This window comes from Pseudochaenichthys georgianus, chromosome 17 (genome assembly GCF_902827115.2).
Source record: "Pseudochaenichthys georgianus chromosome 17, fPseGeo1.2, whole genome shotgun sequence".
In the NCBI taxonomy this organism is placed as follows: Eukaryota; Metazoa; Chordata; class Actinopteri; order Perciformes; family Channichthyidae; genus Pseudochaenichthys; species Pseudochaenichthys georgianus.
The window spans coordinates 21234071-21291297 of NC_047519.1; the positions used below are offsets into that span (position 1 = coordinate 21234071).

General features: G+C 40.9%; 5 protein-coding genes across 8 annotated transcripts; 3 read left to right on the forward strand and 2 right to left on the reverse strand.

The window, feature by feature from the left end:
- The first annotated feature begins 7071 nt into the window (after positions 1-7071).
- On the forward strand, positions 7072-10544 carry LOC117462193 (nucleolin). Of its 3 annotated transcripts, none has more exons than XM_034104305.1 (7): positions 7072-7188; positions 7762-7862; positions 9174-9202; positions 9297-9372; positions 9475-9609; positions 9688-9788; positions 9890-10544. In XM_034104305.1, exons 2-7 carry the CDS (start codon positions 7769-7771, stop codon positions 10223-10225), a joined length of 771 nt encoding a protein of 256 aa, XP_033960196.1. In that variant the 5' UTR covers positions 7072-7188; positions 7762-7768; the 3' UTR covers positions 10226-10544. The 3 variants fall into 3 exon arrangements, with proteins under 3 accessions (XP_033960196.1, XP_033960195.1, XP_033960197.1); XM_034104304.1 differs by having other exon boundaries at positions 7072-7184; XM_034104306.2 differs by lacking the exon at positions 7072-7188 and having other exon boundaries at positions 7773-7862; positions 9128-9202.
- Positions 10545-10719: 175 nt separating this feature from the next.
- Positions 10720-13926, reverse strand: sf3a2 (splicing factor 3a, subunit 2). Its single transcript, XM_034104302.2, has 8 exons — positions 13817-13926; positions 12772-13064; positions 12608-12654; positions 12362-12471; positions 12193-12242; positions 11440-11580; positions 11293-11361; positions 10720-11197 (listed from the first exon to the last, which is right to left on the reverse strand). The coding sequence occupies exons 2-8, from the start codon at positions 12967-12969 to the stop codon at positions 10937-10939; spliced, it is 876 nt and encodes a 291-aa protein (XP_033960193.1). The 5' UTR covers positions 12970-13064; positions 13817-13926; the 3' UTR covers positions 10720-10936.
- Positions 13927-14746: 820 nt separating this feature from the next.
- On the forward strand, positions 14747-22514 carry plekhj1 (pleckstrin homology domain containing, family J member 1). Its single transcript, XM_034104307.2, has 6 exons — positions 14747-15132; positions 15312-15379; positions 15465-15531; positions 19914-20004; positions 20507-20570; positions 21304-22514. The coding sequence occupies exons 1-6, from the start codon at positions 15039-15041 to the stop codon at positions 21394-21396; spliced, it is 477 nt and encodes a 158-aa protein (XP_033960198.1). The 5' UTR covers positions 14747-15038; the 3' UTR covers positions 21397-22514.
- A 431-nt stretch (positions 22515-22945) lies between these two features.
- Positions 22946-37230, forward strand: LOC117462808 (fizzy-related protein homolog). Its single transcript, XM_034105137.2, has 14 exons — positions 22946-23166; positions 24366-24439; positions 26056-26184; positions 26372-26435; positions 27541-27671; positions 27754-27839; positions 27930-28113; positions 31768-31833; positions 32706-32808; positions 32944-33128; positions 33238-33471; positions 35099-35203; positions 35588-35680; positions 35789-37230. Exons 2-14 carry the CDS (start codon positions 24371-24373, stop codon positions 35828-35830), a joined length of 1491 nt encoding a protein of 496 aa, XP_033961028.1. The 5' UTR covers positions 22946-23166; positions 24366-24370; the 3' UTR covers positions 35831-37230.
- A 9989-nt stretch (positions 37231-47219) lies between these two features.
- LOC117462255 (spindlin-1-like) lies at positions 47220-54689 on the reverse strand. 2 transcript variants are annotated; one of them, XM_034104391.2, is made up of 5 exons: positions 54518-54689; positions 53926-53967; positions 52692-52951; positions 51486-51719; positions 47220-48480 (listed from the first exon to the last, which is right to left on the reverse strand). In XM_034104391.2, exons 2-5 carry the CDS (start codon positions 53943-53945, stop codon positions 48275-48277), a joined length of 720 nt encoding a protein of 239 aa, XP_033960282.1. In that variant the 5' UTR covers positions 53946-53967; positions 54518-54689; the 3' UTR covers positions 47220-48274. The 2 variants fall into 2 exon arrangements, with proteins under 2 accessions (XP_033960282.1, XP_033960285.1); XM_034104394.2 differs by lacking the exon at positions 54518-54689 and adding an exon at positions 54241-54439.
- Positions 54690-57227: the final 2538 nt, after the last annotated feature.

A 57227-nucleotide genomic window follows, 5' to 3' on the forward strand; every position in this document is an offset into this window, starting at 1 on the left:
AACTACCTGAAGATCCACGCTAAACTGCTCTAATTTCTTGTTACGCAGGACTCTCTATACCTGGCGATCAACGTTCACGTGTTATATATAACTTTCCTAACATGGTAAAAAGATGCATTGTATACTCCATTCAAACTTCAAAAACACTCTGAAACGCCTACAGACAATCCCACAGGGCCCTGCTATTGTCCGAGGCGTCTAAAAGTGCTTGTTCCCGACCCAGTGTGGTCCTCTGAATCCTTCCACAGCTCATGTTTATTCAGCGTCGAGTCACCATTTGTTAGGAGATATGAATGTTAATTAGGCCGCATTTCCAAATCTCCTCGCGTCCCTACACAAGCCATTATCTTACAGGAAGGGAATCCAGATCATACAAGTAACCGTTTAACAATAATCCACTTTAATGGTAATATACAATGCAATACAATCAAGTACAATCAATACAGTACAAATTACATACAGTTCTGTGGGATCCCACATTTACCTGATACTCACGTGAGCCAGCCAGCCAGCCAGCCAGCCAGCCAGCCAGCCAGCCAGCCAGCCAGCCAGCCAGCCAGCCAGCCAGCCAGCCAGCCAGCCAGCCAGCCAGCCAGCCAGCCAGCCAGCCAGAGGAGAAAGAGGCCGAACACAGCGGGGTTTCTGTCTATATCCCTCGCTGACCCAAGGAGGAGTTATCTGCGCCTCCCTTCCAGACCAGTGATTGGCTGCCCAAATTATCATCAACACCCCACATCAGGGATGACTGTATGTTAACTCCTGACCTTCCCCCTCTTCCTGTGTCCTCTAAAAACCACATGTTAGCAGGCCCAAAACCAGCCCAGTTTTCTACACAAATCATTTTCAAGCTTCTTCACAGTTTGCATGAATACATACAAATATATCCTTACAGTACCTATAGAAACAAAGTTGTTTCTGTCCTTTAGGTAGGATTCAAACCAATTTAGAACTGTTTCCGAAAGTCCCACCCATTTTTCCAGTCGGTCTAGTAATATGCTGTGGTCAACAGTGTCAAACGCAGCACTGAGATCTAATAATACTAACACTGAAGTTCTGCCACTGTTTGTGTTTAAGTGGATGTCATTAAAGACCTTTACAAGAACAGTCTCAGTGCTGTGGTTTGGACGAAAGCCTGACTGGAACACATCGAAACAGTTATTTAAATGCAGGAAATTACTCAACTGTTGAAAAACCACTTTTTCAATGATCTTACCTAGAAATGGGAGGTTTGATATGGGCCTGTAATTGTTTATTACTGAAGCATCTAGATTATTCTTTTTTAAGAGCGGTTTAATGACTGCAGTTTTCAGGGCCTGTGGAAAAATACCTGAGTGAAGAGATTTGTTTACTATATGAAGTAGATCTGAGGCCATGCAAGGCAAAACATCTTTGAAAAATCCTGTTGGAATAATATCAAGGCAGCAGGAGGAGGATTTCAGAAGTTGTATAATGTCCTCTAGGTTTTTATCATTAATCTGATGGAATTGTGTCATGGTGCTTGAATTGTTATTAGGTGGACACAGAGACAACACATTTGCTGTTCCTGATGCAGAGGCACTGACTGCTTGTCTGATTTTCTGAATTTTGTCAGTGAAGAAGGAGGCAAAATCATTGCACGCCCTGGTGGATAGAAATTCAGAGGCTACTGACACTGGGGGGTTAGTTAGTCTGTCGACGGTAGCAAACAAGGCACGTGCGTTGTTTTTGTTTTTGGTAATGATGTCAGAGAAGAACGATTGTCGTGCGTTTTTCAATTCCAAATTATAAAGGCCAAGTCTCTCTTTATAGATTTCAAAGTGAACCTGGAGAATTGTTTTTCGCCACCTGCGTTCAGCTTTTCGACATTCTCTTTTTTCTGTTTTCACGGTCATGGCCTTTCTCCATGGAGATATTTTCTTGTCAGTCATTTCCTTTACCTTAGTTGGAGCAATGGCATCTATAACATTTTTAATTTTTGAATTAAAATGATCTACTAGCTAATTTACTGAGATGTTAGCAGGGGCAAGTGTGGAAGAAAAGTTCTGAGTAAACATTTCCCTAGTATTTTCAGTTAAATATCGCTTTGTGGTTATCTCTTTTTGAACATTTTTGTGAAGAGAAATAGAGCTCTCAAAGAAAACACAGGAATGGTCAGAGAGTGCAACATCAGTCACCACAACCTTAGAGATATTCAGACCCTTTGAGATAATTAAGTCCAGAGTGTGCCCCTTACTGTGCGTGGGCTCCGTCACATGCTGAGTCAGTCCATAGCTATCAAGAACACAAAACAGTTATTTTGCCCCTCTGTCCTGGGGGTTGGCAACATGGATGTTAAAATCACCAACAATGACTAGACGGTCAAAGTCAATACACACTATAGACAGCAGTTCAGTAAAGTCATCAAAAAAGCTTGCACAGTATTTGGGTGGTCTATAGATATTTAGGGACAGAGCTCGAGAGGAGCATTTCAGCTGAAGGGCCACATATTCAAAAGAATCAAAGTTTCCATACGATGTCTTCCTGCATTGAAGGGAATCATTGAACAGAATAGCAACTCCACCCCCTTTCTTATGCATTCTTTCCTGACTCATAAAACTAAAGTTGGGAGGGGTTGATTCGATAAGAACAGCTGCACTGTTATTTTGTTCAATCCAAGTTTCTGTTAAAAACATAAAATCGAGATTGTGCTCAGTGATAAAATCATTGATTAAAAATGTTTTTCCTGCCAGAGACCTGACATTTAATAAAGCTAGTTTATTAAATGTCTTAATAATCAGTAAATCAGTAAATGTCTCACTTACTGATAGTGTGTTTATTTGTTAAACACACTATCAGTAAGGTTTTTTGTAACAAGCTGTGGCTGACATGGAATCACTGCTAAATTAGATAAACTCACACAAACGTTTGAGCGCTTCCTGTATCTAAGATGATTCACCGCTCTTAATCTATTACCTATCAACACAGATATCGGCAAAGCTATAGGCAGGCAGGGCCCTGGCATGGGGGGAGGTGGTTGACGTAGGCGCGGTGATGAAGACGGGGGAGATGGTGCGTGTCTCTGCGGTGATTTTGGTGGGCGTCGTTGAGGAGCGGGGGTAAAGGACATGCTGCCAGCCCTGCGTATCGCCTTAGTTTGGTCTTTGAAATTTGTCAATAAAATGAACAGAATGGTCAGTACAGACAGTTGAAAGCCAGGTGTTCAGTGCAAACAATCTGCTGAATCTCTCCACTCCTCTTCTGACTGGCGGTAGAGGGCCACTGAAGAACACATCTGCATTTAGAGAACTGGCAGTTTCCAACAAACATTTAAAGTCTTCTTTCAGCACTTCTGACTGTTGTTTCACAACATCATTTGTTCCAATGTGTAGTACCACATTCTTCACAGTCAGATGTTCAGCCCCAATATGCAGGATCTTCTCAGCCAAGTCAGAGACCATATCCTTGGGAAAACAGAGTACTTTGGTGTTGTTCTTATTACACAGACCTTTTACATCTCTTACAGCAGAGTCACCCACAATCAGAGTTTCAGGCCCAGTCGTTAGCTTTCCCTCTAGCCTTTTACTTTTGGAGTAGCTATTGGTCCTTACCCTGCTGTGTGAAGAGGACGGGTTATCCAGGTCATCAGAAAGAGATCTCCGGCTCTCGGTCAGCGGAGCGTATCTGTTCTGGATTGGCACACTTGGTGGTTTAGGAGGATTGTTTGTAATTCTCCCTTTAGCAGCTGTCCACGGCTGTTTAGGGGTTGATGAGGCGCTCTTCCTGGGTGATAACAATGCAGGCCAGCCGGTCGCATCACAGATTTCTGAGCGCTGGGCTCTGCCTGTTATCCGTCCTCCCAAATCCCATGAAAATGATTTACTCTTAGGCTTTGCACCCAGAGAGTTCCAGGGAGGACTACCACTTGTAGATTTATTACCCGGTACACATCCCTCCTGTTCCTTGGAATCCTTGTAGCTGCTAACTAGCTGTGAGTTAGCATACCCTTGTTCATTATTTTGCAACACTGGTAAAGTGGTGTCATTCCCACGACATTGTCCATTCACTTCTGTAGCAGCAAGCTGATCTCCATGTGCTCTCTTCTCGAGTTGAATGTGATGCATTATTTGAGTAAATTATGATTTATATTTATTTGGTGATTATGTTTATTGATAGCTTGTTTAGGCTTATCTGGCTAAAGCAATATTTTCATTTGTTTGTTACAGAGTATTGTAGCTCTTCCTGATTTCTTGTGTTTATATCCTAGCCTTATCATCATCATAACCATCATCACCACCACCATCATCTACATCAACTCTCAACTGCATGTGAAGAGAATACCTGGTTAAACTGCTATCACCGTGGGTCCTCATACTTTGACTGGTATGCCAATGCAGAGGCACTTCAGGCAACTCTCCCTAAAATTATAAGTCTAGTTTTTACATGGACATGTAAACATGGACACTAAAGAAGAGAACCTGCCCAAACGAGTCAAGTTCCGACTGTCCGTGGCGACAGACATGCTCTTCGGGCGTCCTCTTGCAAGCTGCGGGTTTGGCAAGTAGTCTTTAGTGAAGTGTCCAACAATGATCTTCGCCATACATACACTGCCTGGGGAAAAGAGGTATCCCGCCGCCCCATGAGGAACACATTTGGGGTCACAGCGGGGATGGACTCTGGAGGCAGGCCAAGGCGGTGGAACTCTGGAGGACGGGCAGGAAGATGGAGGGACCCCTCTGGAGGACGGCCTGGAGGATGGTCGGACCACGTCGAAGAATGACCTGTAGGACGGCCTGTAGGACGGCCTGTAGGACGGCCTGTAGGACGGTGAGGCCGCATTGAAGGACGGCAGAACCTATTAGAAGTGTGTGTGTGTGTGTGTGTGTGTGTATCCTACCCCCTGACTGGATTTTCTGTTCCTTTTAGTTTTCTTTTTCCTATCCGTGGTTTAATGATCAGGAGGAAAGCTAGTTGACGTTAGCTGCACCCACCCGTCCGTTGCTGCACCCACCCTCTGGAACTCACTACCCCAATCTATTAGAGATTCTTCCTGTCAGAGTCATTCTAACTGACCAATAGTAATGTTTACATGGATTTATGAACTGCCCCTCGATTCTATTGGCTCTAGATGTTATAAAGAGGTGTCAATCACCCAATTTGACCAATGGGTTCCAGAGATACAGCCCTGCGTAATGCATAGGTCTGACTGGCAGCTCACGCACAATTACGCATGTGGCCAAAAAGGGGATAGAGGACGTCAGGCTGAACTTTCCATAAAGGTCAAAAACAGTTGTATTTGGATGGAATGAATACCTATAGTGATATTTCAATGAAATAAAATGAGTTTTACAGTGTGGTACCTGAGAGAGGTCAAATGGCACTGATGGTAACCAAATGTACCCAAAGGTGAGTACGCCCGGTCCTACCTGTGCCAAAAATATTAGCACTAATTTAGCATCTATCTTGACACAGGGTACTTATGATATATTGTGGTTTGGATCCCTAAAGGTTTTGGGCTCCTATCCCATCATTCAAGGGTGGTTTTCACTACAAATAATGTGGTTTCTTTAGGCGGAGATTCAAATTTACATTTGTTTTACTATTTTCCATCTGAATGTACTCTGACACAGCAATATCTAAATGGATTCTGACACTTCTACAGCCAACTCACAGGTGTATCATTGCTTTGATAAAAAACATTATTCAAATGCCCCTTTTAGAAGTGAAGAGTCATTCATTCTGGGCATGTAATTTTCGAGCCTGAGGCCTGAAGGGCTTAACAGGTTAAGAGTAAAGCACAACAGTGCTTTAAATAAACTGCTAATTTGCTCACATAAGCTTGTCTGAACTAAATATTATTGAAATCTCACCCATGTGTGTCCAAAGGGTTCGGACACACATTTTGGGTTCGGACACCCATTTTGATAAAGTTAACCACGTCCGAAAGAGATTGGTCGAGTCAGTTCTGAGACATTATCTCTGGGTACCATTTGAGACCCTGACCTTCTCTTGGTGAGTCCACCCATGGCAAAAGGTTGGAGAGCTTATGTCCCCTTTAAAGGGATTACTGACGATGGGTATAGCAATGTGTGACTAGCTGGAATTGGGCAAAGTCCCAGCAAAAGCATGAGTCATCAACATCACCACAAGTCTGTTTACCAACACTTCCTCTCTCATCTTTACATCTGTTTACATGGCTGGTTGACACACACACACACACACACACACACACACACACACACACACACACACACACACACACACACACACACACACACACACACACACACACACATACACACACACACACACACACACACACACACACACACACACACACACACACACACACACACACACATGGTTGAAATAAAGATGCACTCAGGCAACATTAGGATTATAATTTGATTGACAAAATGGTAATATGTGTCTTAAGCGTTTGATGCGGCTGACGGTCAGTTAGTACAAAGGCAGTCAGGTCTTCTGCTAATCTGCATGACGGCCAGTCAGCCTGACAGACTACACTTCATTTATGGAGCAAAGCAGTCTGAAGCTCCATCTTACAAGTACAGTGGCGCTCTCTGCTGGTAAAATATAAAAGAGTGTCCATATATTATGTCCACATTTTCAGACAAGAAAGTGGGAATACATTTTTAAATAAAAGTTTTATCTTTTACAATTATTGGGTTTTTCTTGTTTCACTTTGGGACTTTTTTTAAATGTATCTTATGATATGTGTTCTATATTGCCTTTGTATGAATGTCCTCAATCTCCTCTGTGTATTAAATTGCTGTTTTGGTTTTAAACTGGTTTCTCTCAAGAATGAGACCCTGTGTCTCAGTGAGATTACTTGTCTAAATAAGGGTCCAAACTAGTTTATAGAGACATTGCCCAGTTGCTCCTGTCAGTTGAATCAGTACCAAATAGGCTTACAGTTTTTGTAAGATTGTCTCGTTTTTTTCTAAAACTTGGGCTAGGTGTGGCCCTATTCTTACCCTCTGAGATTTCTCTTGGGATTGGGCAGCTGACTCGCACATGTTTATGTCAACCCTCCCTCGATCAACGCCTCTGACTGACACTCAATTCTTTTTTTGTTTTTTCATTCCCAGACACCTGTGCTCAGCTGTCAGACCGTTCAGAGTGTGACTCTGCTGCCATTTCTGCCGAGGAACAACAAGCTCTGTGACAAAGGCTCCCTGAAGCTGCCTGGAGGGACCCCAAATGTCGAGGCAAGTAGGTCCTTATTTATTTCAGGTTCAAAGGTTGGGCTTCATCACGAGAGAGACTAGCCAAGGGGAAAATTGTAACATCAGCCCTTTTCTCTTTGTGTATTTCTATGCACTGTGTATCCATCTGTCTCTCCAGTGGCTTTGCTTCATCTATTTATAGGGCTGCTAGGACATTAGCTCAATGTCCATGAAGAAATGTCATGTAAGACATAAGAGCTTCACAGCATTCATTTATAAATGTGAAGGTCAAGAAACGGCTTACATTTTTTCATAAAGTAAGGAAGTTGACCTTTTAGCTGTGTCATTTTGTGCAGCCAATGTGAAATGCTTGAGACTGTGGATATAACTTTTACAAAGTGAAGAATAGTGATAAGAACAGCTGTAACGACATTTTGACCCATTGAATCACACTGTTGTGGGATGGTAACAATGTACCAACAATCCATATATTGAAGTGGCAGCCAAGTTCAAACAAAAAGCTTTGTGTAATTAATATGTACATTTGTATATCTGCTGAATAATTAGAAAACAAATCACTTTTGAGCCGCCGTCATCTTCTGCCCTCTCGTTCCCTCAGGCGAGGGATGGAAGAAAGCTATGAGACATTTGAAGAGGAGTTAGGGCCATCAACAGCAGATCCTCCTCCACAGAAGCCTGTTCGACAGATCCGCAGACCAGGTGGCCACACACACGCACACGCACACACACACACACACACACACACACACACACACACACACACACACAGACACACACACACACACACACACACACACACACACACACACACACACACACACACACACACACACACACACACACACACACACACACACACACACACACACACACACACACCATATCTGTAATGCCTGCACATAAAAGCCTTCATCCATTGTGCATATATTGTTCGACTCTATAAATACTTGGAGCTAGGAGCAGAAGAACAGGGAGCCGCTGAAATATGACTCCTGGTCAGAGGCTACAGTGATAATGCAGCCATGCTAAATGGATGGTGGGTGTAATCAGATTCAATCTCTCCAAACACACACACAAAGGTCTCCTTGTGAGGAAGAGCTCTTAAATGTCTGAAAGGATGGGAGAATGTATTTTTATTTGGCAGCACTTTGGTCCAGACGGAAATAATTATTTAGTCTTTTGAGGTCCCCAGGGGAAGAATCCTAATGATTTTATGTAGGGCCAATTTAATTTGCCCCATACTTTAATTTTTCAATATGTAGGTTGATGATACAATATCTGCAAAACTTATAATTAAACCTTTAACCAAGACATTGGTCAAACAAAGTAAAACACTCTTTATAGTGACAATAATAATTTAGATTCCTATCAAATACATACTTAAAACTGCACTCCTTAAAAGTATTATATATGTCGATGAACCAATACATATGCATTCACATGGCATGTGAAATATCAGCATCAATAAATAAGTTATAACCATACAAATAAATACAAAAATGCCAAACAAAAGGCAAACACATTATCATTGTATACATACAGTGTCCCAAGTAACAGTAATCAGCAAACCTCAATGCAATCAAGACTGCATACTTTAAATTAACAATGTCCCTATAAATAGATAATACAAGTCCTAAGTGGTAATTACAGTCAAACATGCACATATTTAGCTGCTTAGGATCAGCCTAATACAACATAACATAACATAATTTTAATATAGTCATTGTAAGTGTTGGTAGGTTGGTGTAAGCATGAAGCTCAATGCACACCTCCCATCTCCTAGTTTTCTTAACCTGTCATGTCCGTCTGTAATAAAATATAACGTTGGCAGAGTAGAGTTGCATTTTATGTAAATAAGACATCAGTGAAATCAAACACGTCAGCCAAGCAGAATATATGTACATGCATCAAATTCATGTGAATGAATACAATCCAGCTTGAGTTAATGCTTGTTTATTGTTCAGGATTTATGATATCCCCCATCAGTAAATCTTCATCTGTCTGTTGTAGAAATGTACGCTCCGAGGAAAATCAGAGAGGTGAGATAGAAAACAACCAACATGGATCATTTTTCACTGTGTTCACATCCCTATACATATTTTCTTCTAAGCTATACATGTTGTTTTCTGACAGGAAATGGCTCCATTTCCACAACAACCAAGATCAGAACCCAAGATTTTACTGAGGGAACCCAGCGTCCCCAGAACAAGTGAGTAATTTCCATCTAACTCCTTAACCTCCATCAGATTTCAGTGTTTTCTTTGCTCGATTTCAATAACATCACCCAATCCTTTTCCTTCATTTCCTTCAGCATCTTTTCACAAACCCTTGTCCGTCCAAAACTTGACTCATATTGAAGCCCCCTGGGAGAATGTCACCCTCAACCGCTGTCTGTTTGTGGTCATTTCCATCCTGGTGCTCACCTCCGGCTTTCATAGGCTTCATGGCAAGTAAACTGGAAGTAGCACCACAGTTACAACATGACATGCTGGCTGTGACTGAGTGGTCTCTTTTGAAAAAACAGAAACTCTGCGTGGTAAGAGGACAGCAGAGGAGGAAGAGGAAGAAGTTGGTGTGATAGTGAGACGTTCAGGCTCATTACGACATAGAGGACAGCCACCCGAGGTAAAGACAGGATTCACCTATGTGACAAGTTTATCATCCAATCTCAAAATAAACAGCTGTCCCTATATTGTGTCAACCACTTGCGTTTCCATCCCCTCTAGCCCGAGACAACACTTTGGGAAGTCATGTTTTGGTGGCTGCCAGACCTAGATGATGAAGAGGATGAGGAGGAAGATGAAGACGATGATGGACTTGTCAAAAAAGGAAAGTCAAAGAAAGGAGCAGGTCTTAGAAACAAGCCACTGCCAGACAAAAAACTCATGAAGCCAAAAGAAGGGAAATTAAAGGACAGGAGAGCCAGGGTCGAAGAAATCAAAGACATGAAGACAATAGATAAAAAGGAGGAACCTGAAAAAACAGCAGATGAGGAAGAAAATGAGGAGGTAAAGCCTGAGAAGACTAAAAAGCTGCAGGAAAAGAAGAAAAAGACTCAATGAGATGAGTTCAATGTTTCTACTGTTCCAATTTCCTCTTTTAAATATGCTTCTATTTAGACTCAAAAGTATTGCTTCCAGATTAATGACTTCAATGTCAATATGGTAGATTTTGGCTGCTTTGATGGACAGATGTGATTTTGTGTAGTGACAGTTTTGTTTTATTCAAAAATTCAGACTGCTTTATTTAAACCTGTGACCATTTGGAGGCCTTTAGAGGCGAAAGATCTACATGTTTATTAGATTGCTTATCAATCGCACCAGCTCAGTTTACTGTCAATACAATTAAAATAAAAGTTGACCCACAAGGCTTGTTATTTCATCAAGAGCTGCTTCAAAAATATGTGTTCCCCGTAAAGTCAAGCTTCTTTCCTTATCAGCCTCTTCATGCCTTAATATTTCTGCACTGTTTCTATTTTCATGTGCTATAGTCAATTAACCTTAGTGTGTTTGTGTGTTAGCGTTATGTCTTTGTAAAACACAGATTCCAATGCAAATGTTTTTTCACCAAAGAATTTAATTACAAAAAACAGAATGTTAAAAGATGAACTATTCTCAATCATAGCTCCACGTCCAGAAAGTAAGCATTTATACAAAACAGTGGGGTCATACGGGCTGCCCTACACATTTACATAAATCAAACTAATGTATAAAAATCGACTAGATGTAGACTTTAAACGTCATTGAAAGCAATCACGATCTGCTGGTAGGGAATTAATTATTAGACATGAGGCTCTCAGGAGGAGGCGGCCTCATTGGCATGGGGGGCATGGGCATCTGATGGGGCATATGGGGGTTACCGGGGGCACCAGGTGGGAGAGGGGGCATCCCTCCTGGTGGGGGAGGGGGCATATTATCATTTGGCTGGCGATGTCCACTCATGAGAGGAGGAGGACGCTTCACACCAACAGGAGGTGGGGGTCCGCTGGACTGGGAAATAGCTTTCTCCATTTTGAAGTGGAACTGTAGGAAGAACTGGGAGGAAAAATAACACAGACAGGTTAAACACATATTTTCTCATTCCTGAAATAAAACATAGTGGTAATAAATGTTAAACAGCTTCTAAGTACCTGTTTAGTTTCTCTGTTCCAGTGGGTCCAGAAGCGGTTTTCTGCTTTATCAATTTCTCTACTCGGGACCTGAAAGAGCAAAGATGGTGATGTTATGTCTAAGAAAAAAAGACTACAGAGGAAAATTAAAGTACAGTTAAAACTCACCTTAAAGGCAATGGTCTCGTACGGTTCAGCAGCCAGAAGCAGATACTGCCAACGGCGATCAGGGGGCTCGATGCGCTGCTCGTAAGCAGACATAAAACGATGCCTGGGTCCAATTCCTTCAGCGATCTCTGGGTAGTCAATCTGATGAACAGAGGAGTAAAAAACAGGTAACTTACAGACTTGTTTTTGAAAGTAAATAATCAGCCAGTGGAACAAATGTGTTTGAACACAGGGCGATGGCTTAATTTGGTCAACAGGACCAAATTTGTCTGCTCGTCTGTTTTTAGGTTTGAACCAGACTGTACGATAAGAGGCCAAATACATCCACAATATCTGTCCTACTGTACCAGAGAGTTCTTTCAGATTAAGAAAATGTTCGTTTAAAAGAAGTACAGTATATAGCCAGCCTTGGGAGAGAGAATCAAAAACCTAGAAAATATCTATTTACGGCTATTTCATCAGAAGTAGGATGTAAGCCAATGCATTTCCTGTAACTTTCTTATAAGCCAACTTTTGTTTTTCCAGTCAAGTCATTTTGATGTGAGGCTGCAGCAGTAGGAAGTGTTTGGTTTGCATTAAGGACTTGATGCAGCAATGTTTCCAGGTAAGTAGCCACAGACTAGACTTGGTAAAAGAGGAAATAAATAAATATTGCAATATCAGTGCAATTCACCAATGTGTAACCGCATTAGGTGACAAATAATAACTTAATATTATTAACTCTTTTTTTAATTCCCTCCAAAAGACACTAACCTGGAAAAGTAGGGACTGCTGTCCGGTCTCCGAGTCCCTCTGTTTGGTTACTATAAAGAAAAGAAAGGCATTGATTGCATAATAAAATGCAATACATTTGCAGGTAAACCCTGGTCAGTACAAGACAAAATAATCACTGCACTGACTCGTAACAACTCGGCTCGCTTACCTTTGTATCCCGGTCGACCAATTTTGACAAACTTCTTGACCTCAACTTTCACTTTGGCTGGAGCTGGCTGGGCAGGAGCTTCTTTTGCCTCTTTGGCTGCTCTCCGCGCCCTGAAACAAAGACAAAATATAATTTTTTAACTGTAGAAAAATGATGTACTGAACCTCAGTGGGTTGTTGCGGTGAATTGTTGCGGTACAATTAATTGGTCACCAAAAACACTAAACAAATGGCGTGTTGCACTTACAAGTTGGTCTGATGTTTCTTTCCTTGTGTGTGAGCCAAGTAGCTGCCCTGTAAAGTAGAGAAGAGCGATTCGTCAAACAGGATACTCCGATAACAGGAAATGTATTATTAAGTTAGGATAACTTCTAGCACCATACAGGAAAGTATCATTGTCTGCCTCCTCACCTCATTGTTATGAAGAGTCAAGCAAAGTTTGCACTCGTATGACCCTAAATGATTTTTCATAAAGTAGGGGTCTTTATTGATGTCAATAGTCTCCAGGGCCAGCTGGCGTAACCGCTCTCGCCTGTCCCGGTTACTTTCAGAGGAGGAGGCCACCCCACCGCTCCCCGTCTTCCCTCCAGCTCGATGCTGGAAATCCATCTTTGCAAGGTGATGGGTTCAATCACTCAGAAACCCACAGGTGTTGCCCAGCTGACACTGGACAGGCACTCCTCCGAGAAGATGTTGCTGATTATCTGAAGAAAGATAAAGCAAACAATGTCAGAGAAAATGTAAATATAGAATAATGTTAACTGTTATTACCGTACCATGTGTTACTGGATTGTGGTGTAAAACAGTGCCATGTATGGAGTTATCAATACAAGACTACTGACTTGACTCTATTATATATACTGTATTAAGTGCATTGCTCTAGTCTAGATACTAGTTCAGGTCTCCTTTGCATGTACACGGCCTTTAGGAGTACTGCAGTAAGTCCCCCCTCAATTTCAAAAGGAATGTTCAAAACAAATACTTCCGGAACCAAGACTTTCTGGAACTAGTTTGGCACACATTTCATGTAGTTAAAAAACAATACAATGACTGGCTGCGCTACTTTATGCTAACTTCCCTTGTAAGTGATCGGTCTTACTAATGGGCAACAATACACTTATTTAGACAAATATTCGTTATCGACCAGATAATATACATAGCCGAAAAGAGGGGAATTGTTTGTATCAAGCTAGAAAACAAATGACAAAAACTACAAACTGTAGTTAGCTGCAGTTTGTTAGAATATGGTAGCGCTCGCACGACAATGCTAAGCTAACAGCTATTCATTGAGAGATTTCAACACATTTGAACATATGATCGAAGACCCCCCCGCCCCCTCCCCCTAAAAAGGAGCTATCTCTGTATATGTATTTATAGATTGATAAGTTACATGTAAAACTAAAGAATACACATGTAAAGGATAGTGTAAACAGTTTACTTTGTTCAAAACACTCACCGACAGCACAACGTAAGGATCATGCCCCTGTAGATCAGCAGTGCGCATGCTCAGGTGGTTTCCTCTTCACCGGTTGGAAAACAGCTTCAGGTGCATTACTGCCCCCTGCTGTTCTGGAGTATTCCTACATGTGGCACATTTCAGAATCATCTTTATATCTGCAAAGTAACTATAGCTGGCAAATAAAACGTGTTGAAGTAAAACTTAAATGTGCTTTCTCTCTGAAATGTATTGGATTAGCACACACTCAAATACAAGTACCTCAAACGTGTTATTGAGTACAGTACTGGTGTAAATGTACTGAAGAAATCTTTCACCAGAGAAAAGTACATCCCATACTACCATGTCACGTGGTGTAAAGTAACTAAGTACACTTAATTGAGTATTGTACTCAAGTACAATTTTTAGGGACTTCTATTTTGCTTGAGCAACTCAATTATGTGCTACTTTGTACTTCTACCCCACTTCAATTTAAAGGTAAAAAGTTTACTTTGACTATTCTTCATGTATACCTTTAGTTACTTTGCAGATTTAGATTAATGGTGTTAAATATACTCAACATTTAGAAAATACTTTAGTCACACCTGGAGTAAATCACAAGCTACCTTGCACTATAAGCTTCGATGAACACATTAATACATAAATAATTACAATCAAACTTAAAATGATTCTGTAAATTGTCCGATCTGCAAATGAGTAGGCCTTATTTTACTTTTGATACTTTAAGTATATTTTGATGCTTCTGTATTTTTACTTGAGTATTATTTTGAATGCAGGACTTTCACTTACTATACGCTTTAAAGTATTCCTACTATCCGGAAATTCTACTTTAAACGTTATGAGTACTTCTTACTTCTTCCACATCTGCATGTCACTACAAGTTGTAACTTACATGGCTTGTAAACGCACTGTTTACCTAGTTCGTTCCTCACCGACTTCCGTACTATTACCAGTGAGGCGTTTCTGGCTGCCACCGAGTGTCCGGTGTGAAACATGGAGGAGAAGTCCGACTCTTGACCACAGCAATGACAAAACACACACATTCACATTTCGAGGACAGAAGATTGGGAGGCAGCGACATTTAACGGACGCCTCAGACAACACTGCCTCGACTTATTTGGTATTTTATCTCGCTCCCTTGCTGGGCTGTCGGTGGGCATGGCTCGGTCGTAGCTAAAGTCTCCTCTTCTTTAACCGGTGTTTTACTGCGTCATTGGCCGTGATGCGTTTCAACGAGAAGGAGCTGGTGTCTCTGAGCCGACAGCCCTCAGAGATGGCAGCCGAGCTGGGGATGCGAGGACCCAAGAAAGGAGACGGTAACACGGTTTATTACACACCGATTCAGCTCCTTTCAAACCTACTTCCGTTGTATTGAATCTGCACAGCTGGCTGTTCATGTTAGCACAATGGACTGAACACATTAAGATCAGCAACCACCACAGATATGTTATGGTCGTGTCATTCATCAGCTGTCAATCCTTTTTTTGTAATACAGTTGTAAAGAAGAGGCTGGTGAAACTCGTCGTGAACTTCCTCTTCTACTTTCGGACTGATGAGGAAGAGGTCAGTAGCACACTGCATTCAACATGCATCACATGTCTTACCTGCTCTACCTAGTGACTAATGTGAAACCATTATTTGTTGTCAGCCAATTGGAGCTTTGCTGCTGGAGCAGTGTCGGGTGGAAAGGGAGGACAGCCAGAGCTTCTCTATTGGTGAGTTTCCCCTTCTACATTCACATGATTCGCCTTTCCTTTCACTTTCTCGCTTTGTTGACTTTCAAATCCAGGCCCGTCCACACAGCGGTGTGCGTTGAAGCTTACAATGCTTCTGCCCATTCACTTTGAATGGGGTGACGTCACTTTTACCTGAACTGCATTTTGGGACGCGAAGTGGAGCGTTGCTGGCGTTGCTCGCTTCAAAAGTTGAGCAATAGGCGTTCACACCGCAGTACTTTTCCCACTTTAGTTCCGATATAGTTCCGAAATGTTGCGTTCACACCAAAAAGAGCCGGAACTAAAATTAGTTCATGAGAACCTTTTCACCCCCTTTTCCGTCCCTGCTAGAGAGCAGGGACTTTCGTGGGAGAAAAAGGTTCCTATGTCTGATTGGCTGGGCGGATTGCAAACCACGCCCCGTAAAACTCCCAAAAAGTTTTGTGAAGCCGCCATTTTATTATCCTCGCATTAGCATTATTAGCATTAGCGTTAGCCCAGCGCAGAAATGCAGAGAGACTAACTTATGGCAACACAAAATAAAACATGGGAGCGGTGGAGATGAGGAGGTGTCGGCGTTCTGGCGATTTACTCGGAAGGCTTCAGTAGAAGCTGCTGGGAGTTCCAGCAGCTTCTACTGAAGCCAGTCCCCAACTCCGGGGTCTTCCTGCCGGGGACTTTGGGCGGCAGTATACGCCGTGAAGTGGTTTGCGGCCTGCCAGTAAACCCAAAGCAGAAGAAGAAGAAGTGACGTCAGCGGATTCATTTGCCTAACGGCCCGTCCACACACAGGCAAGAAAAAATCTTTCAAAGCTTCGCCCATTCACTTGAATGGGGTGACGTAGAAGATTTTGAATCTTCGCCGAACTGCATTGTGGGGAGCGGAGCATGGCTTTGCAAGCATCGTGAGCATCAAAAGTTGAGCAATGTTCAACTTTTGATGCTCCCGATGCTTTCGAAGCTGGCATTAGCCAATCAAATCCCGTTTATGCAAATCCCGCCAGTAGAAGCGCTACCCAATCAAACCGCGTGCAAGCTGGGAGAGCCAGACCGCAGTTCATTTCCTCATATTCCAAACGAGAAATTACGGTAGCAAATCACCCGGTTCTTTACGACCAGACTATTTACCGGGATACAAACCGGAGGAACCAGGCATGGAGGGAGGTGGCAGAGACAGTGGGTGAAACTGGTAGGTTTTCGCCTGTTTGGGGAGTTTATATCCAGTTTACTTCGTTTTAACATTGCTATTGCTTTGTATGTCGGGGGCGGGAGATTCATGTGATTGGTTGTTAGTCGTGTTGCTCGCAAAAAATCGCCAAGCTTCAGACACGCCCAGCATCAAGATTTTTCAAGATTTTTTTCATGCCTGTGTGTCGACGGGCCGTGACGGTACGTCCACACAGCAGCTTTAGACAAATCTTCCACCGCTTCCAACACTTCTCTGCCCATTGACTTTGAATGGGGATGACGTCACTTTGCCTCGCTTTTCGCCGAACTGCATTGTGGGGGAGCGAAGCGAAGATTTCCAGGATTTCCAGGATTCAAAAGTTGAGCAATGTTCAACTTTTGAAGCTGAGCTGGAAGCGTCAGCCAATCAAACACGTTTATGCAAATCTGACAGTATCAATCAAACTGCGTGTAAGCAGGGAGAACCAGACCGCAGTTCATTTCCTCATATTCCAAACGAGAAATTACGGTAGCAAATCACCCGGTTCTTTACGACCAGAACTATTAACGGGATACAAACCGGAGGAACCAGGCATGAAGGGAGGTGGCAGAGACAGTGGGTGAAACTGGTAGGTTTTCGCCTGTTTGGGGAGTTTATATATATATATATATATTGCTCGCATAAAATCCCCGGGGTTTTTTGCTTTGTATGTCGGGGGCGGGAGATTCATGTGATTGGTCGCGTTGCTCACAAAAAATCCCCAAGCTTTCAGACACGCCCAGCTCCAAGATTTTCAAGATTTTTGAAAAGCTGCTGTGTGGACGTACCGTAATCCTCCCCCAGGGACTTATTCCGGTGTGAACGCGATCTGTACTTAGTTCATGAGAACTAAAGAGTTCTCATGAACTAAGTTCTCATGAACCTTTGTGGGAAAAGTACTGCGGTGTGAATGCGCCTCATGTTCAACTTTTGGCGCCTCGGCAGAAGCTTCAGCCAATGAAATCCCGTTTATGCAAATCTGCCACTACAAGCGCTAGCCAATCAAACCGCGTGTATGCTGGGAGAGACCAGAGCCCTATCTCTAGGGCAGTGTTTCTCAAACTTTTTCATACCAAGGACCACTTAACCAATAAAAAAACACTCGCGGACCACCTAATATCAAAAACATAGTTTTTCTAGAACAGATTACACATCGCCTGAAAATGGTACAAGCAAGTGGCAACATGTGTGATGAAGGTGTTGCACTGGGCTATGCAATCGAAAGTGAAACTTAACCTTGCTCCATTGCGGAGATATTCCCGCGAGAGTGCGGAAAACTTAAATTGATTAATTAATTTCAAATGTGAAATGTTACCAATATACTCACAGACCACTAGGGGGCGCTCACGGACAACCAGTGGTCCGCGGACCACACTTTGAGAAGCACTGCTCTAGGGCTCTGGGAGAGACTACGCAGGTCATTTCCTCATATTCCAAAAAATTGAGGGAAAATTCATTATAGCGGTAGTGAATAGTAGTAGTAGTGAGGTGCTGTATGATCTCTGTTCATCTACCGGGATACAAACCGGAGGAGCTAGGCATGGAGGGAGGTGGCAGAGACAGTGGGTGAAACTGGTAGGTTTTCGCCTGTTTGGGGATTTTATATCCAGTTTACTTCGTTTTAACATTGCTATTCTTTGTATGTCGGGGGCGGGAGATTCATGTGATTGGTTGTTGGTCGCGTTGCTCGCAAAAATTCCCCAAGCTTCAGATACGCCAAGCGTCAACGCACGCTGCTGTGTGGACGCTAGATTTTAGAAATGGATAAACACTTTTCTTCAAAGCACATAAACATGTTGTTGCAAAAAATATTTTACTAAGATTTTACTTTAGAAATAAGTATTTTTTTCATTTTTTAGTGTTACTGAAATTAACGTTGTCTACCCTCTTAACCTGTCATTGATTATGGTCAGGTTTTGTACATTTGTGCCTAACGGTCCGTCTACACTACAGGCATCAAAAAAATCTTGAAGCTGGGCGTGTCTGAGGCTTGGCGATTTCTCGCGACCAACAACCAATCAGGAATCTCCCGCCCGCCCCCGGCATACAAAGCAATAGCAATGTTAAAACGAAGTAAACTGGATATAAAATCCCCAAACAGGCGAAAACCTACCAGTTTCATCCACTGTCTCTGCCACCTCCCTCCATGCCTGGCTCCTCCGGTTTGTATCCCGGTAGAGGAACAGAGACTGATCATACAGCACCGGGTGATTCACTACCGCTCCATTTGTTTGAATATGAGGAAATGACCTGCGTACTCTTTCCCAGCATACACGCGGTTTGATTGGCTAGCGCTTGTACTGTCAGATTTGCATACGCATGATTTGATTGGCTGATGCCAAGCATCGAGCCTCAAAAGTTGAACATTGCTCAACTTTTGATGCTCGCGATGCTTGCAAAGCCACGCTCCGCTCCCCACAATGCAGTTCGGCGAAGATTCAAAATCAACTACGTCACCCCATTCAAGTGAATGGGCGAAGCGTTGAAAGCATTTTTCGATGCCTGTAGTGTAGACGGGCCGTAACTGCTCATCGTCATAATTAATGTGTAAAATGCGGCTCTACATTTCATTACAAAATGTGGATCTCTTACTCGTTTTTATATTCAAAAGTGAATTGGCCTGATTCTTAATATATTAGTTTTTATGTAAAATGTCCAATCTTTCTTGCTGCAAAACATTTGGCCAGGTCTCTATTGTTTACATATTTTATCTCAGTCGCAAACCTGGTGTAATAAAGTCTAAATTAAAATTAAAAAGTCGGTGGAAATGAGCAGGCCGGCTTTTTATTCCGTATTAACACTGCTTTGTAGATGTCACTGATCAGGAATAAAGACATGTATCAACCATAGACTGTATCAACGTCCATTCCTTAAGACTTTTTTTTTTACCTTACTAGTGTTTTGTATTGTTTTTACGTCATATAGGAGAGTTTTTCAGTCGGTGGCTTCTGATCTGGTTTCATTGTCTCGTGTATTACATTTGTTTCATGTCCTGTCTGTTTTTATGTATTATGCTATGTTTTTATACAGTTGTTGATGTACAGCACTTTGTTCAACTCTGTTGTTTTTAAATGTGCTATATAAATAAAATGGATTGGATTGGATTAATACTTTGTTGCAGTTTGTGTATTTGTATTATCTATTTGTGACTCGTTTTATGTGTTTCTCTTTGAAGCATTTCTGGATGAAGCAGAGAGAAAATATCTTTTTGAGTGTGACTCAGAAGAGCAGTGTGGGGAGTGGGTCGACTCCATTGTGAAGGCCAGGTGGGTCTGACTCCTTCTCCTCTTATTACAGACGCAACAGACCACAACACCATGAAATACACATGTTGGTCGGCCTGCCAGCGACTGACAGAAAATGAATATATTACATTTTTGATTGAAGTAAAATATGAATATGTTTTTGGGGGGTTTAAGGCATCACCTTAGGCTCTGGTGACTTGTCAGTTGTCAGCGTTTTGAATTTAGATTTTTTTTTTTTAAAGACAATCATGTTTTAAGGAAAAAAATATGAAATCCAAATGATGATGATGATGATAACTACAACACTATGGTGACATGAATTAACATTGTAGCTACAGTTTTCTCTACATCTGAAAATGAAAAAATGTTCAGCTTGGCGGACCGCAATGTGCGGTGTGATGCTATTTGAACGCCTTTAGTCATACACACACACTTGGGTTAAATGTGTTTTACTAGGAATATGATCATGCTCCCTAACAGGGGAAGATTTTGCCTAATACATTTGTCATCTCATCTCTTACAGTTACGAGTTCATGAGGAAGAACCTGATATTCTATCGAACTGAAATCCACAGGCTAACTGGCAAGGTAAGAGCCGTCTCAGCAGCATCTTGAAGCGTTAAATGCCACACAGATGGCACTTATATCCAACAGTGTCGTAGTAGAAAGGATTTAAGTATGAAGTGTATTTGCGTTAAACAACAATAATTTAAATCCCGGCTGCATTTAAAATGTGTGTGTGAAAATATTTTACAAATGAGCTTTTGCTGATTTTTTTTTTTGTTATGATAAAATTAATTAAAATGTACATCTCTGTATTTATTGTTACATTTTGTCTGAAAAAGTTAGAAGAGCAATGTTAAAGCCTGATGATTCCTTACACCAAAAATAATAACCCCAGTCACCTTCAAACAGTGAGGCGTACTGTACATACAAAGTGTTTATTAACCATTAAGATATTTGTATTGTGACTGAAAGTCGTATCAGGGCATCGGAAAAATGTAATACTTTAGAAAAAAACAAAAAAGCAATATGATTTTTAGAAACAAGTTATGTGTCAATCAGGATGATCTGGAGACATTGAAAATAGTTTATAGCAAAGTTTGTCCTAAAAACGTGGTAGTTTTGCCTCGCAAATGTAGTTTGTTGGTGCTGTTAAGACTGAGCCACTAAATAAAGTCAACTGAACTACACTGTATTCTGTTGGAGGCTTACACTAACAATTACAAGAAATCTCTAAACTATTTTTTTTTACTGTCTTACTCTTAACCTTTATATATATACAGTCTATGGACTTAACTCGTATTCTCCTTTCTCACAGGATCCCTTGGAGCAGTACGGTATATCAGATGAAACTCGCTTCCAGGTCAACAATGGACTGCAACTCACGCCTAGAGATACCTGTTCCCTGTAAACCATCGACCTGTCCAGATGTACTTTATTTTAAATTTCAGTCTGCCCTTCCATTCCAACTTTTACTACTCACTAGCTTGAAGAACATGGTATTACCATAAGCTCAGATGCTTTTTAGATCTTCACTGCAATGAATGTTTTTAGTAGTGCCCCAGACTTACAGCAACGTCCTTATGTGCAGATGTTATAGCAGAATATCTGAGGCCATGTAAAGTAATGAAGTGATAATGCTGATTATTTCTTTTATATCAATAATTACAGGTAGCGGGGCTGCAGAGACTGTCTTATCTACGGTTTATGGGATTTGCATATTTTCTGTATCATTTTTAGGATTTTCCTTGGTTTATTTGTTAGCTATAAAAAATACATATTTTATACTGTGTTTTCTACTAGACATACTTTCAGATTGTGATTTTGAGTGTCTAATTTTACATGTGCTGTACATTTCTTTCAGGAGTGTTCCGATGAGCACCGCTGGGATTTAAAATAATTGAACCAGACTTTTTGAATAATGTTAATCAACCTAATATACGCTGTTTGAAGAACCTTATGATTATAAGATACAGTGCCCAATTGAGAAAACCTTCTGCAGTATTTCCTGAGTAATTTCAGCTGCAAGGGCCTTTGATCTGCTGAGTTGAGCCAACCATTTGACTATTTTTTTTGATCAGATAAATGTTTTAGCTATCCCTAATTGTATTTATCTTCTAGCCTTTTTAGACTACCAGTATTTAGTTTAAAAAACTATACTTTTGCACATATTACTTTACTGGGTGTTCAAAAAGTTACTTGAACCTACTGTACTTATTCTTTGGCACTTTGAATCAGATTCCTTTAGGTATGCTGTTGGGCCAGACTACAACTTTGTCATTGGAGCTACATCAAAGTTTCAGCTAATGATGAGGTGACGTTTGTCTCTCGTCCAAATGTAACTATCTTGCAAATTGTATAAAAAATGGTCAGGAGTCTACCCTTAAAGAGGATAATGTCATTGAATGTGTCTTTATTTTAAACCTTTGCACATTGTGTTAAGTCTATTTTTACTCCCTGTTCAATTATTTTTGTTTCACTTGCATCTCTCTTTTTTTTTTTTAAACTAATAAATCCATTTGAAATATACTATGAATCAATACAGTGTCGCTGTTAACTAGAAACAATTTGTCAACACCAAAATGTAATAAAAGTGTATTTAATCATGGCCAATCTAACAATAGTATTCAGCAGGTGTCCTTAAAGTGAAAATGACAAGTCTCCTTCAAGACACACATACAGTACCAACACTGTTTAAAATGTAATGAAAAGCACAGGCTTTATCATGAATGTATCACTGCTGGTTTGACAAGACGTGCATATTGTTAAATCAATAAATAGTTAACATGTAGGCCTATTGCTTGCACTTAAAAGGCAATGGATAAAAAGACAATGGACTATGCAAATATATGTTTAGAGCTATGAAGAAATGACTGATAAGGAGCTTTATTATAAATGTATCTTCTGTTTTTTATTGTTTCTCTTCTGCTGAAGATATGGGAGGTAGTGTGACACGTTTCCTTAGCAACGCAAATGTGTGATTCAAAAAATAGCTACGTCACATTTTTTCCCGTGATGCTTAGCGAGGCCAAATTGAACGCTCGGCAAAAGAAAACAATTGTATTTTGCAGGCTCTGTTTTAAAGAGTTAAACACATAAAAACAACACATTTCAACTGGATTTAACACCGCTAAGAAAAACAACTCAACGGCGGGTAACGGGAAGCGTTCATCGGGGCTCGGTAGGTTACAAAAGTGGACTGTGAACGAACAATGTTGCTAATACATTAGCCGGACAGCTAGCTTAGCGTTTTAACGTTACTTCAGCCAGCTGGGCTAGCATTAGCATAGGTCTGTATGTTTGATCGTTTCATTTACGTTGTTTAAATAATTTTAGGGTCATGATTACAGATCAGCGTTAACTGCCGTGATTGTGTTTTTTGCGAGTCGAAACCAGGAATCAAATACTTCAGTGTTGAAGGTTTTACAGCTAACTAATGTTATATGTTGCTAACGTTAGTGTTCACAAAGATAATGTAAGTGTTATGAGCAGAGGACTGAACCCACCTCCAGCTGTTCACATGCACTGTTACTATAATATGTCTTTAGCTAGTTTAAGAATATTCTAAATGAAGGCACTGGAGGTTAACAATAGATTTTATTAATCGTGTCGATGTATGTTCCATGCCATATCATTATCGCAAGGAATACTCACTCTAGGCTGTTACATGTGTTTTTACAGTATAATCAAGTTAAATGTAATGTCAACTGAATAATTGTTGTTGTTTTTACATATAACCCAATGTAATACTTGACAACAAAGCAGGGACTTCTTTGATTTGTGTGAAACATTTAGCCACATTATTGAAGGACATGGTTCCTCAGAAAAACCTTCCCTGGTCGATTAGTAAATGTATATGAAACTATCATTGTGTCATGTCAAAACATATAAAGTTACACTACAGATTTGCAATGTATCTACTTATCAATTATTCGATCTACAGTTAATCTTTTTCGATTTTGATAATCAATTAAAATTAGATTTTATTGTCAAGGATTTCACCATGAACTGTTTGTTCTGAATTAACTTAACAAGCAAAATGCCAAACATTAGCTGGTTCCATCGTCCAATATAATTAACCTTTGCTGCTTTTCTGTTTTAAAAATGTAACATCTTGTACTATTGGTGGGCAAGTCATCACCATGTTCAATTGAAAATTGCAATAAGAGTGTTTCACGATTTTCTAAAACGAGTCAAAAACGAAATATCTAACATTGCTCAACAGTCATTTGTGAGTTAAAGACACGTATCTGTCAGTGCCAGAAGAACTGAGAAGTAGTAAGGAAGTTACGAGCGACAGTAACTGACCTGTCATCTGACATGTGCATTCAGGAAACTGTTGTATGAATGTATTGCTGATCAGTCTTATCCTCTTCTCAGGCATCATGGACCAGGACTATGAGTGCAGGCTGCTCAGGCAGATCAACATTCAGAATGAGAACGCAAGCCCCATAGTAAGTTAACGATACACACTTGTACATAAGGAGCTGTGTTTCCTCTTGAAAAATGTTTTACTAAAAAACAAACACAAAGCATCTAATTTAGCCAAGGCTTAGAGTCTTGACTAGTATCACTAGCAGTGTTTCAAGTGACAGTGGATATAGATTAGTTGCAATTTGGTGATATACAGTGGGGCAAAAAAGTATTTAGTCAGCCACCAATTGTGCAAGTTCTCCCACTTAAAAAGATGAGAGGCCTGTAATTTTCATCCTAGGTACACTTCAACTATGAGAGACAGAATGGGGGGAAATAATCCAGGAAATCAAGGACTCAAATCCTGCAGGCCCGTCTGAAGTTTGCTAGAGAGCATTTAGATGATCCAGAAGAGGATTGGGAGAATGTCATATGGTCAGATGAAACCAAAATAGAACTTTTTGGTAAAAACTCAACTAGACGTGTTTGGAGGAGAAAGAATGCTGAGTTGCATCCAAAGAACACCATACCTACTGTGAAACATGGGGGTGGAAACATCATGCTTTGGGGCTGTTTTTCTGCAAAGGGACCAGGACGACTGATCCGTGTAAAGGAAAGAATGAATGGGGCCATGTATCGTGAGATTTTGAGTGACAACCTCCTTCCATCAGCAAGGGCATTGAAGATGAAACATGGCTGGGTCTTTCAGCATGACAATGATCCCAAACACACCGCCCGGGCAACGAAGGAGTGGCTTCGTAAGAAGCATTTCAAGGTCCTGGAGTGGCCTAGCCAGTCTCCAGATCTCAACCCCATAGAACCTCTTTGGAGGGAGTTGAAAGTCCGTGTTGCCCAGCGACAGCCCCAAAACATCACTGCTCTAGAGTAGATCTGCATGGAGGAATGGGCCAAAATACCAGCAACAGTGTGTGAAAACCTTGTGAAGACTTACAGAAAACGTTTGACCTCTGTCATTGCCAACAAAGGGTATATAACAAAGTATTGAGATTAACTTTTGTTATTGACCAAATACTTATTTTCCACCATAATTTGCAAATAAATTCTTTAAAAATCAGACAATGTGATTTTCTGGATGATTTTTTTTTCTCATTTTGTCTCTCATAGTTGAGGTATACCTAGGATGAAAATTACAGGCCTCTCATCTTTTTAAGTGGGAGAACTTGCACAATTGGTGGCTGACTAAATACTTTTTTGCCCCACTGTGTGTATATATATATATACACCTTGAGTTTCAGGAGGGGCGCGGGGCTCCGTTGGCGGGGCTCCGTTGGCGGGGCGCAGCGCCCCTCCAAGTAAATGGTAGGGGAAACACTGACTAGTGTGATTAGATCAGTATCTTTACTATAGGTAGTCCCGCCCAGAGTGGGTTATTAACCAGCAAAAGACTTAAGATGGGGGCGGAGAGGTTGTTACCCTCCATGTGTCGGAAGAATAAACTGTTTAACAGGCCAGTCTCTTTCTTTTGACGATGTCACGAGTGTTGAGTGAAAACAAGACCTCCCCGGCCAAATGACTGGGTTTTGTGAATGATGCCTGTTGTTAACACCTCAGACAAATGCCCTATCTGCCACCTCAATGATCCTGTGTTGTTTGGCCTCCAGTCAGAAAATGATTTCTCCTCTCCCATCTTGTGTAGAAAGCAGTAGGAGCAGTGCGAGCTCTGACACCCACCAGCTCCCCCCTGTCCTCCCCCAGCAAGCATGGCGATCGCTTCATTCCCTCCCGGGCTGGAGCCAACTGGAGTGTCAACTTCCACCGCATCAATGTGAGTCTGCTGACATACCACCAGGACTCACTGTCTTTTCTACCAAAAGAACAGTGGCTCTTAACAGAACACACAACGAAGAACAAGTGTTGATTGTAGCTTTTAAGAAAACACATTTTCTGTAACGTTTTACTATTGATTATCTTGGCTTTGAGTGATTGTTTATCTATTCCAATTTCTGATGTAGGAAATTGAAAAGTCGCACAATCAAAACAGAAAAACCAAAGACGGCACAACAGACAGCAACAAAGGTAATCACTCCACCTTTATATCCAGAAACAAGTCATGGGACATATTTATATAATAACAGATTATGTTACACTTGCAGTATTTTATTTGTAATTATTTACTACTTTTGATAATAGCTCCTCATCATGAAATATTCTGCTTTTCTTTGTTCACAGTTTACATAGACTTAACAACGGACCCAAACTAGTAGTAGTAGTACATTTTTTTAAATGAGTAGATGCTGCTGAGACAGGTCTTACCTTGCCAGTTAGCCTGTGGATTTCAGTTCGATAGAATATCAGGTTCTTCCTCATGAACTCGTAACTGCAAGAGATGAGACAATTATTACGCAAAATCCTCCCCTGTTAGGAAGCATTATCATTTTCCTAGTAAAAAACATGTATAAAGTTTTAGATTTTATGTATGCACCACGACATCAAGTCAAATTCCTCGTACGTACGTGTGAACCTACCTGGCAATAAACCCGTTTCTGTATAATAATAATAATAATAATAATGCAATATATTTAAAGTACAATATAATGTTTGTTGACTGTTTTACAAAACAAGTTTGACCCTTTTATAGTGTATTTTTGTGTGCCTTAAACTAACATTCATTGTTTTGTACAACATCCCAAAACCCAAGTATATTCAATTTACTATAATAGTATAAGAAGAATTAGAAATCCTATAAAAACATTGATTTTGTTTTTGCCATTGTTACTCTACAAACATTACTCTAACTACTACTTGATCATCAAAATTGCTGCAGATTAATTATCAGTCAATTGTTATGTGCTCTGAAAAAAACTGCATTTCAGTATAGTTCGTTCTACAAAGAAAATATTTGATACCGCTTTTCACAAACGGTGTACATCTGGTGTGAGTCCAACCCTTTTTCAGCCTATTCCTTGAGGTATCTCTGTCTGCTCCAGTCAAATGATGATTTGACCTTCTCTTGTTTTCTAAGCCTCGACGGGCTCATGGAAACTGGAGATAAGGGGGAAACAAAGCTTTGTGAAGAATTCTCCCTGATCTATAGAGATGTTGCAGAGGGAGCACAGTGTTTGAACTTAATCATTCCAACAGCCAGGTTTGATTTCCCCTCTGTCTCCTCCTCTGCCTTCAGCGGACGGTCTGGCTTACTCGGCTCTGCTGAAGAACGAGCTGCTCGGAGCGGGCATCGAGAAAGTCCAGGACCCCCAGTCAGAAGACCGCCGTCTGCAGCCATCTACACCTGCCAAGAGAAGCCTTTTTAGTGTAAACATAGTTATTATCGCTCTAACCTATAATTCTGTTAAAGTTTTTCCTGCATCAGTAATCATCCGTCTGTTTTTTTTAGTATTCTGTAAGTGCTAAGAGGGCTCTGCCAGAAGAGGATGGAAACACAGTCTCTCCATATTCTCTATCACCTGTCAGTAGCAACAGGTAACGTAACTTTTCCATCTCCTTCCACAAATGTAATTTTCAAAAATCTTCGAATGTAGACTCATATAACTTACGTGATTGTGTTTGCAGCCAGAAACTGCTGCGTTCGCCAAGGAAGCCTACGCGAAAAATATCCAAAATTCCTTTCAAAGTCCTGGATGCTCCAGAGCTTCAGGACGACTTCTACCTCAACCTAGTGGACTGGTCCTCTCTGAATGTGCTCAGTGTTGGGCTGGGAACCTGTGTGTACCTGTGGAGTGCCTGCACCAGCCAGGTGTGTGTGTGTGTGATCTGATTACTCAAGCTTTGAGCAAAGCAATGGCGATTATCATGGAAATGTCTTTACTCTTTTTCTGTGTAGCTACTGGTTTCCTGGTCCGGGAGTTTATCCTCCAGGGTTTTGCTTTTTGACTCTAGCGTGTGTACCTTAGCTTGAAATCTTGCTACGTCGTCCTCTGCGTTTGCTATCCGTAACTCTGCCTGCGAGACTCACTCAGCACAGCCACTTATCTCCTTCCTCATAGCCGCCATAATTGCATCAAATCTTGAAAAAAACTGTTTTCATGGAGCTCAAAGCAGACAGTATTGCCCCGCTCATACACACTAGCTATCTGTATTCCACCTTGCATGCAGTAGTCTGTCAGTCTCGGTTGCTTAGACACTTTGCTCTTCTCTTTGCTCAATTGACCGGTTTTCGTCATCCCAACATCCACATACGCTACCGTTTTATGTTGCACATTATTTGTAACTTGTTGTTTACAGGGTTCGTACAGGTGCTGGAAATCCTTGAAAATGCTTGAAATTGTACGAGGTGTTTTCAAGGTTTGAAAAGTGCTTGAATTTTGGGAATGGTGCTTCAATTTGGGATAAAGTGCTTGAAATTGTAAATGCTTTACTTCGCTTTTTAGATTAAAAGAAAATAAAAAAGTCGGAGCGCGCTTAATTGCTTCGCTTTTACATAAAACAGCTCCGCTCCGGCCTTCCCGCGCTATGCGCGCGACCTGCAAGTGTTTTTGTTACGTGTGACCTGGGCATTCTGATGAGTGATAGATGACTGTGTGCCAGGAGGTTGCCGTTTCAACGAGCGTTGGCTAGCAGAAGACAAATACAAGCCATGGCTAAGACGAGGGTCAAGCCCACGTAGCCTCCTGCAAAGTTTGCAACAAATAACGATGGGAGAGTCTGCGCTGACGAGCCACATGAAAGGTACGCTGTAGTAGAGCATTTTAGATTAGGCTAACGTTGCATGTTACGTTTGTTTAAGCTAACGTTAGCGAGCTGAATAGCGAACTCGATTGAGGGATAATAATAATTACAGGGGACAATCATTTCAGAGGAGCGTACCTATGTTATGTGAGTCGCCATCCTGTGGTGTTCAGAGGATGAAGCACTCACGGCATTTTGTGTTATAGTCACTGTAAGGGAAACTTCTGCAGCAATGGAGAGTCATGACTCAGGGAGACACGAGGAGAGTTGGAGCTTTGATGTCAAACACTGGTGTTTATTACAAGTATCGGCCGGAGAAATTCTCATCACAAATCACACAGCCAGAGATTCTGACTGCACGGGTGGATTGCCATGTCAAATCTGACCAGCCTCTCTCTCTCCAATAGCCCTTTTAACTAGTTTACAGAGAGTTAATCCACATATTGGGGGATGGTGCGTAAACACCTGGGAACACTGCAGATATCACCAACATCTGTAAATACTGAATCACTTGTCTGTGGTGCTTAGAAGCCAGCGTTCTCACAGTCCTAAAACCCTCTGTGACCGATAGGTCAGGCCATAAAACTGGTAATGTCAACAATAGCTGAGACTTCCCATTCCTTAAGACAGATAACAGACTCAGGGTTGGTCGTAAACGTCAACACACAGAAAAGGTTAGACTCCTAGGAGTAAGACAAAATGAATCCCTAACAGTCACGAAATATAATCTATTGATTCGACACAGAGCGATTTTTACAAGCAATGTATTTCTACTGGTAGTATGTTTCGTGCCTAAACCAAATGTGACTTGCTCTATCGAAATCAGTCACATTGACCCGAAGACACATTTTCGTTTGTATTACTGGTCTGGGGGAAGCTCGCGAGTGTGTTTGTGTATTTTTGCGTTTGTGTACCGGGGAAACAAGTAAAAGTAGAAAAGTGTTATCAAAATATAGTTGAATAAAAGTAGTCATTGTGCAGATTGGTCCATCTCAGAATAATATATATGATATGTTTTATAATGATTGATCATGAAAGTGTTCTCAAAGCTGGTGAAGGTGCAGCTAGTTTGAATTACTTTGTAGACTGCAGGGTAGCTTGTGAATTTACTCCAGGTGGAACTACAGTCTGATTTAACACTTGATTATATTTCACATCATTCATCCACATCTGTAAAGTAACTGAAGGTATTAATAAATACATGTAGTGGAGTAAAAGTACACCATGTACCTCAGACTTATGTTTACGGCCAACCTAAAAGTACCTCAAAATAGTAATCAATAATGTATTGAAAAGTTATTTGGCTGATTGTTTTATATTGGCTCAGCCAGGTTATATGGGAGGCCCAGTCTACGTACAGATCACTAATTTTGAAATATTAAACTTAGTTTTATTTTCTTTAATTTTTCATCCTCGTGTAGAATGCTATCATGAAACACACATTTGGTTGTTTATAGCATAAAGAACATCTGATTTAATGTGAGGTAGGGAAATAATCATTTGAGTATAAGTATGTGTATATTATAAATATGTAATTTACAACAGCTGTAAGATGCTTGAAAAAGCACCTTGAAAAGTGCATGAATTTGACTTTGGAAAAGGTGTAAGAACCCAGTGTTTATCACAGGTTTACTTATAATGCGGCTTTCACACCAGCGCTTTTCAGTTTCTAGCTCCGAGCGGGAGCTTTTCTGGTTCAGCTCCGGTTTCCCTTTTCAGCTCCTGCTCTGTGCACACCGCCCACTGGCGCCCCAGAGCTGCCCTTGCTGCGTCATGACGTCACCGTTTACATCGCTGATTTGCCCCCCAATGGCAGCTCACAACAACAACTGCGTCGGGTCGATGATCGTGTTGCTTTTAATCACACGAAGCCAGAATAAATTGAATAACGACTTCTCCAACCTTATACTTTTCTCCAGAGTGCCGTGGTTCATTGTTTATTAATGTGTTTCTGCAGCATTTACCGACCACTGCAGTATTGGCTGCTCTTCCACGGGAGTTTATTCTCCCGTTAGCTCCCGGTTAGCTCACACTGCAGCGGCCGCTCTAAAGTATTCACTGTCCGACTCACACAAGCAGCTGATGCATATCCCCAGTTCCCCTTAGCCTAAGTGAATGTGTGTCAGTCTGAATTGACACTGTTTGGTATCACAACGCTGTTATGAAAGTTTCTCTGGTATAAAACGGGTGATATTGGCATAGCAACCGAAGCTAAACTGACTACTTGCATCCGATAGCTGCAATAATACAAAACAACACGTCTGCCTCTCTCCACAATGATCGATAACAGTGAACGGATGGTCAAAGTAAGGCACAAATAAACAGAATCACACGAAGCCTGGTTAGTGTTGCCTGACTTTATAAAGTGTGCTTATAGGCACTACTGCTTGTAGGCAGGCATAACAGTCGACCCATGTTCAGGGGAGGTGGGTTTAGTTTCCTGCACGCCTCGACGTAAGAGAGACGTAAGCGACGTCGCCTCTTAGCTCCAAAGCTCTTGCCTCTGGACCGACAATTTTTTGGAGCTGGAAATGAAGCGGATTCCGGAGCTAAGAGCCGGCGCCGCTGCGGTGTGAACAGGAAAACCCGGCGCTTTTCAGGCTCTTGCTCCGAGCCGGAGCTGAAAAGGCGCTGGTGTGAAAGGGGCACTAGTCTTATGATGTACCCAAACTGCCGCTTGGCATAATGTTAATCTATATTTCTTTCCTCCCTGTCTTTTTAGGTGACACGTCTATGTGACCTTTCTGTGGAAGGAGATTCTGTAACATCAGTGGGCTGGTCGGAAAGGGTGAGTTTCTCCAACATCAATATAAACAAAACCTACATCTGTACTAATAGTAGAAACTGCTCACCAAAACTCAATTTGAATGTTCACTGGTCAATCACAGAGTTACTCAGGTTAGGGTTTTTAGACCTGCACTTTGTTTGCTTTGTTCCCATTGAGTAATTTTATAACTTTTGTATATTTTGCCCATCAGTTATTTTATGTTGACACAGCAAAATTCAAGGGCAGTGCAAAAGGTGTACACAAATGCCATCCTAGCTGTTCTCTCCTTGGTCTGAAATGTTACTGGGAAGATTTGACTCCAACTTTCTCCTCTCTTTTATTATTTCCACTTTTATCATGGAGCACAGGCAGCATGTAACGCTAGTTATTTTCATTCCAGCGAACAACATATCCAGTTTCAGTGAGCATTTGTACTGTGACTGCTGAACAATGTCCTAAAGCATCTTATTAGTAGACGTGATGCCTCAGAGATTAGCTCTGACACCACAAAACACTTGCTCTTCTGATAGAAAGGGCATCGGTTAACCTCAATTAGATCATCTTTGCTGGTCAAGTTGTTTAGAATGGAAGGGTCGATTGGGTTTTGACTGCTAACAAACCACTCCACAGTTTAGGTGGAAGCAAGCCGAGACTGCCGTCCCACTTGAGTGCAATGGCTATGTTCACACATGTCCAGACAAATTGAATTAGAGGGTACAACGCTTTCTTATACCCTCAGATCGAGCTGACAGAGTTCCATCATGAAAAAGGGATGTTATTAGACAGTTCAGTGAAGATGCAAATTGTCTTTTGGTGTGCCTGTTTTTTGTAAGTGCGTCTCACTCCTTTGATATGTGTGTGTGTGATATTCAAAGTGTGCTCTCTATTTTTAGGGCAACCTGGTGGCGGTGGGGACTCATAAAGGCTATGTACAGATCTGGGATGCGGCAGCAGGGAAGAAGCTCTCCGTACTAGAAGGACACACAGCCAGAGTGGGTGAGTTGACTAGCTGGAGTGATGTAGGAGGAAAGTGCTGTAAAATATAACAACCTTCGTACTTTTCACACATTTTTTTAAATCCTCTTACATTCGGTGAATCATCTTCCCTTCAATTCATTCTTTGTTTGTCAGGTGCGTTGGCATGGAATGCAGATCAGCTGTCGTCAGGGAGCCGAGACCGGGTAATCCTGCAGCGGGACATCAGAGCCCCCCCTCTCCAGTCAGAGCGCCGTCTCCAAGGACACAGACAGGAAGTGTGCGGGCTCAAGTGGAGCACAGACCACCAGCTGCTAGCCTCGGGGGGAAATGACAACAAGGTATGTAGACGGAGAATCTAACCTGTTTGTGATCCACACATCAGTATCAGGTGACTCTTTTTCATCAAACATCTAATCTCCCCTCTTCATTTCGTCCGGCTCGCTGTAGTTACTGGTGTGGAACCACTCCAGTGTCCTCCCGGTGCAGCAGTACACGGAGCACTTGGCTGCAGTGAAGGCCATCGCCTGGTCCCCCCACCAGCACGGCCTGCTGGCCTCCGGGGGGGGCACCGCCGACCGATGCATCCGCTTCTGGAACACTCTGACCGGCCAGCCCTTACAGTGCACCGACACCGGCTCGCAGGTCTGCAACCTGGCCTGGTCCAAGCACACCAACGAGCTGGTGAGTCACCTGGAGCTGTGTTAGACAGGCAGGCAGATAGATACTGTAGCGCTGTACCAAATGTTATTTATTAGAATTGTATGTCTCTTGTCGAATTATCATAATGCCATGACCCCTAAAAAATATGTCATGATGCATACATGTAATTATGATGTTGTTGGATTACAAATTCTAACCTAATCTTTGGCTGAACTTGTGCACAAATTTGACGTATAAACATAATAAAGAAAAAATGAAGATATATTATAGATGAAGCTTTGAAGATTTGGTTTAGCTAGGGTTGCATATCGTTGACTTTTTTACGATACCGATACCACTGAACAATACCGATACTCAACGGATACATATCGTGATACTTTTAATGTTGCATAAGGGAAAATGTTATCATCCCGCAATTAATCCCATGAAGCGCTTTATGATATAGTTAACATGTCAAATGAATATTAAATTCAATTGTGGGACTTGGACCTTTTAGCACTGAACAAACAATGAAAAACACGTTATCTATGAAGAAAAATATTCTGCAATATCATTTATAACAACCATCAGGCGTGAATAGTACATCTTGTCAATGGAAAAAGAAAATAGCACCAGTATAACCAATATTCAACCTGAGATTCGACTGACCAGAGAACACATAAAGGATCATGAGATCTCGGCATTGCACATAAAACAAATAGCATCATTAAAATCAACATTTGCCTGATGAAAGAAAACAAATCCCATCACAGTTCAGTTTTGTGCATTCATCTTCAAGAAGATGAGGATATCTGCTCTCTGGATCCAAACGGGCCCTTTCACAGCATAGGATATCACCTACCTAACTGAACACTCTCTCGCTTGGCACGCTGCTTCCCTGAACACAAAGGTACTTACTTGGTTGCCAATACGAGATAGCATTGGTTGGAGATTGGATGTGTTGCCACCTTTCCCAGAAATAAACTTCTTGCAGTGGTTACAGACCCCACCATTCAGACTGGCAGTGGTTACAGACCCCACCATTCAGACTGGCAGTTGTTACAGACCCCACCATTCAGACTGGCAGTGGTTACAGACCCCACCATTCAGACTGGCAGTGGTTACAGACCCCACCATTCAGACTGGCAGTGGTTACAGACCCCACCATTCAGACTGGCAGTGGTTACAGACCCCACCATTCAGACTGGCAGTGTTTACAGACCCCACCATTCAGACTGGCAGTGGTTACAGACCCCACCATTCAGACTGGCAGTGTTTACAGACCCCACCATTCAGACTGGCAGTCATATGCAGCCACACTTTAGATTTTCTAAAGTGACTCGTTTGCGGAGTTTCACGGCGAAATTGACATCGTAATTCCGACGGTTTGGGCGCGAGTTTAAGGATATTACGCCTCACTTTTATATACTTTTTTTTTTTTTTTTTTTAAAGTATCGAAAACCGGATCTGATTTCGCTACGGTATACCGTAGCCGCCAGAAACCGGTATTTCGGTAATACCTGGAACCGGTATGCACCCTTAGGTTTAGCCCTACACTCCTGTAACTCTGAACCAAACCAAGGTTTCTCTTGGTAGGTATTGTATTTGTGAATCTCCTTCCGAAAGGATCTGAGATGAATATGTATTAAAGCACGTTTCTTCCCTGCAGGTCAGCACACATGGTTATTCCCAGAACCAGATCCTGGTGTGGAAGTATCCCTCTCTAACTCAAGTGGCCAAACTAACTGGACATTCCTACAGAGTACTCTACCTGGTTAGTATATTTACTGTGTGCATTTATAATGTCTTTTTTGAGAACATTATCCTATGTTCTGTCCAACTGAAGCCAAAAACAAGGGTACATTTAAATAATAAATAAATAAAAGATAGACAGGAGGGGACCGAAATATGTGTACTACCTAAAACTATTAATACAAAGAGACATTTTCTAATGAAGTATTGTGATTCCCCTTTGTTTACAAGTGCAAATCTCGGAGAAGAATGAACAATGACCATAACATGCCTGGATGTTTTTGCTAATGTGAAAGGATTCCCACAAGAATGGAGCTAAACACAAAACAAATACCACTGATTACCATGACTTCTTATTGTTTTATGATGCTGTCTCTTCAGTGTGTAATAATGAGTTTATGTGCAGGCCATGTCTCCTGACGGGGAGGCCATAGTGACAGGAGCTGGAGATGAAACACTTCGCTTCTGGAACGTCTTTAGCAAGATGAGATCCACTAAGGTATTTATTTTCTCACTTTACGTTGAGGTAACATCCTCCCATCTTTATTTGAGTCTTTTCCCATTGCTCTTTGTCTCACCTCCTTCCTCTATCTCCTCCCTCTTTTAGGAATCTGTGTCGGTGCTGAACCTCTTCACCAGGATCCGGTAGTAAGCAAAAGCGGAGAAGGGATTTTATGTTTGCATGTACGGAGCTGTAAACGGGCCCCTTCTTTGAGCATTCTCCTCGGTGGTCTACAGATGGCCCCCCCTCGACTGCCCTTTGTTAATTAGCCAGGTTGTAGCTGGGAGAAGAAGATGGAGAGATGCACAGCGTGAGTGTGGAGGGCAGAGGAGACGCGTTCGTACAGTGTTCCACTTCCTCCTGAATGATAAAGCCACTTCCTCCTCCATCAGACCAGTGATCCCTGATGACGAGGGGGACTTCGGGGGGGGGGTTTCTCTCCCCATGTAATTATGTTTGTTTACAGACTGACGTTGTGCTTACCTGCCAAATATTGAGTTTGTCCTTTTTAATTTGAGTTTGTCCTTTTGACTGTCTTATTTATTTTATTCTCTGTTTTTATTTTAAAGTTTTAAATATTACCCTGCTAGTTTGTTTGTAACTAGGCTGGCAGATTTGTTCTGATCTTTGCTGTGTGTTTGGCTTTCTTCATGTTTGCAGAAAAATCCAAGCTTGTCTTTTTTTTATTTTACTGCGGCAATAATGTTTAATGTAGACGGTAACCGATTACAAATTCCTGTCTGGAAAACTTAATGGTCAACAAGGATTGAACAACTGGGTCTGATCTTCTTTTTTAAAATCTTACACCAAGTTAATTTAGTCTAATTATACTTAGCAGTATTGGCTCATTATTTCTCTCGTGAGAAATCTCAAAGTGGTCTAAGGTGCATCTTAGAAAAAATTACTATTTGGTAACACTGTAAATAAGAACAGTTGCCTATACAACTAATTCACATGACAATTTGAGGATTTTAATTTGACTTGTGCGGAAGTGTTTTACCCATCTTGTTTTTTAGGGTCTTAAATGGAAAATCAGGCAAGGGAAGTTCAAATGAAAACACATCGGCTCATCAGTGTAGTTTATTAAAAAAAAAAGCACACAGCTTAACATTTGGGACTGCTGCTACTTTGCACGGTGTCTAAAATATTCAAGCTTGGGGCAATTCTCTTTTGCTACTTGAGACCATTTCTGTGTCGAGCAATTCAACGGGTTTTTGTTTTTTTATCTGAAAAAAATAGATTTCATATCATTGCAACATTTTCTCCCAATTTTAAATCGTATTTTTTTTTTTTCTCCGTTTGAATGTTTGAGTCAACAAGTGCGCCACATTTAAACAAATGCTATTTATTTGTGTTGTGAAAAGGTTATTGTACAGAAATGGCATGTTTGTTTACTAATGTCACCCGGGGGAAGTTGAAATTTGTTTTTATGCCACTTCAAAATCAAGACAATGCTGCCAACTTGAATTACAGAAAGAATGTTAAAAAATAAATATTTCTGTACTGAGAGATAATCAACAATTAAAAGATCATATCTTATATCTTAATTGCTGTTGTTGTTGTTTTCTCCAATACCATGAGGGCAGACTATTAAGTCTTCTGAAGTTAAAGAAGCGGTTCCATTGTTATCAGGCTTTCTAGCCCAGGCGTGTTCCAGATCAATGAATTGATTCTACCAACAAGTGTTAGGTGTGCAGCACGGGCCTGATAACGCGTTCTCCGAAACACATGAATGAGCTAAACATGGGTGACTTCATTACCATGCATGCAAGTTATTTGAATTATTTTCTGTTAATTACAACAACTCAATTAAACTCACTAGAACTGATGGTCTTTATGCAGCTAAATATAGTCTTTAACATATTCATTGTTTATTACTAGTAACATATTTAACAATAACTTCAGTGCCTAGCCTTTTCATAAAGAAAAATAAATACATTTGTGACATGTTTTTTAATCTTTATTAGAACAAATGGACTCTGGGCTAAATGCCACACAGAGAAATCACAGGCAGTACTCGCAGACTAAAGTCAATTAAAATGGTGTTGGCATTTTTTGGCATTGTTGACAAACAGAAAAAGGATTATTTGAATTATGCCATATTTCCTCTGTATTTCAAGAGCGTTAAAAAAAGCATTCTTCTGTGAGGCGATGAGATCTGGAGATTTCAAAAGCCATACCGCATAGTTCACCATTACCAGATTGCGCAGATGAATCTGTCTTCAATTACTGCGGTTTTCCTTCATTGTGTCTCCTTTCAGATTGCTTCTCAGGTATCTACATTGTCCAAGTGAACACCAGAGGGAGCCATCCTTGGAGCAGACGCTGCTCTGCTGCTACCACACCCAAACAACCAACCTCAACCACCTTGAGGGTGAGGATCAGGATCAGGTCTAAAATCCTGACAGTAATGTTGACTCTTTTTAACAAGCTATGAGGAATGTATCCGGTTTAATTTTAGACTAAATTATACACACAGATGTAACAACAAGTTTTTAGAACGAGAGCTTTCAAATTAAAAAAACACCCTGTGGCCTTACCTAGTTCCCTAAAAGTCTGCATTTTGTTTTGTCATATCCAGCCCACACAAACATGTTTTTCACCCAGAGCATAACAACTAATGAATGTTCACTGCCTCCCAAAGCTCCTACACCTCTGCTTGTGCCCGGGGTCCATCCAAACCCACTTTACACACATTTAGGCAGCACATGGATTTCCTTCAGTGTAAAAAACAGCTGAAGGGTGTAAGAGACGGGGGATCTCAAAGGATTCGGCTCCTGTGGTTTTGCTATAATTTACATTTTTGATAGAATTCAGAAAATATTACTGAACACTGGCTAACTACTAACAAGCTGGACTGAAAACACAACTGGTAATTCAGTGACTTCAAAGAAGGAAGGATTTTTTTTGTAAAATATTTTTGTATGAAAATCAGGTGTTGTGACTCAGCTTCTTTCGTCAACACCAGAGAGCCGGAGCCTTTGTCCCCGTAGACTCCATTATAATGTCATCTAAATAACGTGCATAGTCCATTATAGTGATCAGATAAATCATCTGAATGGAAGACATTCAACACAGTCTTCCAGCTCATCTGTGGCTCTCGGTGGGCAGATGTTAACATTAAGCCCTGAAAGCAGAGGGGAGGACAGAGAGGGGGATTGCTAATATGCATAATCCTACCTCCTGATGTTTCCATCAAGAGGCACAGAGTGCGATGTTCGTTATACAACTAAAGCCCGACAAAACAGAGAGCAGATCTTCCCCCAGGTTCCTCCCTAAGCCAGACTCTTGAGTTGTATTGATAACCGGCCTACAGAGGTATCAAAGGAACAAGGCTTTTGTGACATCTAATGGCTGCAGCCACCCAGGCTTCTTTTTGGTAATGTTGTCAGAGCACAGAGAGGGTCACGTGCCTTATTCACAAACACACTAGTCTCTCACTAAAGCAGCAGCTTTGCATTCATAAACTGGGGGATCGATAGGATGTTCATCCACAGCCTGTCGAGCTGTCAAAAAGCAGGTTTCAGAGAAGATGCTTTGACATAAATAGGTGGAAAAGAGCACAACAGGACAACATGAAGGTTCAGTTGAGTCTGATTGTCTTGAGGCTTTTGAAGATGTTGGTAAAATGTCACACAGGGCCCTAAAGGTAGCAGGAAACATCCCTGTCAATGTGTCCTTGTTAATTCCTTAGCAAATGAAATTGAAAATGATAGTTAGACCGTCCTCAAATTGAGCCCTGCTGTGATGACTGATTTATACAAAATAAGTGCAGTTTTAGCAAATAAAATGCTCAGTACAGCTCTGAAAATATGAAGGGTTTCTTGCTTTTCTGTGCATGTCACTTTAAATTGAATATCGACAACACAATTTCAAAACATCCAGTGGCTTTGGTTACTTGTGAAGATAATTTGAAAATCATTTTGGATATTCTTTAAAGTTAAATAAAAAACAGTTGTTAGATGGAACTGTAAAATTCAGACTAAAATGTTAACATGAGTCTCACATGCAATTATGACCAGGATGTGTTGCATTGGTTTTCAACTCATTCATTCATTGTGACAGTTTTTTTATTTTCTTGTAACAGTGATATTGTTAGGAAAATCATTACCAAACATGTTCAAAATTCATACCGAAGCACAAAAGGACCACAAACACGTCTGCTGACTGACAATACTGCTAAGCTTCACACTCATTGCTGTACTGGAAACAAATCCCATCATTTTATACTAATGATACTAAAACCAAACTCTTACATTTATAACAGTTATATATTTCTTGCAATCCCTTTCTTGCATCCTACCAGCCTACAATTAACTGCCAAGAAGGTCACCAAAGTAAGCAGCAGTGTGATTTGGACTATTCAGTAATTTAAAGACAATTCACGACAGGAGCTGCTTATAATGATAATCATCCCCCAACACTCTCTGTTCTGACCTCTTTGAGAGACACAGTCGTTTGGTCTACAACTGACAGATCAGTTTGTGATAGCTGACCCCTTCCCACATTTTCACCATTCAGCTACAAAAGAAAAAAGGTGATACAAGACTTTTCAGGAGTCTTCTTACCTGCGAAACAACCTTCATATTGCTCCCTTTCTGAAATGTGGACGAGTACCAGAACCAGGACAAGTGTGTTGTTATTGTCAATTAGACTCTGTACTGATTTGTGAGGTCCCTGGCAGTGTATCAGTCATTTTCCATAATTTGTTTGCATTATTTAGGTTGAAAAAAATAGAATACATTTTTTTTAAAATTGCATTTAGGAGTACTAATGGTAGTAAGCGTATTAACCTGTGTTACAATTATAAGTGGGTCCTCGGATTTTATGGTTTCATGTCTACGAAATGTTTAAAAACCCCATTATAGCTTGTGCGGCTGATCACGTTCCCATGGGAATTGCCTGTGTTGTCTATTTATATTATAATTTTATCCATAATGGTTTTCTTATTGACTTTTGTCATTTTAAGTTTTTACCATTATTAGTGTGGGGACTGTGTATGCTCGTTGTGTTTTATGTGAGCTAAAATCAAACAACCAGTGAAATATATCAACAAAACAGGACTTGCAGCTTGACTGAACACACTAGAAACATGTACAACTGTGTGTAAATGTATATCCGTGCAGAAGGATAAATGAAATTGTATTCAGCCCAGTATTTTCTTCCAAAGCAATTAATTTTACCATTTACAATTTCCACAGCCCTATGTAACATTCTCCTCTTGTTGTTTCCCTCACCAATTAATTTGATGCATAATCTTGATCTGCACAGTTCAGGTTTAATTCAATTACACCTGAGCTCCTCACCACAGGTTCTTGGTGTTATGCACTTTGGGACAAATGAATTCAGTTTTATTCCAGGTTTTCTTTTGGGGGTCTGTGTGTTACGAATGTGTGTCAATTCAATTACGTGCATTGATTTAACCCAACAGCTATCAACCCTAGAAACCCAGGTGTTCCACCGACATGTATCCTAACACCCAACGTGTTTAAATTCATAGGCACCTTTAACCTTCATAAATGTAATTTGGCTGCTGGTTTTTGGCCGCACCCTTAACAAGGTTTTGAGGGGAAGAAGACAACAATTAATCCACTTCAATTGGCCTCCCCTCGCAGTCGTCACTCCAACTCGTCCCGCCTCCTCCTTGTCTTCTCCGGGCAGCAGACGTATATAAAACACGCTGATCCATCTTCCTCCAGCCTCCCCGGTAACATCATGATGAGCATTACGTGGAGCTCCGGGGGGAGGGGGGGTGGGGGCAGAGCCTCAGATCGTGGCTCCAGCAGCGAGAGAGACGCAGCCCTGGCTCCTCATCCAGCCCACGCTGCATAGCATTATGTCGGCGTCACCTGTTGTTTCCGTCGGTGAGTTCAGCACTTCCAGCCTTTGTCCTGTGAATGCAATACGCTATTTATTTCCTGTGAATGTATATGTTTGTCATGTGTTTTCGCTCCACAATATCTGTCTTTTTTTCTGTTGCACTTCAGGATTTGAACAACAAATGGTGGAGCCAAAAAGAAAAAAGCAATAAAATCATCTGCGTCTACGGGAAATGTAATGACATCCCCTTCCTCCTCTTCCTGCCTCGCCTGGGGGAGAAAATATTTATCATGTCGTCATGTTGCCGTGATTTGAGAGAGAGAAAATATATACATAACCTTCTTTACATTAGGGAGCAGGGTCGCTGCTCATTATATATAACAGATATCAGAGGTCTTTTGGCTTTACAACCTCCTGAGAGAAAACTTCGCTGCAGCAACAGGTGGCATGTTTTTTTTCCCCCGGGCCGGAATCGAAGCGAGATGCTGAGGAGGAGATGGACGTGAAGGAAAGTAGGGCGTCATTCAGCACCGACACACTGGACAGCTCTCACATCGAGGGCTGGACTCATGTCTCTATAGCTGGACGGAATATCAGGTTTATTCATCGCATTTATAGCTCGTGTTTGAAATCGTGCTGACATGTCTGGTGAATATTAACACAGCCTAATGGTCAGAATTCAAATAGCCCTGCTGCCTGGAAACTAAATGGACGATTTGTGAGCGGCAGAGGATTAAATATGAGCATGCAAACGCAACACAAATTAAGTAATTTGTTTTTAATTAATACTATAAAAAGGACTCTGGTGGAGATGATTGACTCTCTATCCTGGGGTCTTATCTTGGTGTATAAGTGTTGTCTCTGCTCAGCAACACATTTTTTCTAGTTTACACTCAAGGACCCCCACCCCCCCTCTTCCCTCCCTCCTTCCTTGCTTCCTTCCCTCCCTCCCTTCCTTCCTCTCACTAAACTGTCCCCATCTTCCCATCCCCCTCTTCCACTGACTCCCAGTCTTGTTGCATAGCTACCAGCTCAGAAAACATATTGGAGATGCAGGACAATCTGTCTGTCTCTTTTTCTCTTTCAGTCCAAATGTGGTTAATTGGAAAGGAAACACACATCACTTTGTTTCCATTTTGTCAATCTAAATGGTGTGTAATTTAGGGTTTATGTTTATTGCATATGGGGAACAGCGTTTATTCTAAGTGCTGTGCTGTGATCCTCCTCCTCCTCCTCCTCCTCCTCCTCCTCCTCCTCCTCCTCCTCCTCCTCCTCCTCCTCCTCTTCCTCCTCCTCCTCCTCCTGTCTCCCTTTTTGAGAGGAGCTGAAAGGTTGGCATTACAACAACAAAGGAAGGATGGAATGTCAACAGACTTCAGAGAGAAACGGGTTGAGGGGAAAACAGAGATGAGAACCAATGTGGTGTTTCCATCTCCGGCATCTGAAGTTCAAAACCTGTCACCACACCACTGGTCGGGGGTCGGGTGTTGTGCAACACTTGTGGCACACGCATACCCTGAAATGCTCTGACACTCTGAGTCACAAATGCAAATACATCATGTTTAACAGCGAATTAAAGTATTTTGAGTTCCTATGGTGTTACAACTCTCCTTCTTTTATTGCAGATTGAAAGAGGCGGTGGGTGTGGAGCTTCAAAAGGAACTGAGAGGATGTTTTGGCAAAGTGTTGGTGGTGCTGAGTGGAAGACTAGTGATTTTGTTGTGATGCTGATCAATGAACAACAAGTCCCAGTCTCCCTCTCAGCACAAGCAGAGCTCTTCAGTCCACGTCAGCTTCAAATCAGAATGTATTCATGTCTCAATGTTGGTATTGTTACTCAGTTTCCTGTTTATTCAACTTGAACAAAAAAGAAATGATTGATTCATCCCTGCCTGCATGCCCCTATGTGACTGGACATTAATAAGCACCAACATTACACAACAAGCTGCTATCAAAAGCATTGTTTAAGCAGGGTGCAAATGAAACTGAATCATGTACAATAAAAATTGCTCAAAAACCTAGGGGAACAACTTTCATGATGGCATACGCAATATATTTTTAACAGACTAAATAATATCCCAGTATTTAACTTCCTTTCCAATCTTTGATTCCACTTTTTTCCAATTATGCTACCCAAGTGTTCATTTAAATGTTTCATATTGAATCTGCATTGGATGTTATTTATAGCTTTTATGTTGATAAAATAAAACTTGCTAATAAACCGTTTTCGTTTGTTCCTGAATTTGATCACATCAGCACCAACGTGACAACATTGAATAAACACATATGAGCCACACCGTGCGGAGGAGATCCCAGAGAAAAAATACCCAAAGGAAAAAAGCACTCTGGTCTCTCCTGTTCTTGTGTCTCTACACACTATTCTCCTCTCAATTATTACTCCTCAGATGAGATGGCCTGCTGCCAGAAAGCTTTACCTATAACGCTATATGTGCAACACTTAGGGTTGAAATACAAGTGGACCATGTATAGGAAGGGTCCAAAGCCCTGTGGACCCCAGCAGTGGCCTCAGTCACTGTAATGGACAGTAGCATGCCTGTATAGCTTCATCAGTTTCTTCAGTTCATGTTTTGTATGTTTTTTGCTTTTTATAACAGCCAGGCCTTTTATGAGCTTTGTATTATATCAAAACAGATCTGAGCAATTTAAATCCAAAGCCACTAAGAAGTAAGATATGTCCTGCTCTCTGCTCCAGTGCGGGGGGGAAACTGATAATGTAGTCACAAGAGGAGAAAATGTAACAAAGATGTGCAATTAAAATGCTTCAAATCAAGATGCTTCATCGTTACATCAGATTATACCAGCTGTGCTTAAATACATAAAAAGTAGGGAAGGTGAGCAGAATTATTTCTGAGAAAAGGGGGATTTAAAAGCATTCGATGAAAATGGTGGAAAAGGCTTGAGGCTTCAGATATTAAAAAAAATGAAAACACACCACACATAATCTATCTGCCTCTCCCTCCCTCAGGATACCTGCATGAATGACCTGACAAGATCCCATGTTTGTTACGCATGGCAGCAGAATGCTTACAACAGTAAGTCAGCCCCACCTCAAATGCAAAAAGCAACATTTATAATAAAAAACACTATATTATTACTTTAAATGTGACTAGATAATGCACTTTAATATTGTCTCAGCTTACCTGATACCAACATGTATTTGAATGATGAATCATCTTTATCTCACTGACTATAAATCATCTCACTGACAATAAACGTGAACAAATCAATTTTGTCTCTATCTTGTGTTAATAAGTGACAATGCTTACAGCCTCCTTCAATCAGAAAAGCGTGCATGCTTTTAATTAAATATGCATCGTGGCTGGTCTCATTCACACTGCTCCCTGTAAGTCTCCAGATTGGAGGCATGCTGGTTTTTCATATATAAAAACCAGGGACTGGCTTGTGTTGCTAAGCAACACAAAAGAGTCAAGTGCATTTGTTTATTGGCCAATAAGAATGCAGACAAAGTTTCAAGGTTTCAGATGAAGGTCCTGTAATAATGCAACTCGCAGAAAAAATTGAGCGGAGGATACTCTTACCAAGCCTTCATATATGTGTGTATAGATGTTCTGCATTCAGACGTCTCCTTCACAGAGCTCACAGAGCTCCCACAGCTCTCAGCGGTTTGCTGGAGAAATTAAAAGGTGATTCATTTATATTTGGTTTTCATCCCAGAACATAAACATGTTCATCGTTTTCCTCTTGAAAGAGGCTCTATACATGAAACACTACTGAGGGAGTCTGCAGTGAATCTGATCATTGTATAATACACTCTGGCTTTGTTCTGGCCTATTGTTGTTCTCTTAATAAATATATGAATCAAAGGAACAACACGTGTCGTTGTCCAGCCTTTTGGGCCCCCAAACACTCCTGCCCCCCACAGGCAGTGGACAGCATCTCACAACCCAGCCACAACCAGTACACATGAAGTGCTTTGAATCCTGAATTAAAAAGTAAAGCTTATACGACCTTGTAGGAAGAAATGGTTTCCTCTGCCAAAGACACTTGAGTTCATAATGATTGTGTCTGAAAAATGGCAGCAGTTGCCAAGAGCCCCAGGCAGATGGTTTCACAAAGAAGGGAAAGGCTATAAAAAGAGTCATGGATGTGTAAAAGGAAGTGCACAACAGGTGACACATTGCATCAGACACATTGTGGAGATCACAGACCTTGTGTAATGCATGTACTCCCTCCTCGTTGTGATTACTATCTGGGCACACAGCCGGCGTGATGGTATGCCAACTGTCCCCCCGCTGTCTGTACTGGCAGCCGTCAGCAGCACCCATGGCACCTCGGAGGGACTCTGGGGGAGGGAGAGCCGTCAGCATGTGGCTGCATGTGTGGTGAGGAGGAGCAGAATCAGGAAGGATATGTTTGCTGCATCAAAGCGCGGCTGACATTTGATGAGCAGACACGGATCAAACCTGTTATCAGACATACGCTCCACCTCATGGCAGATTGTGCTTGGCATTGAATAATTAGAAATATCTAAGCAGGGTTATCTCTTACCTCTTTCTGTTGATTATAAATCATTTACAATACTGTAGGACAAATAATTGCTGATTACAGAAAATAGGGAAAATATGTTGAATGTACAGCCTATCAGAATGATTTACTATAGAAAACAAATGAGGAATCAGAATATATTAGGCTGTAAGACAAAGGCAGTTATCTTGTGAGTTAGGCTACATCACTGATTGTTTTTATTTAAGTTACACTTATTATGTAATGTGTAGTTGCCAGTTTTCTTTTAATCATATCTTGTTTATTTTGTTGTTGAGCTAGATGAGGAAGACAGGTAACTCATTTTTACTAGGAGTACAATTTCGGAACCTAGTCAAAGCGCCTCTAGTAAGTCCTAATTTAGATGTTATTTCATTCTTACTCTTTATTTGTTTTTATTATGTATTTTTCAACATCTGGTCCTAACTTGTATTTGATTAGTTTGTTGTTCCTTAATGGTTTTAATTCACACTTGGTATTATGTGTCAATTTTATTTAAATAATGTGTTTCTTCCTTGAGAGGTCAAGGAAAGATGTCTATCAGATAAAGTAATCGTATAAAGAGAAGAATAATTTAGGTTACATAGTCATTACAGACATAGGGCCCACTTTTATAGTAACTATAATGCTCTTCACATTCTAAATGGGTCAATAGGCCAACATATCAGCAATATGTAAATACAAATAATACTGGAGAGATTTGTATTATGAATGAAATGTAGTTTACCATTACATAGGATAAGCCCTTTAGGATAACCTCAGCCAGTACAATCATCTGATCAAATGTGTTTCCGGTTAAATGGATGTCGTGTAGTAAAACCATGGTGGATGTCCTTCACACACATTAGCTAGATCCACCCAAACAGCATTCATAGCTAATGAGAAAATAATTTCCAAGCAGCTTTGTATAATGTTCATAAAAATGTGTATTGTATTATATTTACAGAACATAACATATTTAGGGTCACAATGAACAATATGTTGAGGCCTGAATATACCATATCACATCATTCATGTTTTTGGCAAATAAAGACTTCAGTCCAAAAACCTAAACAATGTCGGTAGCCAATTTGAACTACAGAAATAATGTGTAGTACAAACACCTTTGAAACAACTTGACACCAACATTATTTTCATATATTATCATAATGTAGAAAACTTGCAGTATACATGATGAAACGGAACAGGAATATGATACACGACTTCTTTTTTTATTTTGAATAATCTGTGTTTTCCAACCATGATGTACACCCCAGCACGTGCACTCCGCTCTGCATCAACCAAACGGCTCGCGGCACCATCGCTGTGAAGGGGACCCAAGTTCCCATCAGCAAAAACACGTGGGTTTGCTATCCTGGCTCCAAAATGGTGGAATGAGCTCCCCATTGACATCAGGACAGCAGAAAGCTTACACACCTTCCGGCGCAGACTGAAAACTCATCTCTTTCGACTTCGAGCGATAGAACTATTAACAAAGCACTTATATACTAATAAAGGGCTGGCTTACCTAAAGCCAGTTGAGTAGCACTTGAAATGTTTTGGCTCTATGAAACCTGATGTACTTATATGATTCTGTTTTCTTCAAGTTTGTATTTTGTTGGTCGAACGCACTTATTGTAAGTCGCTTTGGATAAAAGCGTCAGCTAAATGCAATGTAATGTAATGTAGTGATGGTGAGACAGTCAAGTCTCATAATGGCCTAAAAACTGAAATTATCGTTCACTGTGACTTTTATTTTCCTCAAACTGAGGCCTACCCAGTGACACACAAAGCACAGACGTTTTGCCCAAATGTGACCAGCAGCACAGCCGGATGTTCCAGAGGACATAAATAGGACAGGCATATAAAAGTCAAATGAAATAGGAGTAAAACACAGAGGTAAGAAAGCTGAATCATTTTAGTTTACGTGTCACTTACAAAAAGTAGGAATTTGAAGTTTGAAAGTTGCACTGGCTGCATTTTATCTGCTGGGCTATACAACCGATCTCAAATCAGTTTTTATTTACATTGAACAGGACCCAAGAGTCATACATTAAGGTCAACATAAATTCTAACTGGAAGAAAAACCAAAAACCAAGGTGTCTGGTGATGTGAGAGGAAGAGAAGACTCTGGAGGCTTAAAAAAGATCAAAAACAGAATAAGACGGGGCTTTTGATCTTCGGCACACTGCCTCCTGCTGGAAGAAAACTGAAATCTGTAACACTTCACAGGTAACGGCAGGTCGGTCAGAGACGAGCCAGTCAGTACTAGGTGGTCTTCACCAGATCGTAGACGTGGATGTGGACATCATCGTCATATTTGATGTAGTATACTGTGGGCTTCGCTGGGACCTGGTAGATAACTAAGCCCGTCCTCTTCAGACCGTTATCTGTGACGTATTCCACCTGCTTACCCACAAGGCTCTCTGGCTCCTCACCCGGCTTCCTGTCTGCTGGCAGCAGGTGTTTGTTCTCTGAGGAAGGATAGCAGACAGACAGATAAGTCAGAGAAAGACAAAATAAGAACAATGCAGAAAGAGTAGGGCTCGATATTGCGAACACTAGTAGGCTGATTAAGCATTGGTATGGAATGAGTACGAAAAAAAAAATCACTTTCTTTCAGGTCGAATTAATGATTGGATAGACTGAATAAAGTCCACCAATAGCCACAGATACTTTTTCTTTTTTTTGTCAGTGCATTATGTCACTGATTGCTGTTGAAATGTAACAAGAATGTTGACAAATATAACAACAAATATTTCTGAAATGCATAACCCACCCTGCCTTTAAAGGGTACTGGTATTTGTACCATAATTAGGGATGCTCCGATCGATCGGTCACCGATCGAGATCGGCCGATACTCACTCTCTACCGATCGATCGGTGCTCTCTAAACATGCCGATCGCGAGAGCCGATCGCATGACGTAAAATACATGACACTTTTCTCTGTGCGCGGCAAAACAAGCTCGCCAAAATGGCTTCACCGGTCTGGCATTATTTCAAGGTGTCCGAAAAAGACAGTAAAATAGCGGAATGCAACGTGTGTGAAGCAGAATCCTGCAGCTCCACCCGCTGTGACGGACCGGTGAGCGGAGCGAAACACACAAGAGTTAGATACTTAGCTATTGTATCTACCTCTGGAACAAGCTAAACTAGTTATTATAAGTATATTTATTCTTCACTGTCGGGTCACTCATTACTGGATCAGTGAGCTGCATGAGATACTGACAGGCTGTCAGGAGGGAGAGAGAGAGGGAGAGAGGAACAGAGTGCGCTTCCGCTCATTTCTCCCGTGTTATTATCCAAAGTGAATGTAAACTTGAATAATGTACACCAGGGGTAGGCAAGTAAATTTGGCCTTGAGCCAATTTTTTGCTGAGCCGCAAGATGGCGGGCCAGAACATAATCAAAGCCTAATTCAAGGAATTGATTTTGGTAAGAGGGCGCAGCGCCCCTGTTCCCCGGTTCAGAAAAAACTCTGATATCGTTGATAACTCTCCCCATCAACACTCTGATGCGCAGTCAGATCCGCTGATTGGTTCACTGATGATATAGGCGCCCAATCCAGAGCCTCTGGCTAGACCCGCCCAAAGGGAGGCTCGTCCTCTCTAGCCCTATTTCAGTCCCAAAGCCAGGGCTATCTGTATTTTAACAGACTAATCTTTTAAATTGAGGTGTATTTATTGTTCTCTTCAAATAAATGTTTCTCTGAAATTGTAGGGAGGATGGTCCTCCCTTTCCTCAATGGACGAGCCTCCACTGAGTAAAGTAGAGTTATTAACTATAGCAGTGTTATTTAACATACTTTTATTCTGATAAGTATTGTCAAGTTCTCTGGGTTTTTGGCATTTATTTGAGAGTTTGCCCACATTTGAGAGGCTTGAGGGGCAACAGAGGACGCATAGACAACTGGAATCCTTTTTCCTTTTCTTTATTTCAACTTTTCAAGGACACATTAGGATTCTTTCAGGTTGAAAACCTTTAAAAAAATATCAAAATAATCAATTACAGCATGCTTTGCTTTGCAATTTAATATATTATAACCTAAATTAATCAGTAACCAAGTATTTTACTCAAACTCAATGTATTTAATAGTTAAATAAGTACTTTAATTGACCTGGTTCCCCACAACCACACATTTGCCATTTGTGACCCGCTCTATCGAAATCAGTCGGAAGGGCTCATTTCAAAAATAGTTTTTCAGGGTTCGGGTGTTTTGTTTGATTTTAAATAAACAAAGTCTTGGCTTTCAGAATATGGAACTTTTATTTCCAAAATCACACGATAAATACATGTTTGAAGCTTGTAAAGGGAAGACGACAGCTCTCCCTCGCCACTCTGCTCTTCCACAGCGCCGCTTCCCCTCCCTCCGCTGACATTATGAATGTATATGTCGGGACAGAATTTATTTTACCGGACAAATTTGAAACTTACCGGTCATGTTTCAATTATAATAATAAGAATTGTGTAGCAAAGTTTCCGTTGGCAGGTAATCACCGGACTATGACCGGATATGATGATGTTTAAAACTCAGTTAATGGGAGTCATTTTTATATTGCTTCAGTTTATAATCGTTACAGATCGAAAAGTTCAGATTCATTTTTCAATAAATTATTCCACAAACAACAAACAACATAATTATTACATTCAAACAAACTACTTGCAGTAGATGAAGTACATTATTCAAAAGTTTACATTAACTTTGGATAATAACACGGGAGAAACGAATCCTCTCTTTTCCCCTCTCCCTCTCCCCTGACAGCCCGTCAGTTTCTCATGCAGCGCGCTCAACAGTGGGCGGGGATTCAGGTGATTATGCAGCAGCTGATCTGATCTCTCTCTCTCGCGTCCGTTTATACTTCACTCGCGTTTATGTCAATATCGATCAGATCCAGCTCTGCTGATCGGCCTTTATAGAGAGCACAGATCAAACTATCAAGAGTGAATATCAAGAGTGAATATCGAATAATATTAAATGGAAGATTTAAAGTGATGTTTAAATCTTCCATTTAGGCCCCGCCCACTTGATCGGATCGGCGATCGGTATCAGCCGATACTGATTCCGGCGATCGGCCCCGAAATTGGCGATCGGAGCATCCCTAACCATAATCATATTATTTTTAATGATATACAGCCGTTAGAAGCAGCAAGGGATTTCTTGTATGGTTTTAATGTAGCCAAATTAAAAATGAATTCCCAAAAAACTGCGAGATTAAGATGGTAAATGATCTACAATTTGAGGCTGAACCTTGTACCCAGTTTATTTATTTACCTCTTCTTGTCCTTGTAGATAAGACACGAGTAGCCATAACAGAACATTCTCTGATGGTATTGAATCAAGCAGAAACTCTGGACCAAATGTTGATAAAAAACAAGAAGGCGGAATAGAGAGTGTTTTGTAATGTATGTAGTCCTGTTCTCTTCCCCCCACATTTTCAGGAGCATCTGAAATATAAAGCATTAGGCTCTCACACTGTACCTGACTCAGGCAGGACACGGAGATCTCCGTCCTTGTAGTCATCCCACAGCTGGTACATGTACAGCACCGGGTCCTTCTCGTAGGTGATGTAGTACCAGTGGGTCATGACGGGGGCTCGGGACAGCACCATGCCTCGCCACTCGTTCTTCTCACCGCCCTCCTTCTCAAACAGATGCTCCACCGCCCGGCCCACCAGCTCCTCGGCCCCGGGAGGCACCTTGATCTTATTGTTCACTGCAGGAGGAAAACCATTTGTTTATTTACTAATGTCACTTATGCTTGTGGAATTTGCTCATTGTACTTTTAGTAATAGGATAACTAAACTAATCTTTCAAAAGCTGGCAAAGCGCTAATAACATTTAGAAAAAGCTACTGACAGACTATACGTTTAGCTTATCAGCTTTATATTGGCTCACTGAAGTATAGACATCTTTTCAATTTAAGAGAACAAAAATGTTACGCTGATACATCGGACAAGACAGATTATTTGCACTAAAAAATATCTAGTATCGTCTGGGCTGTGTCTGCACTGTCACTGTTATCATTTCAAGTGTCAACCCGTTACATTCTAAGACAAATTATTGTCTATTTGGCTGTTTTTTTTACGACCCATTCATTCATACTTGGGCACAAAATAAGTGATATGTTTCATGATGTATACCACAGCAGTAGTTTATTTAGAATAAACAAAAGAAGAGTTAACATTAGCACAATAGTCGTCACACTAGAAGAGAAAAAGTATAAACACACTACCCAAGATTGAAACTGCAAGATTGATTTGCAAAGTAATCCTAGAGGTACTTAGAAACACACAGTAAATGACTGGGACCAAAGTAGTAACCAAAATAAGTAGTAACCAAAATTAAAAAAGTAAAAAATACCACAAATGATTTCATTATCAAAGATTATACCAGTATTTTCTCGATTAATCAATTGGTCAATAAAATGTATAGAAATAAAAATAATAAAAATATGCGCAAGGTGATAGATGTATTGTTTTGTACGACCAGGCACAAAGACATTGAGTTGAATAATTTAAAAAACCAAGTGAAGTAGTACAATATTAAAAAAGGGTAAAAGTATTTTCTGCCATTTTGGAAGGAAAAATTACTTGAACAATTAAGTAAATCAAAATAGTATTATTATTCTTTCTCTTTTTTGACTAATTGAATAACTGTTGCGTGTGATAGATGTCGACACACTCACCAACTTTCTCTGCCAACACCTGCAGGTTGGTCACCCGGTTGTCTTTGAAGAGCTCGATGCCGTACACGCAGTCAAAGCCGTCATATTTGACCATATAGAGGGAGGTATTCACAGTAAGGCGCTCCAGGACGGTTCCTTTCCACTTGGTCACATTCCCCTTCTCCCGCCAGGAGTGCTGGATCCTTCGGCCCAGCAGATTGTCTGGGTCTGGGCTCAGGGTCGCCGCCGAACTCTCACTCAGCTCTCCACTGCTACGCTTCCTGTGAACATCGAAGGAATTAGGCTATATTTATATTAACATATAGGTTGAAAATCCTAAGTATTATGAACCTTTATGGGTACTTTTAAGCTTTGAGTTAGTCAATCAATATTTGTTTTTTGAGTTAGGGCGTGTCTAAAAATCCAGGGTGCCAGGTGAGTACTATTGTCCTAAACTGTGAAATGTTACATATGCACACACAAGTGTCAGGCTTAGGGGATCGGTGAGTTACAGCAACCAATTTCAGTGATCTTTTTATCATTATCATTTCAATTAAGTCTCGCTTTAGTGCCTCTAAAGGTGCTATTACTTAGACTGACATATGTAGCCTTTGTGCTGAGATGTTATTTGAGTTTGGCCTGTGAACCTGTAATGATGAATTTGCCTAACATCTGCAGGACATAGACTTCACGAAGTGTTTGCAAAAATGGTGCAGGGAGCTGAGTAGGAAGGCTTTATCTGAGTATACGTTGTGCTAATGAAGTACGACAGATGTTTGACAGATTTTACAGGCGATAAAAGCATAAGCCAAACCTACATAACATATCATAAACCAAATGCATAAGCCTAATATGCCTGTATGTGTTATAGATAAATCATAATAAAATCAAATTATGTATTAAAATAACAATGTACTCAATCCTAATTGTATGGAGCTTTTTGGAATGTTTTATCTAAGTTTCTATCCTTTTATATAGTTACATCCAAGCTATATTATCAGCACAGACAATTGACCGTTGTTTTGTTGCTGCTGAATACATTCTTCCTGATACAATTTAAAGAATGCTCTGAAGGAGTGGAGCCTACTGTTTTTGTATTAGTTTTTTTCTGGACGACAATAAATGGACTGCAATATTATTGTGCCACATTGGGTTTTTCATAATGGAAAAAAACGTATCCTTTAATCCTGATGCTGTCAAACACTGTAACTGTTACACATCAGGGTCAAATGGGAGTCATGCTGTGTGATCCTACCTGGCCCGTTTTTTTGACATGTTTCCATAAATTCACACGACCCTGTGAAACAAAAGACAGTTCCGTTAGTGAATATCAGAGGACCTTTTCACTTAAATCTTAATTCAAAAATGTTTAAGAAATAGTTTTGAGCAGACTTTGGTTACCCTGCGCTCAGTGAACCACATTCAATGCAAATGAACCAACAGACCCGCTTTACCGGATGTAAACAACATCCCAATGCTAATGCTAACTATCTTAGCTCAATGCTAATACAGACTACAGGTATACATTTACACAGCAACACATATGGCACATTAATATGAACTTCCTTACCGGGTCTAGCTAAATGTCAACGTGTCGAGTGTCCTCGGGAATGTGTAGCTACAGTGAGTCTAAAATAGGAAACAGCTAGGTAGCCGACGTTAAGGAAGCCTGCTAGTGTCTGTTTTTAATCTTTTTAATGAGTAGAACTCTGAGAATGTGGTATTTCTACACATAAGCTAGCTGAACAAAAGGAAATGCATCGCCATGTAAACGCTGATTCTGCACACTGGTTATAGCTTCTAGATTAACGGACACATTAAGCACTGACCATTAGAAATTAACTTACATGTTTAATCCGAACGACCAGATCAAAAGGAGCGAGCCGGCGGAATGAAGTGTTTGCCCTACCTGATCAATAATTTCACATGTGTTTGTCTCTGCAGAGCAGATTCCTCCACCTAACTAACGAACGCTAGATGCACGGAAACGACCCCGACTACAAGTACCAGGAGGAACTTGCTGCTCGCAAAACACTCTGGGATTTGTAGTCAGTGTTAAGTACTTCCTTTTGATTTGGATCACACTCTGGTGCCAACCTTTACACCACCCATTGTTTTATTTTTATTTTTATTTTTCCTGTTTGATATTGAAATTATATGTTATTGTCCTCTCTTTTAAGATGTTTAGGTTGTCGTCAAGCCAAGAAGGCCCAGACACTACATTTCCCAGCATTCACCGTATTCAAGACCACATTTTCCCTTCAATCATCGACTACTGGACATTTCTACGTCACAGCAGGCATTTCGAGAATAATTTAAGAGATTGTGAATGATATTAAAGATGACACCCAGAAAGACATGATATTCATGTCTTAATGATTTTTTTTTTACGGCATAGATAGGCTACATGTGTTTCTACCTATGGTTTCTACATATATCTTCTGTAATTCTACAGTTAATTCGTAGCCTACAAGATTTTGAAATGTTGATTAGTAGCTACATTCACAAAATAACGTTAATTTGTTTTTATTTGTATATTAATACTATTTGAGAAAGTCATAGCTAACTTTATCCAACTATTCCTACATAATAATAAACACCTCAACAAATGATTTATAGGCCTATTTGGAAGTTATACTGAGGGAGAGGTGGACTTGTCTTGTAGCTGAAATGTTAATATCCTCCACAAGATGTCAGACTAAACACCAGATCCCTGCCACAGGCTCTTTCAACAGACCTCAGATGATGGACTGACCAGTGTGTGGAGTGAATGATGCAGTACCCTTGGGGGCCTGTCTGACAGCTTTTTCAGGGTGAAAGCTTTTGGTTTTATCTTGTGCCAACTCACCTGTGTGTGTGTGTGTGTGTGTGTGTGTGTGTGTGTGTGTGTGTGTGTGTGTGTGTGTGTGTGTGTGTGTGTGTGTGTGTGTGTGTGTGTGTGTGTGTGTGTGTGTGTGTGTGTGTGTGTGTGTGTGTGTGTGTGTGTGTGTGTGTGTGTGTGTGTGTGTGTGTGTGTGTGTGTGTGTGTGTGTGTGTGTGTGTGTGTGTGTGTGTGTGTGTGTGTGTGTGTGTGTGTGTGTGTGTGTTTATGACTCACCTGTTTTGTTGGAGTGAATAAAAACACTGCATAAATCTTAACCTCCTTTAATCTTAAAGCAATCAGCACTTAGCGGCCATAAAGAAATGCTTGTGTCAAATTTGATTATAGTTATATTTCTTTAAAATACATGCTTTGTTCACCTGTCATTTATCTAACCGTGCCTATCATTCATTCATTTGTTCATGTCTCATTCTTACATTTTAGTATAAAATCCTGGCACATGACTCATAACTACAAATTATAACTTGTGATGGTGTTTGCTGTTAATTCATATCTTTGAGATCATTATGATTTTGCTGACAGACTAACGTCTATGAGGACAATGCACTTCCCTCGGGTCTCTGGCAATTTGGATGTTTGTGGCGGAAGTTTTGAAGGCAGATTCAAGTATTTTTAGACTCATCGTATTTAAATTCTAAAACCTTTTTACTAAAATAGGAGATACATTATTAATTGCCCCAAACATTATTCCTGGCTTTGTGAATGCTTTCCAACAACTTTAAGACCTTCATGTTAAGGATGACAGTTTACATAAACAGAACAGTTAGCAAATGAAATAAATATGATAAATCCAAATAATTTGACTTTCTATCAGGTCCTCATTTCGTGATGGGGATGAGAGGGATGGTGGGGGGAGGAAGACCTTGGTTGCCCGGTGATCATTATGTACATCTGCCTTAAAAGATGGGTGAACCTCTCTGCAGAGAAAGACAGGTCAATGTATTTTGTTTCAAGTTAACCTGACCTACCCTTCTTGAACTTATTATCAATCAGCCACTCAGGGTCTTAACTCCATTGCAACAATTCAGAAACACTTAGCTTCAAACTAGATCTATCAATTAGATACTATTACCCACCAAGATGCATTTGTACTCTTCCATTAGCATACGTGGTGGTCTGGGTGGTTACAGTCGTGTTTTTCTGATTACAAATTTCACATTGAAACAGTTTGACCACAGATATGTCAGATTAGTTCAATACAGATGGAAAATCTTGGAGGTGTGAGTCAGTGCTCTGTAAAGCTGACAGCCTTCGGGAGAAAGCTAGTGTTGTATTGACACAAAGCTGTCCGGCCTCCAAGGTTGCCTCTTCTTATCCTTGTTGTTGTCACAGCAACAGAAAAGGTCTGGATGTTGGAGAAATGGGCTGGCTTCTTCTCTTTTTGTAGTGGTTACATTTAGTCCCATGATGCTCTACAGCAGGCAATCAGTACATCCGTGGAGATCACTCAGTGTTCTTGGCAAAAGGAAGTATGGAGGGACACTGCAACCCAGCACATTCACAAAATGGTTACACCTCTGGCACTTCAATGTGATGAATTATACCTACTGTCTTCAGTTGCTAGGCCACAGAAAATAAATCCTTATGTCTACTCATCTTTCAGGTTTCTCTAGCGCTGCCATCTGAGGAGAGGAGCCCACAGCGGCCCACTCCCCTGGGACGCCTTGAGAATACCA

What these genes read in the sequence shown, in the direction of transcription:
- LOC117462193 (XM_034104304.1), top strand. An exon ending in TCGACAGATCCGCAGACCAG is followed by an intron (nt 7,863 to 9,173) that starts GTGGCCACACAC and finishes TGTCTGTTGTAG; the next exon opens with AAATGTACGCTCCGAGGAAA. An exon ending in ACCCAGCGTCCCCAGAACAA is followed by an intron (nt 9,373 to 9,474) that starts GTGAGTAATTTC and finishes CATTTCCTTCAG; the next exon opens with CATCTTTTCACAAACCCTTG.
- sf3a2 (XM_034104302.2), bottom strand. Translation starts at nt 12,969, where the DNA reads ATGGATTTCCAGCATCGAGCTGGAGGGAAGACGGGGAGCGGTGGGGTG. An exon ending in AGCAGTCCCTACTTTTCCAG is followed by an intron (nt 11,581 to 12,192) that starts GTTAGTGTCTTT and finishes TCTGTTCATCAG; the next exon opens with ATTGACTACCCAGAGATCGC. An exon ending in ACGAGACCATTGCCTTTAAG is followed by an intron (nt 11,362 to 11,439) that starts GTGAGTTTTAAC and finishes TTGCTCTTTCAG; the next exon opens with GTCCCGAGTAGAGAAATTGA.
- plekhj1 (XM_034104307.2), top strand. Translation starts at nt 15,039, where the DNA reads ATGCGTTTCAACGAGAAGGAGCTGGTGTCTCTGAGCCGACAGCCCTCA. An exon ending in AGGACCCAAGAAAGGAGACG is followed by an intron (nt 15,133 to 15,311) that starts GTAACACGGTTT and finishes TTTGTAATACAG; the next exon opens with TTGTAAAGAAGAGGCTGGTG. An exon ending in TCCACAGGCTAACTGGCAAG is followed by an intron (nt 20,571 to 21,303) that starts GTAAGAGCCGTC and finishes CCTTTCTCACAG; the next exon opens with GATCCCTTGGAGCAGTACGG.
- LOC117462808 (XM_034105137.2), top strand. Translation starts at nt 24,371, where the DNA reads ATGGACCAGGACTATGAGTGCAGGCTGCTCAGGCAGATCAACATTCAG. An exon ending in ATGAGAACGCAAGCCCCATA is followed by an intron (nt 24,440 to 26,055) that starts GTAAGTTAACGA and finishes CATCTTGTGTAG; the next exon opens with AAAGCAGTAGGAGCAGTGCG. An exon ending in CCAAGCACACCAACGAGCTG is followed by an intron (nt 33,472 to 35,098) that starts GTGAGTCACCTG and finishes TCTTCCCTGCAG; the next exon opens with GTCAGCACACATGGTTATTC.
- LOC117462255 (XM_034104391.2), bottom strand. Translation starts at nt 53,945, where the DNA reads ATGTCAAAAAAACGGGCCAG. An exon ending in ATGTCAAAAAAACGGGCCAG is followed by an intron (nt 52,952 to 53,925) that starts GTAGGATCACAC and finishes CGATGTTCACAG; the next exon opens with GAAGCGTAGCAGTGGAGAGC. An exon ending in GGTGTTGGCAGAGAAAGTTG is followed by an intron (nt 51,720 to 52,691) that starts GTGAGTGTGTCG and finishes TTCCTCCTGCAG; the next exon opens with TGAACAATAAGATCAAGGTG.